We start from the raw sequence: 72,089 nt of genomic DNA, 5'->3' as shown, positions 1-72,089 counted from the left end.
GGGGAACACGACTGCGCGCTCAAAAACTCCAGCGTTTTTCGGATTCGGTACGCCTGCACGTTATTCTATAAAGTGGGGAAGGGCCCACAGTCATAAAGTCTTCATCTGAATGATTTCAAAATACTTGCATTAATGTAATAGAAAATAGAAAAGGCTGGCAAAATCAGCTGGAAAAAAGCAAGGTTGGAGTCACTGAGAGTGCTTATATCATGTTTAGTATTTTTTTTTCTCCTGCTCCCACTGCATCTCAATCTCTCTCCACCCCCTCAAAGCATCAGCATACATTATTGAAAAATTCTCCACTCAGGTTTTTCCCCCTGCACATCTTCTGGTTGATACAGGAGATTCATAAGTAGCAAAATAGCTGCCCATCTGCTAGAATAGCAAAGAAGAAATACATCTGGTCTACTAATTTCCCCCCTCCCTGTGGAGTTCTATATATCCCAAGAAGCTACAAAGCTCCACTTGCCTTAATTCACCCGTAACCCAGTAGAGGTCTGGAATTAACTAGCAGAAAAAGCAGACTAAAGAATTTTCCAACTATCTCCTGCCCAAAATATCTCCCCCCGTATTACACCAGCCTGGAAACCCAGGACATCCTATTATCACAGGCAAAGGCACTGTCACTATTGGGGTGTCTGGATACATAGACCCTATTCTCAGAACCTATGCCATTCAAGTCCTCAGTTATGTGTGAGACACTGCAGACTTCCTGGGAAAAATACAATCTTTTAATCTTCCAGGAAACACCATACTGGCCACCATGGATGTTTAGTCTTTGTACACCAACATCCCCCACAAAGATAGATTAAAAGCTATTAGCAACAGCATCTCTGACAACATCATTGCCAACCTTGGCCCAATCCTCACAACACAAATAAAACATCTTGCAGACATTTCAGAAGAACCATTTTGGCTTTTTTTGTCCGCATACGGCAGACAAAAAAAAGTGTTTCCAAGGAAGGTGGTTCTTTTGTCCACTCCCCCCTCCCCCCGCTCTCACTTTCAGTGGCACCCACCATTTTCTGTTGCTTCAGGCTTCTCCATGCAACCAGGCATTTGCAGATTTCCATGGACATTTGCTCTGCTTGCAGGTCATCTGCCAGTCATTTCTGTGTGTAAAGTACATGAAAAAAGTCAGTGTTTACTGCCAATTCCATGCACAGGTACTTTTTCCTTTTTTTGTTTGTTATCAGTGAGGTGTATTCAAATCCACAAAGGCACAATATGAGAATCTTACCTGGGGTAGGTTCCCCCCCCCCCCATCTTTCAGCACTATATCTTTTTCATTTTTTATTGTCTCATCATAGGGTTTCAAGGCAAGGACTGGTCAGAAGTGGTTTACCATTGCCTTCATCTGCACAGTACTAATCCAGGGTTATCTAAAGTGGCACTGCCATTGTTTACAAAAGATCTGCCACCAGTGTCACCTTCCACTACTGCTGCTGCTGCTCAGTAGCTAGCCTTTAAGGATTCCTCTGTCCCCATCACCATCGGATTGGAACTATCTGTTCTCTTCTGCTGATGTGGCCATTGATTCCTGAAGGGTGTGGGCGCATCTTGGTATGGTGTCTCAGCTGTGACCATTCTGCCTTTAGTGACTTTGCTCAGAGTTTAGCCTCTTGAGAGAGCCTAGACCCTTTACGTTATTTCTCCCAGATTTGCGGGCAAACACAAACCCCCTTACCACATTAAGATGTGTGTCCAATAGGGGGAGCCTATCTCATCCCATCCCAGATTCCACAGGAAAAGCTTTTCAAAGGGCCAAATGGAAGATTCATATTTCCTCCCCATATTTTTCCTTCTTCTGCTCAATACAACATCATTTTCCTTTGTCTCCTTTTCTTATCCAAAGTTCACTAGTCTTTAGCTCTTGTGTTTCATCAGCTCTACATTCCAAATACTACTTCCTTTCTGCATGCTCACCTCACATATTATATTTTCCAGGGAAGGGCTTACATCCAAAATGATATGCCAGAGAAATGTTAAATGTGAATACAAGTAAATGCTGGCAGACAGGGATACCTTAAAAGTACAGTCTGCAGCTCACTGCTGACTGTACAGCCATGTTGTTGTGTATGAAATAGTAGGGATGTGCATTCAGATAGCAACAAATCCAAATCCAAAGAGAAGAGGAGTTTTATACCCTGCTTTTCTCAACCTTTAAGGAGTTTAAGTGGCTTACAATTACGTGGCTTCCCTCCCCCTCTTCATAATTGACACCTTGTAGGTGGGGCTGAAAGAGTTCAGAGAAAACCATGACTAGCCCAAGATCACCCAGCAGGCTTCATGTGAAGGAGCAGGGACTCAAACCTGGTTCACCAGATTAGAGTCCACCACTCATGTGGAGAAGTGGGGAATCGAACTGCCGGTTTCAACCACTACACCATGCTGCCTCGCTAAATGGTATAGCTGTATTGGAACTAATCCAGATTGGAACACTAATAAATTTGATCATAATTTTACATTTTGGTGCCTAGCTGACATTGTTGCAGTTTAATGAAGGCACTGGGGATGGGCAGAGAAACGAGAGAAGAGGTGGCGAAAGAAGAAACAGAAAGCCAAAATGGACGTGACAAAAGGGCACAGTGTATTAACCAATCTTGTCTCTAAACATATTTCTCTGTATTTACCTGAAGTATTTTAAAGACTGTTTTTCTCCCAACACAGTGGGGAGCATTGCACTGGTAGATTTCTGGGAACAATGTTTCCATCAATCGTTTCTCAGTTCAGGAGTTTATGTTAGATGCCATATAAAACAGAGTGTAACCTTTTCCTTTCTCCACTGAGTAATTTTCTCATTGACACACTGTGCGTGGACAATGCTTGTTCTGCACTGCCATTGATTTGTTGTCACTAACTGTGTGTGTGTGTCACAGTGTGATTTAGTGCATGCCTTCTTGGGGAACCAAATGCAAGTTGCTGTGCCCACTTCATAACTCGAGGTGCCAAATGCTGCCTATGCCCACCTTGCTCTTCGCTCTTTTTTGTGGAGATGTCCATCACTTCCATGAGCCTGCTGTGCAAGAGAGAGTTGTAGCCAGTGGTGAGATTCAGCAGGTTCGCTGACAGTGGTGGGATCCAAAAATTTTAGTAACAGGTTCCCTCTCCAGCCCCCCCCCCCAGCAAAGGGGGCAGAGGCGTACCTAGGCAAACCTGAGCCTTGGGCAAAACCTGAGTTGGATGCCCCCCCATGGGCAGCCACCCCACCACGACCCCCCCCAATTTTTTTTGCACCAGGTCATTTCTAAATCATCATCACATTATAGAAAAAAAATGCCCACAACTCATACCAAATCTGGAACGACAGCAATGGTGAAAACACTACAGGTTCTAACTTTGATAGAGACTGGTGAGATAAAAGGTACGAAAGGCTGAGAATCAATGAATTGCAGTACCTGAAAGGGATTAACCCAGTTCAGGGAGTTACATTATTAGTCGCAATTGCTATATGGAACCTTCACGTTCAAAGGCAGGATGCCTCTCGGGGAGGCGAGAACGTGGAGAAGGAAAAGCGGACGCAATTAGTAACCCCCTCTCGGCACACACACATAATTAGTAACCCACTCTCGGGAACTGGTGAGAACCTGCTGGATCCCACCTCTGGGTTCGCACCACTTTGGCAGAACCGGTTGTTAAAATGGTGCTTGTAAACAACCAGTTGTTAAATTGAATCCCACCACCAGAACCGGTTGTTAAATTATTTGAATCCCACCACTGGTTGTAACTGACTGTGAAATGGAGTTGGCTGGGAGCATCCTCTGGATTAAGAATATAATATTTGTGGGTTTCATCCCAATCAGAAAACAACCAGTCAACCAAGCTTACTACTAAAACTGTGACTTCCATTTAAATAACTGAAAATGAATAGAGAACATGGCATAGTGAAAAGAGCCCTGACCTGACAGGCCGAAGCTAGCCTGATCTTGTCAGATCTCCAAAGCTAAGCATAGTCAGCCCGAGTACTTGAGTAGGAGACCTGCAGGGAATACCAGGGGTGCTATGAAGAGGAAGGCAATGGCAAACCACCTCTGCAAGTCTCTTGCCTTAAAAACCCGATGGCACTTTATGCACACACACAGTAAAAAAAAATTAGTAGAACTGTTAAAGTACAAAACTTGGAACAAATAAATTCTGACACACATTTCCAGAGAGAAGTTGGGAGTGTGTGAAATTGAAGATCCAGTGCAGAAAGCTGAAAAATCTAAACAGGGGACCCTAGCTGAGCTTCAGCCTCCTCCCTTCTTCTGCCTTTGGCAACATCCTAGATTGGCTTCATTTTGAGCCTCGTTTGTCGCAGGAATTGGACCTCTGGAGGGACAGAGTAACAGAGTTCTAATGAAAGAGTAATGTAGTGAAAAAAGCAAACACCTTATTTTTGCCATAAATCTGAGAGTCCCTCACTTCATTTATCTGATATGATTATTTCCAGTGGGGCCTTTTAGCTCTACAAACAGAATGTGGCACACATTTTATAATGGTATACTGAAAAGCTTGAAAATGACTTACTCAGGAAAAAACAAACAAAGTAAGGATGGGCTTCTAGAGAAAGATGTGAAAAGGATGGGAAGCTTTTATTGATGAGGAAGCCCAAGGGCACACTAAGGAAAGAAAGTACAAGTTGAAAATGGCAACCCTTTATTCTCTGTGGAAAACACAAAAACATCTCTTGGCTAAGTCAAAAGGATGGGAATTTCTTCTGCTCTCCTTCTGTGCCTTTGAGAATGTTGACCCAGATGCTGGACAGCCCTTTACCATCTCTGTCTTTCATAACATCAAATGAACTGTTTCTACTGATATGGGGATAGAGTCAGTTTAAGGGGACTCTAAATTACAATGTGGTGGCCAGAGGGTAATTCTGTTGCGTGTTATTTTAACTGAATATTTTTACTTTGTGTTCTTCCTTTAGCTTGTTAAATATTTTAAGCTTTCAACAAGAATAAAAAGATCATGTAAATGATGAGCAAAGATGCTGCTGGTTTTGGAGAAATGTCTCTAGTCTTTTCCATGGTCAATGCCCAGGGATCAGTGAGTGGTGCCCAATTTTGGGAGCAGAGGTGTGGGCAGTAATTTAAGTCCTAGCAAAAGGTGGTTTCTAGTACTGGCGGACAGGGGATAATGGTTAGGGAAGCGCATGGGTTAGGTGCCTGGGATAACAACATGGACCCTGGACCTTGGAGAGACGAATGTGGGATTAAAGCTAACAAGCTTGTAGTTTAATATTATTCTGTGAAATGTGATAACTGAGGATGCCCCCCTTCATTTCGGAAACCATTCTCTTTGTCACCCTTTTCTCCTATTTAGAGCAATCATTCCATGCCTCTTGGGGTTTAAACCAGAGGTGGGATCCAACCAGTTCTCACCACTTCTCTAGAAGTGGTTACTAATTTTTTCTGAGTGCCGAGAAGGGGTTACCAAAGCAACCTCCCTGCCCAATAGGGACTGGAGGTACGTGTGTGCGGCAGTGCCACTGTTTGAATCCCACCATCATCGGAACCTGTTATTAAAATTTTTGGATCCCACCACTGGTTTAAACCCAAACTCTCTGTGTTAAAACCTTGTTTTCGTCTACTGGTGGTCTTCTCAGCCAGTTCCTCTTCTTTGCTCTTGAAGCCTACTGTTTTCAGTGGTCTGTTTCAATGTATCTGGTTTAGGGCCAAACACGCTCTTGCAGTTTGATACCTGAAGCTGCTTTTCCAGTGGATTTGGATTGGTTGAAATGGTTTAAGAATGGCATCCTGGGCACCCAGCTTGCAGTGGAACACTTCCTTCTCCAGCCATCTGATGTGTTGCAGAAGGGTCTGATCAAAACATGAAACTGTTTTAGGGTAAGCGACAGAAGTGCCTGAGAGAAAGAAATCCATGGTTCACATGTTGCCACAGCCATACATTCACTTGGCCGTAGGGAAAGCACTCTGAGGAAGGCACTCTCAGCATCCCCTGTCCCTTCTGCAATATGTATCTTATTATGGCAATACAAGGCTGTTGTAAGGATTACAAGATAATGTGTATGAAGTACTTTGAATGCTTTAGGCACTATATGAATGCTAACTGTTGTTACATTAGCTTGCCATGTTTATTCTCTGAAGAAAGCTTTATCCTCTCAGAGCCATCCAGTTGTTCCCACTCACACAATGAAAAAAATGGAGTCCTCCTTGTTATACTCTGGAGGAGGTGTTTTTTCCCCCCGAAAAAGACACCCATGCACACACAGAGGGAGATGTGAGATAGGGAAATGAGGCCTTTTCTTAGAAGAAGCAGCGTTTGGATTTGCACCTCACCTTTCACTCTTGTCTTATCAATTTTTTGGAGCAAAAATGGTGATGGCGTAGCAGCACTCTGCGAGACTGTCTCAATTTTAACTTCTTTCCTTTAGTTTTAGTTCTACTTATCAAATTTTATCAAACTCGAAGGACTTCTTCTAGAATGTTTATAGTCCATTTGCTGATTATTCTGTTTAATCTGCTTACAGAGAGTAAAGTGTAGAAAGACTGCAGTTGGGAGTGTCTGTTGGTGGTTGCAAAGCAGTCTTGCCGCTTCCGATTACAGCTGTACTTCCAATTAGCTCTGACCTTGTCTGCTTGATAAGGATTCTATATTCAACCAAGTTTGGTTTCTGAAAATATTATTGAAGTGTGTTGCTAACATTAACGAGTCAAAGAAAATTACGCTGTTCAACAAATGCCATGACTCTTCCTACCCTGAAAGCACGTACACAAACCAAAATGGATCAATTCTGTGCTGACTCTCTTTTGTTTGGAATAGCTTTAAACATGCAAACAAGTTTGCCATTCTAGATCCTGACATAGATCCACCTGCAGGTTTACATTCCACTTCCTCAACCCTCCCAGTCTCTTTCAGCTTACCTGCTTGTAATGCTGACTTTGTTTGTTGCCGGGGCAAGATCTAGAATTCAAACTCACAGAACCATCAACCTTGCAGTGCTACTACTCAGACAGGAACATCTGCCATTTCCTCAGTATTACTTGATCTTTTATAAAAACAGGCTATTCTGATTTCAAAGACCTTTGAACGGCTATCAATGAATTTTTTAAATTTGACTGGCAAAATTGATGACCTCAGCAAATGGTGCCAGCTCCAATACTCTCCCCCCCCCCCCCATTTACATAAGGGAGGCAAACGTTGCAAAATCTTTTGTTTGCACAGATCAGGGGTCTTAACTCTTTAGAAATCTCAGCTGGCTATTTTTGTGGGGGACACTAGACTAAACTATAAAAAATGGACTAGTTACAATTCCATCAAGAGCTCAATTAGTAAACTATTGAAATGTAACTAGGATAAGACTGAACGTATGTCCTATGAACTACTTCTGCCAATAAAGAAATATAGAAATCTTGGTTTTGACATTAATGACACCATCATTCCCGAGCCACCTGCTGAAACATAGCAAACTTTTTCATTCACAATACGATATCATAATAAGAGTTTTCAAAAAACAACAACAACCCCAACCACTACAAGATTGCTGCCTCTGCAACCCTGCCCTTAAAGGAAGAACTGAAGCCTCTGTTGAAAATACTATAAATATGGAGGATCCTAATACTAAAAATCCTTCAAGGAGCAGCAAAGAGGTAAATTCAACCTGCACTCTCATTAAAAAACAACTTAATTGTATTACAAAGCAATTGAAGCATCTATACAAAACTCTGCAAGACCTGGTGGATGCCACATGTCACAAGGCTAAAAGGAATGTAAATCCATCTGACCTCACATTTCTCTCCTGTAAGGAGACTGAAAGCAGCTTACAAACTCCTTCCCTTCCTCTCCCCACAACAGACATCTTGTGAAGTAGGTGGGGCTGAGAGAGTTCTGTGAGAACTGTGACTAGCCCAAGGTCACCCAGTAGCCTTCATGTATAGGAGCAGGAAAAAAAAATCCAGTGCACCTGATAGGAATCTGCCGCTCATGAGCAGGAATGGGGAATCAAACCCAGTTCTCTAGAGTCCACCTGCTCTTAACCACTATACCAGGTTTGCTCTATACCACACTCTGGCCCTTTCCACAAATGAAGAATAATGCACTTTCAATCAACTTTCACAATTGCTTGCAGGTGGATTTTGCTCTTCCGCACAGCTGCAAAGTGCATTGAAAGTAGATTGAAAGTGCATTATTCTGCATGTTGACAGAGAGAAATGTTTCTCTCTTTCTCACAATACTAGAACCAGGGGGCATTCATTGAAAATGCTGGGGGGAAGAATTAGGACTAATAAAAGGAAACACTTCTTCACGCAACGTGTGATTGGTGTTTGGAATATGCTGCCACAGGAGGTGGTGATGGCCACTAACCTGGATAGCTTTTAAAAGGGCTTGGACAGATTTATGGAGGAGAAGTCAATCTATGGCTACCAATCTTGATCCTCCTAGATCTCAGATTGCAAATGCCTTAGCAGACCAGGTGCTCAGGAGCAGCAGCAGCAGCAGGCCATTGCTTTCACATCCTGCATGTGAGCTCCCAAAGGCACCTGGTGGGCCACTGCGAGTAGCAGAGTGCTGGACTAGATGGACTCTGGTCTGATCCAGCAGGCTAGTTCTTATGTTCTTATGTTCTTATGTGCAGAAGGGACCTTAGAGTGTTTTTGTGAGGCAACTCCTCTTTGTGGCTTTATGGTAATCCTAGACCTGTGACCCTGCATCCCCTCTTGGCCCAGTGTAGCTGCCTGCAAATCTTTCAGTAGTGCAAGGGCACATGGTCTGTGGGGAAGGACTTGCTGGGGAAGATTTATGCCACAGGCTCTTTGGGGATATTTGCGCAAACAAGGATTTTCATCGCTTAGATGAGAAACACATTTAGTGATTTCTTGCCGTGATGATTACGGGTCACACTGCACCCTGCTATTTGTTCATGCCCACCTGCTGTTTTGAGCTTCAGAAGCATCCCGGAAAGTGTACTTCCCCAAATCAATGTGGAAAGTGCTGAACACTGGCATTTGTAAAGGCAAGACCTCTGAGAAGTAGGTAAGAGGCTTTCTAGTTGATGCAAAAGATCAAGCTGTGCCCCTTAATTTCCCCCCTCGGTGGTTTGTCATTTGCACTGTATCGCGTCAACATGGTCCCTGCAGTTGCAGCCTCCTCTATTCAAAAGTTAAGGAGTCAAGGGCATGTACATAGTAGGAAGGAAAGCGGCAGGCAACTAGGATTGTTTTTGCTAAGACAACAGAGAACGCTTGTGCTGCTAACGTACCTGATGAAATTTAATCGGAGACTCTTGGCTTTGCAGCTGTTCAAATAATCACTGTATGTCATGCTAAAACGGGAGTTACTGCTTTCAAGTCAATTACTTGATCAGCAAAAACGAGGCAGACGCTTCTAATTCGTTGTCATCTGAGCCCCAGAAACCCACCATTACTCCAGGCAGGCAGATTTACCATACTTCTGAGCATCTGTCACATCTCTAAAAGCAAACTTTTAATGTGGATATATCCATTTCAAGGGGAGCCTGTTTAATAACAAGCATGTGGTATTTTCTCCATTCACATAAGTTTGAGCTGCAAAAATTCACAAACACTTTTGATGTATGGATTAATAATCCAGAAGGACATTAATTGGCCTGGTGGGTGGAAAGGAAGATCTATTTGCTTGCTTTGATTAAATATTACCAAGGGGAGGCTTCGTTGGTACCATTCCTGGGTTTAGCCTACAAGAAAACACTAATAACTAATGTATTTGTCTCTACCAGAGTTGTTTAAATTTGTTTGCTAGTGAATAAGTCTTGTAGATGTGGAAGGAATCCTTTTGTTGAATGGATACACAGTCCCCATCATGTATGGCAACAATGGTGCGCCAGACTGTCTTGCTTGGCATCCCCACGGACCAGGACCGGATCTCTTCCCAAGCAATTAAGGCAGTGGTGGCACTGCTGGGCCCAGCAGTGTAGCAGAAGGCATCATACATGGCTTGCACCTGTCATCATCCCCCAGACCTGTAGAAACACCAGCCAATTCCAAGGTGAATCCCTCAGACTCTGGTAGTGCCAGTGGGACTTGGCTTGCTGTATCTGTGTTTGGCCAAATACAGCTCTCTCTCTCTCCCCCTGCCCCCCCCCCCCCATTATTTGCTGGCACACAAACATTTTCACAGGTAGATGTTACCTTTTTTTCTGTACTTGGGTCAAAAAGGATGTCTATATCTGATTATAGAGCCTGCTCACAGGATTGGCCTTCCACAAATCATCAGTGTGAAGGGGATAATAATTAGGCATTAAATATGTAAATAATTTCAGATCTCACAATACTGATGCAGGTATTCTGTAAGATATTGAATCTGGAACAAGGTCTGAAATGCCTCCATGCAAAGGTAAGCATTTTAAGGCCCATTGATATCAACAGGAGAGATGTAGGCACATGCTGCAGACAAATGGCTCCTCCTGTGGTCAAACTGGACCTGATCTGTATCATTTCAGGTTGCTGACAGAAGAACTGCATGGGTAGATGTTCCTCATGTTTAAACAAAATCCCTGCACATGGAAAACTAGATGCCAGGTACAATCTGGTTTTCTGTCTCTCAGATATAGTTTGATAGAGTTCCACTTAATCTTGTACCTCCTCGCTGCCAGTCTGAAGTCCAGGAACCATTTTACCACGCGATTAACAGTTTGTTTCTCTCAGTGAAATCAATGGAGGCTCTTAACAGACTGTGAGTACCTTTTTTCAGACATCTGCTTCTAAAGTAGTTAATGAGTTCCTCAACAGTAGGCTTATACATTCCTATTTTAATTCCTTCCCGTTGCTGTTTGTTTTTTTTAAAAAAAACTGGTTTGGGTATTCTTGACCAAATGTACTGCCAGCATGAAGTCTTCCTGTTGTGCCCTTGTGTGTGTGTGTGTTTTTCTGCAGCAGCATAAGTTAAATTATTCAAGAGGTAGAGGAAATCTGATCGTTCTTGTTCGCTCTAATTTCCCTGAACGAGCAATTGCAGCAACTGCCAATGCCGAGCCTCCCTCTGCTCTGAACATTTTTTTTAAAAAAGGACAGCACTTTGAAAATTATATGGAATTTTATATTTATAAGACAGCGAGGGTGTGCTTGCAGCAATAACTCTTGGAGATCTATTTGCTGTGTGGCTTGCAGAAGCCTATATTCATTCATTTCCCCGTTCCTTCCAGCCAGCTACAAAGAACCCAACAGCAAAATCATGTTTGGGGGCTGTTCAGACTGTAGTTTCCAAAATATGCTCCAGGAAACAGAAGTTCCTAAGCAAAAAGATCAGAAGGAAAGCTTTCCTAAATGATATCTTTCGTACACAGCTTCTCTACCTTCTCAGTTCATGTAGGGTGATGGGAAGCTCCTGTGGGTTGCATGTGCCCTTGGCCAGTGTGGAGCCAGCATAGTGTAGTGATTAAGAACAGGTGGATTCTAATCTGGAGTGATTCCCCACTTCCCCACCTGAGTGGCAGAGGCTTATCTGGTGAACCAGATGTGTTTCCGCACTCCTTCATTCCTGTAGGTGACCTTGGGTTAGTCACAGTTCTTCAGAACTCTCTCAGCCCCACCTACCTCACAAGGTGTCTGTTGTGGGGAGAGGAGGGGGAAGGAGCGTGTAAGCCCCCTTGAGTCTCCTTACAGGAGAGAAAGGTGGGATATAAATCCAAACTCTTCTTCTTCTTGGATATCCTCATAGTTTTCTTCAGTGCAGTTGGTTTCTGTGGTAGTCACAGGAGTTCCTCAGCAGGAGCATCAGTGTCAAAAGGGCTACTGTTATTAGCTACTAAGAAATAACCCAGTGTTAAATTGTGAACAGGAACCAATCTACATAATTCACAAGTTTAGTTTCAGAGCATAGCAAGTCAAGAGTACTATCCTTTAAAGAATGCTTTGTGCTCAGTCCTCACTATTTTGCAACACAGAAATAGCATTTTTAAAAGAAACGACAATGATGAGGAGAATCCTATTTTTTCTTGCTACATCCATACATGAATTAATGGCAAATGGTATCAGGCATCACAAAACTTTCACATTTTGATGTGGTATAGGTTCCTTCCAGCCCAAATCGACACATTATAGTACTTGGACAAGGTTTTTTCAGTCCTGAACATAAGCCTCCACCTGAGTCAGATTGTTGGTCCATCAAGCTCAGTATTTCCAGCTCTGAAAGGAGGCTCCATTCAATCTCCGGGGTGTGTGTGTGTGTGTGTGTGTGTGTGTGTGTGTGTGTGTGTGTGTGTGTGTGTGTGTGACCCTTATTACTAGCAATCGCCCTAAAACTTTGCAGAGGCATGTAGAACTTGGTATGCACAAATAATGTCATTGACAAGTGATAGAGCTGCAGATCCCTGTGCAAGTGTTGGTCTGCTTAGGTAAGATAGAATTCTCTCTGCCATCCTCACCATGAAGTCAACTGGGGAAGCAGTAAGGGAGGACCAAATGCTGTTGTGATGAACCTAGCAGCAGGCAGAGATAGGAAAGCCAGAATGTAAAGTGTTAAACCCTCACAGAACCAAATAGTGTGAGTGACAGGCTGTGAGTGGGAGAAGTTTTAGATGAACGTAGAGTTTCAGATAGGATTTGACAGGACTTCAACTGTGAGTTCCAGAGAGAGCAGATGTGTTTTAGTGTCTGAGAGAGACCTGTGGTTTCATCAGGAAGAGACTGTATTGGGAAAGAAAGAGTCCCTATCTCTATCCAGCAAAGGAATTTACTTCTAGGTAGAAGAGAATTCCAAGCCCAGGTTCTTGGAATAGAGCTAATCAGTCTTCTGGATACAGTGCGTAGAACTGAGGGAGATCATGGGGAAAGAGTCTGTGTCAGAGGTGTTTTCTCCACGGCCAGTATATCCTGGGGTAAGGAGGTGAATCATCCCGGTTTGGCCATGATTTTCGCATAGTTTCTGGGTCTAACTCGGGCCCACCATGCGAGATTTCCCTTATCCTGTGCCTTTAAAAAACAATGAAATTGGGGGTTCTTTTTTAAAAAAAAACTGCGCCAATTGCACTCCCATGCAAACACCGCGGGAGATGGACTGGTTTATTTTTCCTGTCTCACTGGCTGCAGCCAATCAAAACGGTGGAAAACGGGACAGTTCACGCATGTGCAGCATGCACAATTTGGTCTATCATATACTCACGTAAATATTCATGATGAAGTAAGGCATGACAAGCCAGTTCAAAGTTTTTCTGCCCTTGGGCTCCGATTGGCCTTGGGTTCCTCAATGGCATTTCCCTTCCTCCCACTGTAAATGGGGAGGAAGGTCAAAAAGGCTCGAGATCAGCAGCCAAAAGGCCTGTGAGACTAAGGTGACATGTGTGACCAAGTCATATATATTGATCCAAAATATCCCAAATTCCAGCATTCAAAGACTTTACTTTGAAGGTTTCTGTGTAAACATAACAGGACAGCATATGACTTCCTGGCATAGAATAATTTAACTTCACAAGGACATTAATAAAATGTCTATTTTACTATGCAAATTAATACATTTAATACATATATTTTGAATAGCAACATTAGTTTCCCCACTGAGTCTACTTTTCCCTTCAAAGTGATTTGTCGCGGTACTAATGAACCAAAAGAAGTAAAAAACAGGGCCAAACCTATTTTAATTTGAATTTAGTGTAATGGTGTTAACTTTCTCTTGCTTTCATTTTGAATACCGTGTAATTACCAGCAAATGGCTTCTCCAAAAGTGCTGAGTAATCAAGGACTGTTTATTACTTTATAAAATCTCAGATGATGGAAATTATTTCTTTTAATAAAAAAGAAAAATGGAAATGCATAATAGGCTATAAAGAACAAGCATAATATGTGCTGTGGTTGAACGGTAAGTTTGCTCTATTTATAACTGAGAATCATGGATTTAGTTTTGAGAAAATGGCTGAGGGCAAATGCTATATGGAAAGAGAGTGTTGAAACTCAGTTCTATTGGTGTTCATTTATTGGTGGATATAGAATGCATCTACTGAGTGGTCATTTACTCAAATTCCAGCACTCCATGGCTACTAGTCAAAATGGCTACTAGTCATGATGCCTACCTATTCTCTCCAGTATCAGAGGGGCATGCCTATTATATTAAGTGGCGTGGAACCCAGGCCGGATAGTGTTGCTGCAGTCTTCTTGTTTATGGGGTTTCTAGAGGCACCTGGTTGGTCACTGTGTGAACAGACTGCTGGACTTGATGGGCCTTGATCTGCTCCAGCATGTTCTTATATATTCTTAAGAGTGGGAAACCACTCACTAATTTGGTTGTCAGAAACCAAACTACAGTATTGACTTCTCTCACATTAAGAGGGCTTGGTCATTAATGAAATTCTGTTGAGTAGTAAGGACAGTTTTGCCACTTAGGTGTAGTAAAATGTAATATAGAATGTGTGGCAAAAAGACTTTTTCCATACACTGAGTAATGGGCATTCCCATTAACAGAGATTTCTCAGTGGTGTGTGGAGGCTACATACCCCCCCCCCCATTGGACTTAGTGGACTTTTGCCACCAAAAATGTGGCGTAAGTCAAAAGCCCTAGCCACCAGCAACTGGTGCAATGGAGGCAATGGCCTGGAGGAAGTTGACTAGAATCAGCTCCTCCCCTGCTCATCCCCCTGGCCCGCCCCAGCTATGCTGATGATGGCACAGGGATGCTGGTTGGTGTTCAGCACCGCATCCCACTGCCAGGAAGGGCTGTGGCGGTGGCTGAGCACATGTGGATTCATCACTCCAGTGTGCCTTAGGGAGGGCAAATCCACCAGCGCAGTCCCCACCGCTCCCAACAGAGAACCCCCCCTTTTGGATGGGGCCAAACATATGTTAAAAGTAATATGTGCTTAGAAATGTGTAATTGGCTTAGAAGTATGAAATTCTGTTTAGGATGGCACTGACTATATATTTATTTGTGTAAAATATTTGTATCAAAATAAAACACAACACACATATTTTGTGTTTGTATTATTGTATCATATACTAAAATGCTTTGTACAAAACTTTTAAAAACTTAAAAGCAATCATCATGTCAAGTGATAGAATATACCAAAAAGCAAATGCCAATAAAATTCAACACAGTGATAAAGTTCAAGGATTAAGAGGAAATACATGTGTTTAACTAAAACATTGTTAAAGCCCCAACTTCAGTTTGGATAAAGCAACCAAAAACTCCATAACAGCTCTAGTAGATAATATCTTCATAATTAAGAGTAGCTAGAACGATCTCTATTTTTTCTTTTTCATCTGCCTCATAAAAATATTTTATGGATACAAAATCGCTGACCAAATGACTATAAACTACTACTTCTAAGCAAGATCAAGTTTGGGAATCTGTTTGCTGTCTTGTTTCATTATATTTGGAACAGATAGCTAGAAATAATTTAAATTAATCAGGTTTTCTGCTTACAGACTTGGAGGTCTTTCTAAAACCAGAGGACCAATGAGTAATTCATTCCCATGTTTCTGTATTCCAGACAAGGTTTCTTTTCAACCAGCCTAGCTAGGGCTCATTCCGCACACGCAAAATAATGCACTTTCAAGCTGCTTTCACAACTGTTTTTGCCATTCCGCACAGCTTCAAAGAGCCCTGAAAGCAGCTTGAAAGTGCATTATTCTGCGTGTGCGGAATGAGCCTAGGTTTTTTTAAAAGCCGTTTTGATTTTTAATGGCCAACTCCTAAATACTCCTCTGCTTCAAATCATTGCTTTTAACAGCTTTACTCTTCTTTTTCACAGCTACAATAAAAAGCATGTTCGTTGTTGGCCATGCAACAGACAGCAGAGAGACAACTGAAATGTGTATAGGAATTCGAAAACCACAAAAAAGGCTTTCCCACCCCTTCCAATCACTCAGGAGCCCCTGGTGAAGTAGTCTTGTGACAGCACCCTTCTTTTGTAGTAGCCATGGTAGGTACCACTTTGTGACTTTCTAAAAACTGTTATACACTAACTAGAAATAACATTGTGGTCCAGGTGGGTTGGACCTCACTGCTGTAAAGGAGAGGGCAGAGTGCAGGAGTGGGTGACTGTATACCATCTGACACTTATTGTTTTAACCTCTGAGCTACCACTGCTTATCTGCACTTTTCCAATAGGGCTTTGAGTTTTGGAACTTGAAAGAAAGCAGTTTGGGAATGTGGGAAAGGGCTATGAAAGGCAATGGTGGCATGTAAGAAAGAGTTATGTGACCTGCTCTCATCCACCACATCTCTGCTTTAAATAGCTTCCCACTCTCTTTACCACACATTCATCTTTAATGCATGGCTTTATTGCAATCCCATCTGGTTAGGCCATTCGATTAATCTCAAAAATGGTCCTTTTGGGTCAGCCCTTAGAGAGCGGTAGAAGAGTTTTCCAAGATTTTGCTTGAGGGTCTTTCATCAGCAGGAGTCTTAGAAACAAATATGAATTACAGTACATAAAGATGTAGGAGGACTCTGTAACATGACCACTGATAAGTGAGTCTACAGAATGGTTGTAGCCACAGATGAGAAAATTCTCACCTAGCTATAGACCATTAACACACTCCACACCTTACAAAGTGATATTGAATGGAGCTAGGTGGTAGGGCCATTGAAGGCAAATTCTGCATTAAAGTTGTTTGAAATCTGTGTGATGTTTGTCCTCGGGGTCTCCCAGAGTTACAACTAATCTGCCAACAACAGAGCTCAGTGCCCTTGGAGGAAATGTTGGTTCTGGATGGTAGGGTTTGTGTTATACCATACGAGAAAAATGGAAGTCCTAGAATATCATCCCCTACTGAGTTCCCTTCCCCTCTACAAACTGAGCTCTGTCCAGATAAACCCCCAAATTTAACTACGCTCCTTGTTCCTTCTCCTGTCATGCCTTCACAAAAGTGCAGATACCATAACCATTTTGCCAGTCCAGAAACCCCCTTTCTCCCTCATTTTGCATTTTCTTACTAAACCACACTGAAATGCTACGGTATGCTTCTGCAGGCGAAAGGGAGAAAGCCCTTTAGAAGGATTGAAAACAAGGAGAAATGCAGAACTTAGCTCTTCCCTGCTAGTGTAACTACAGAGAGGGTTCACTTGGACAGTCACAGTGGCCCTGACAATTCCGCCCCCCTACTCCAGAGAATATAAGGTTTATATTTTCTCCAGAATAAAATGGATGACATAGGATCCAGACAAGACATGCACAGATTGGACACAATATTGTCTGGATGGTTCTGTTTATTGAAAGGGTTTCCTGTTATCCCCTGCAGGGAAAAATCCCCCTGTGGAAGTAGACATTGTCTTAATTGGAAGCCCTTGGAGTTTTCATCGCTTCTGTGGGGTTCTTATTGGGTTGCTGTCTCACTTTGCTGCCGGGATCCTGACATCCCGATTGCTAGTTTCTTCTACAGTTGTGCAAATTGATGTACCCATCTCAAATCCTTAAACCAGGGCTTTTCAAACTGAGTCATGACCACTCTCACTGGTACTTTGCTCCTTCCCTCTCCCTTCTGTAGGGATACCAATCTCCAGGTGGAACCTGGGGATCTCCCGGAATAACAACTCATTTTCAGACAACAGAGATCAATTCCTTTGGAGAAAAATAATGCTTGGGAAGGTGGACTCTATGTCATTGTACCCCACTGTGGTCTCTGTCCTCCACAGGATCCATTCCCAACTATCCAGAAGTTTCCCTACCTGGATCTAGTAATCCAACCCTACTTTCCCAACCCCTGCTGCTGGCCAAGAGGACCTGGCAACTCCATCCATCTCTGAGGAACTGGTGCAGAAGTGTTTAACTTGCGACCTGCTGACATATACTATGTGCCCTGTAGACTTTCTGTCACCTGAGCCAGATTGGGTCTGACACCCTCCCAACCACCCCCAGTCTTGTGGTCTCCAGCTTAATCCATCTCATGTTGGGCTTTCTTTTTCCTGCTGCTGTCAACCTTTACTGGCATTATTGTCTCTTCCTGTGAGTCTTGTCTTCTCGTAATGTGACCAAAATATGACCTTTTAGTTGTTTTAGCTTCTAGGGGGAGTTCAGATTTGAATTCACTCATCTGCAAAATGGATACACCAAGAAAAGCAAATGCCAATGCAGTGGTCTGCTGGCATGAGATAATACCCAAATATGGACACGTGTTTATCTTCCATGTCTAAGCACTGGGCCAAGTCTGAACCCATGTTGATCTCTGAAGTCTGTATTATGACTTACTGAATCTGGAACTGTTTTGTTAATTTTATAAAGATTAAAACTGGAAAATAAAACACAAGCCTGTTCAGTATGAACGGATGTGAGATTCTTGTGTTTTACATACAGGAGGAAACCACTTTACAAGTAAGTCCTGAAAGGTAATGTAATTTTAGAAATGGGCCTTGTCACAAACCTGTTTTGGCTCTCGGCATCCCTAAGGCACTCTTTCTGTTTGCTGCCTCTTGGGGCTCTTTGCCCTCTGGGAAGCAAGGGATTATGGTGTGTAAAAACCTATTGTTCAACCCCCCTCTCCCCAGTATTCTTCTTTGGTAGGGTCTGTTTGCGCCTATTGTTCAACCCCCCTCTCCCCAGTATTTTTCCTTGGTAGGGTCTGTTATCAGCAAAATGAAATCTTTTGATTCCATCTCTTTTTTGCAAGCCAGAAATCTATATGTGTATGTATATTTTCAGGAGAGGGAAACAGAAAGCAGCGGGCTTCTCTTCTTCCGTTTCACCCTTCTTTCTCTCTGTGCCAGTGTGGTTATTTTCAGAACTGCTGAAGCCAGTCAGTGAAATCTAGTTGTTTTAAATATTATGTGTAGGATTCTCCCCAAGCAGTCCTTGATAAACCGCTGACCTCCTCAGCGTAAAAGAATTTTAATAACTGAACATAAATCCTAGGCGAATAGATCCTTGGGAACAACCCATTGAAAAATATAAAAAAGGAGGACCCTTAGAAACAAATCAAAAGGTAAATTGCTAGCTAATCCTGAGCATACAAAGAGCCTCTGCATTACTGTGCTTGAGAATGGGTCCAAGCATCTTGGAATAGCCTCACAGGATCTGTCCTTGATACCAGAGCCTTGACGCCAGTCTTGACACAGAATTGCTACCCAGGCTAATGTATTTATGGATTTTCCTGCACTTTCAGACTTCTTTCTCAGACCCAAGCAAAATTCAGGGTGAAGGCTCAAAGTTCCTCTCTAAGCCTACTCTTGAACAATCATTGCAAAACCCTAGATTAAAGGAGCTTGCCCTTCACCCAAGGGAAACCACTGTGGTACTTTGGCAACTTGGCCAAATGCTAAAAATCGGCACAGAAATTCAATTTCATTTCCCATTTCACATGTACCATGTACCTTCCTCCCCCCCCCCCGGATGTTACTTAATTATCTAATTGCTCCATTGCCATAGATAAGCCTGTGCTATTGTTCGAGTATATTTATGAATTCATAGCAGGCCCCAGTTCTACATTTGAAAATGAGTGTCATAAACCATCTGCTCAAACTATCATTTTATTAGTCTAAATGGAAATGGAAGTCTTGGTGGAAACCTCTTGGACTCTGCCATGGCCCATTGTTGACCTGACCAAGATGATACAGACAAGGGCACAGGTCAGGAATACAACACTGTTTCCTTGAAGTTTGTTCTGAGCTTCTGGCTGTATGTAAGGTTGAGAGTTGCAATGTAAAGCAGAGTGACTTCGAGATTCCCCTCCTATTATTATTCTGCTTTTATTAGTACAAGCAGCTTTCAGCTTCTTTAGAGTCAGGTAGGAGGTCACATAACAATCAGCATTCCCAGCTGCTGTTTCTAACAGAATAACTTGAAAACTTGTCTTGGAGATACTAAAAACTTACCCTAAAAGTGCCAGCAGCAGATGGCCCTGATTCCAGAGAATCAAAGGATAAAAGATAAACAAGCTCAGCTTTGCAACTGGTGGTGAGATGCTCTTTTTTGTGGAACCAGGCAGGCACCATATCTGCAGTTGCTTGTGCTTATATTTTGTTATCCCTCGGTGAATTAAAAAGCACAGAAATGTTGCAAGTTTAAGTAGTTTTATTGGAGGAAAAGAGGGTAGCAGTGGATCTAGAAGTCCAGCAAATAAAAAAAATGTTGTCAAAGAAATGCTCCAGAGAACTTACTCAACACTCCAAGCTATTTCAGTAACTAAAAATCAGTCTGCAACATTTAAAATCTGTACAAAACCCACCTTACAAATATAACAAATATAACAAACACCATACAAATATAACACACATCAAATATAAGATCAACCCAGTATGTATGCTAAGTAGAAGTGTGTTTTTAAAAGCAATGAGTTGGACCCTGTGCTGCCAGCAGGCAGGGGCGTCGCCAGGTCTGACCCCATAGGGCAAAGTGGGTGGCAAGCACAATGGTCAGGTCACAGTCCAATAGGTCAAGGCACAGGAGAACCAAGGATCAGGCTAGGAATCAATGAAGAACCAGGCACACAGTGGCAACACAAAACACACTTGTTGCACCCAGGCAGAAGCAAGCTCACAGTAAGGCTTATATATAGAGCCTTGTTCAGGGAGCTGGGATTCTGCAAGGAGTTAATTGTCATCAGATGCACAGACTTCTAATCTCCCATACCTTGCTGTCAAACGAGCACTCCTTCTGTGCTTCTGCATTGGAAGTCTCTGCTTCTCCTATGCACAGCTGGCTCATCACTGGGTTCCCTAGGAGGAACTACAGGCTCCTCCACCTGTATGTCATCATGGGTGTTGGCTCTGCTGTTTGGTCTTCCTCAGGAGCAGCCAAATCTGGCTGCACTGTGTCTTCAGGTTCTGCCTCAGAGTCCTCTGTGACCTGGTAAGTACCCAGGGCTGGCTCATGTCAACTACGAGGTCTGATCCAAAGGTGTCCACTTACAAAAGGCAGTCTTCTGCTTATGGGAGCATCTTCTTGTGAGCAGGAGGGCACCTCTATGTCCAGCTTAGTGGTTTGGATCCAATTTGTTGCATTAAAAAAATAGACCCAGTGGTTTATTGTGCATATTCCCAAGCTCAAAACCTTTCTCTTTTCTTATGGATTCATTTAAAGTTGTTGTTGACTTCCTTATTACAATATTCAACACTATTATATTGTAAATGGTAGATAGTTTCTATAGAGTCAGGTAGGAGGTTAGCTTTTAACATTTACAACACATTATTTTAGTGTCAGTTTGGCGTCAGAGAAAGACACGTAAAATGTTGAAAATAATACTTTTTTGTTTTGCAAGGTGTCCGTTCTCCTGACACGGCCCTTTCCTTTAGTCAGAGTTCCTTAATGGAAAACACTGGATCAGGAAAATGCACAATTTAAAAGGGAACAAAATATTATTTCTCCTCATTTTGTGTTTCTAATTTTCTAGGCCCGTTGTGCCACAAATATTCGATGGTGATCTGTATTTACAGTTGCTAGGATACACTTTGCCCCTGCCCCCGCCAAGGGAAATAATTCTCTTATATAATGTGTATTGGCGGTTCGGACTTCTCTCTTACCTTTGTGTAGGTGGGTATCTTCTGAAACCTCTGAATAGATTCTCTGACCCAATATTCCTTTCATTGAATACAGATTACCAGCCGTGAACTGTGAAAATGTTTTTGACCTCAATTAATGAAGGTTATGAGGGCACATTTGTTTCTGCCTTCTCATTAAGAGCCATAATATATTTTCAAGAAAGTTCTCCTCTTAATGCTCAGTTCGCCCAGTTTTAAAATGTTCTTGCTGTCATTCTGCTGACTTCTCTAAAACACTGGCAGTAATCAATTTTGCTGTATGGTTTTAGAATTCTACCCACATATATCCCAATATCAGAAGTCATGCTACCCATTCACCCAGCCTGCTGTGCTGTGTTGACTTTGATGTTTTTCTTTAAAATTATGCTAATGTTAATTAGACATAAGAGTTCACAGTGGCAGAATGTGTTTGCAGCCTAAAGTGTTTGATTTCCAGATATAGTTGAATTATAGCTAATAAGCTCAGAAACCAGTGGTTTATGAACTAGGTTGAGAAGGCATAATGTATTTTGCAAAAAATGTTAAGACTGCCACATCGAAAATACAGAGAAAGCATGATTAATTGAGCAATAAGCCAGACTGTATTTAGCTATATTTGGGCACTCAAAGGTAAACATGAGAGCCATTATTTTTGGTTTTATGTTACTGACTGTACAAACTGCTGTAGCTGTTAGAAGTCAAGCTTATACAAGAATGTCTGGGATCTTCTATGACTGTATAACCAACTGCACCTAGATTTTGTTCTTAACCTCTCATTTCTTTGCCTATTAAATACAAGATTTACTCCAGACTGCCATGTTCAGCTCTTAAGTAAAAAAGGGGGCAAAAACTAGTACTTGTTATTCAGGTGGCAAAAACTTGTGCATGATTTTCATTTAGTAGGACTATCTTTCTTTGGCCGTTTCCACAAGGCCGTCGAGGCGCCTCCATGCCGGCAAGAATTCTGCCGGCGTGGAGGCGGAGGCCGTTCGCATGCAAGCATGCGGACGGCCTCTGGAGAGACCGGCAGACGGCAGGCGGCTCTGCATGGAGCTGCCTCTTCCCCCTTCCCCGTTTCACTCACCTTGTCCCCGTCGTCGGCCTGCTGGCCGTCGAAGTCCCGCCCCCTCCAGGGGTCGGAGGACAGTGTGGGCGGGGCTTCTACGGCCAGCAGGCCGACGACGGGGACAAGGAGAGTGGGATGGGGAAGGGAAACAGCGTGTTCCCGGCGGTGCTGTTCGCACCGCGCCGCCGGGAACACGCTGTCTGGGGAAAAACAACCCTTTAAAGGGTTGTTTTTCAGGGCGGCCTGATGCCGCCCTGGGGGAGGGGGAGCGACGCCAGGTCGGCGCTGCTGCTTAGCAGCAGCGCCGCCTGTGCGAATGGCTCCCTGGGGACGGCGTTTATCCCGTCCCCAGGGCGCCATTTAAGGGCCGTGCGGAAACGGCCTCTGAAAGACCCTCCCCATATGAGCCCAAGCAGACCTCACAACCTTTCTGATAAGGCCTGTTTTCTGTTACCTCATTAATAAGGGACAATTATTAGGATAACTATAGCTAAGGTGGCCAACTTGGGGTTGGGAAATTCCTGGATATTGGGGATGCAGCCTGTGACGGGACAGGGAGGGGAAGAACCTCAGTAAGGTATAATATCTTCAGCCATTTATGCATGTGTGGTTTTATTTGAATTTAGCATACATTCCCTTTGGGTTTGATTATCGGTTGCACTGGTGGGATTCAGCAGATTCGCACCACTTCAGCAGAACCAGTTGTTAAAATGATGCTTGTAAACAACCAGTTGTTAAATTATTTAAATACCACCACTGGTTGCACACATGTTATCCCCTCATCAGAACTCACATGCTCTCAGAACAGAGAATCCCTGTGGTTTCCGAAACCTTTTAAAGTGTGACTTTTCCTCTGCCTTTGCAGGGAAAGTGAAGGAGGTCACGGTGTGTTAAGCTTTCTTCAGGTTTTCTCCCTCCTCCCTGTCTTCCCTAGCCTACACAGCAGTAGTCCCACCCTTCAGGCCACCATTCAAACAACCAGAAGGGCTTTCTTTTTTTTAAAAAATAATAATGCCAAAGGTCTATCGATGGAATGATACACACTTGAAATTGACATAAAATTTATATCGTCTAGCAAATTAATTCTAGACCCAAAACAGCTTTAAAAAAGGCAGCAGGCAACCTCCACAAGTGGAGGCTGCACAGAAAGAACAAGGAAGCAGAGGGTGGGCACAATGGTGGATCACTGTGCTAGGCCCCTTCGCAGAGGGATAATTCCTGTGTGAACAAAAAAACCATGGGAAACCCCCACTATGAAGCAAACAAGCCATGGGGCAAGTAGTGCCATAGAGTCTACTCTCCAAAGCAGCTATTGTCTTCAGGGGAACCGATCTTTGCTGTCTAGAAAGCAGTCCTAATTCTAGATCTCCTTGCTTCCTCTGGAGGTTGGCAATCTTAAAATATTTTCTGTTGCAGCTTTATAGGCTGCCACATGATGTGAGAGCTGTATCGTTTTGCAATCTAGAAAGAAAAAAAAAGCAAACTGTTTATGAAGGCCTTTGGTTGTTTTTATCTGTTAGTGATCTTTCAGATGGTGGTTTTAACTTATGGTAATTTAGATTGTTGTGAACGAAAACTGCTTTCTTTGGGGAAAGTGCTATATGGATGGATGGATGGATGCAAGTAGGTGCAGAGGAGAGTGATGAGGATGATTAGAGGCCTGGAGACCAAGCCTATGAGGAAAGGCTGAGGGACTTGGGAATGTCTTGTCAAGAGAAGAAGAGATTGAAGGGGAATGTGATTGCTGTGTTTTAAGTATTTGAAAGTCTGTCATTTAGAGGAGGGGAGGGAGCAGATCCTGTTGGCAGCAGAGAACAGGACTCTCTATAATGGGTTTAAATTATGGGCAGAATGGTACTGGCTGAATATTAGGATTTTTTTTGCAATAAAAGTTGTTCAACAGTGGAATTGGCTGCCTAGAGAGGGGATGGTAGTCTTTAAACAGCAGTGGACAAACACTTACAATAATGGGTATAAATTATGAACAGAAAGGCACCAGCTGGCAGTTAGGATTTATTATTATTTTTAACAGTAAGAATAGTTCACAAGTGGAATTGGCTGCCTAGGTAGGTAGTGAACTCCCCCTTACTGGCAGCCTTCAAGCTGTGGTTGGATGAATGCTGGTCAGGGATGCTCTGTTGTTAAACAAAACAGCCCCACTCTATGTTAATGCTGCTTTTGCCTTTTAAATGTGCTGCTGGTTGCTGTTGTTTTAGACAATGTTGTTCTATGTTTTGCAATTTTATCCAGTTTGTTTTAATTCTTATATTTTATGGTGTAAGTCAGTTTGAGGACTGTTTTAACAGCAGCAAGGCATTCTCAATAGAATAGATAATGAAACAATCCCATTTTGAAGTTCTTTGACTGGCATTCAAAGCCCAAGGGTGCCTAACTAATTGCCTCCAGCTCTGGGATGGGAAATACTTGGAGATTTTGGGGTGGGCCCTGAGGTGGGGAAGGTTTAGGGAAAAGATGGCCTTCAACAGGATGCAATGCTGTAGAGTCCACCTTACAAAGTGGCCATTTCTCCAGGTGAGCTGATCTCTGTTGCCTGGATGTCAGTTGTAATAGCCGGAGATCTCCAGGCACCACCTGGAGGTTGGCAGCCCTATTGATGAGCTTTGCTGAGCCTTAAGATCACTGGTACTCTGCTCTATGTGCTTTGAGGCAAGATCAACAGGCGTGTATGACAGGGCCTTTTCTGCCATACATGACAGACCACCTTAGGACTGTTTACCTCAGCCATTCCCTTGCTCCCGACCTTCCAGACTTCTGTTTTATTCTGAAGGTCATTTAGTATTAGTTAAACTGAGCTGGCTTTCAGACAGGGTGCTGGCTGATCTTTTTTTCCTGTTGATTCTTGTTGATTTTTGCTGGTTTTATTACTTCTAGTAGCATATTGTTATCTATTGCTGTTTTTATTGTCTTTCTATGTTAGGTTGTACTTCTGCTTTCTATCACTAGAAATTTAGTCTTTTATTTATTTCAACTGTGATAAAATTATCAGTCACTTTAGGTGTGGTGCTTGCTTGTATAACTAAATAAAATGCATTTTAAACATTTACAGCTTATGGGGGGGGGAAGTAAAGGGTTGAACTTAGGGTCAACACTCATCCTGCTCCTTGTCCTGGAGACCCCAGCCCTTGGAAATCAACCTACATTCTGGGTTCTGTTGCTAGATCATGTGGAGGAAAATTTGTAAGTAGGCATTTATTTATATATTTATTTTAAAAGAAGTTTCTAACCGAATTATCTAGTTATTTATTTAGTTATTACAGGGCTTCTAGGTGGTTTTTCAATTACTGCTCCCAAAGAGCATTTCCATAAAACATATTAAAATCACACATTAAAATTGACATAAAAATTAATGCAGCCAAAAATGTATACCAGTTAAAACAGCAGGAAAAGCACAAAGTGATTCATTTGGGGCCAATTCCAAATACACAATGAAATAAGATTTTTACCCTCCTCTTAGAATGCCATGAACAAAGGAGACAAAGATGCAACAAAAAATCATTGTGATGCAGCCAATACAGTGGTGGGCTAGGTATGGAACAAGGTTCGAATCTCCATTCACCACAAAACTCGCTTGGAAGGCTTTGAGCCAGCCATTCCCTCTCTTTACCTATCCTCCCCCCTCTCTTTTTCTTTGAGGATGAAATAACAGAGAGAAAAATTATGTTCAGGCCTTCACTGCCTATGTATACAAGACTCAGCTTTCACAAGAAACTCTCAGATGAACAAATAAACTTCAACATTTTTATTAAGGAATAATGGGGGTACCCCAGCAAACAATAAAAGCAATAGAACACATACAGTCCTGGAATATAGACAGTTTTGAAGGATAGGTCGGGAATAGATGGGGAGGGGCAATAAAAGTTATAGTCACCTGATCTTGAAGGGAATGGTTCAATGAACAGAACTGAGTGACTTGTGCTTAGCTCTTGAGAAATAGCACTGTGGAACAATATTACAGACAGATACATGTCCAGAGATATTGAACACTGGCTATTGGGAGAGTGGGTTTCTTATACAGAAAATGGGCCCTCAGGGTTATGCAGAGTGATCCTTAATCTCTCTAGACAAAAAAGTTCCTGCCTTTCTGAGGAAAGACAAGAGACAGACATCAATCTTAATGGTAGGCACATTGATCTAATGGTTTGAGACATTCGCCTGATGTTCCAAGCTTGGGAGTGTCTCCAAGGGGAAAGTTAGCTGATGAAATTACAGCTGTAAAACAATGACAACGTAAATGAAGTGGTTGTTAAAGGTATTAGTTAGAGGAAGAAACATTAGTTAGAACAACACTGGGCAGATAAGTACATAAACACATCCATTGTCTTCACCAGGGTGTATGGTCCAAGGCTGGAGATGGGATCTCACTCCACAGCAAGATCTTTGTGTTAACTAAATCTTGTAAGGAAGGATGTGAGAGAAGCATTGTACAAGCTGATTTGGAGGGAGACAAATCCAGACATACGGTAGTTCTTTTTTCTTGTGGGTATACTGAGCTCAAAATAGGCTTCCCCATTTTGGCAATGCACTGCTAGGTATCCCAAGGGTTGGCAGAGGTGGGTAGAGATGCCAAAGTCTTCCGAACAGGGCTCCTTTGTTCCAACATAGTTCAGTCTGGCAGTATTCATGTATGAATGAGCTATCAGCAATAGATGGCACACCACAGATATTTTTATTTAAACTGAATAAATAAACTGAACACCACAGATATTTTTTATTTAAACTGAATAAACTGAACACCACAGATATTTTTTATTTAAAATGAGAAGTAGAATCCCAGTTCAAACATAGTCCCACATTTGTGTGTGTGTATGCAAACTGATCCAAAGGGATAATAAACCTACAGGACTGGCTTTTATAGCAATATATCCAATTTTCAACATGGCCATATCTGTGAATTCTTAAATCTAGAATTTGGAGGAATCAACAGACACCAGATCTTTCTACAAACCTGAAAAAATGCCTAAGAACTGCAGAGAAAAAAACCCTAGATCTTAAAAAGCAGCCACAAAACACCATTGGGTATTTAATTCCCCCCAAATGCTAGTAGTAGCTCATATAGCTTTAAGAAACAAATGCCATCAGTAGCCTCTGTTAGGCAACCACACAGCCTTCAAACGTTGGTTTCTGTTAAGTAAAAGGCAGGGAGTATGGCTAGGATTATTTCCAGGCCTGTTTTCTCCTTTGAGGGAGAACTGAGGGAGTCAAGCTCAGCAGACAGCATCGGCAGGCCTGGCTGCTTGTTACTGTTCAACAGCAGCCATTGCACCAAAGCAAGTATGACATAGTGGTTAGAGTTTTAGACCAGGGTTTGGGAGAGCTATGTTGGACTCCATACCCTTCTGTGGGAGATCACTGGATGATCTTTGAGCAGTTACCCATTGTCAGCCTAACTTGCCTCACAAGGTTATTGTGAGCATAAATTGAGAAGATGAAAATAATGTAAGCTGCTTTGTGCCTCTGATGTAGAAAAGGGTGGGAATAGATGAAAGAATAAATAGGGCAAAAAAGGTAGGCTAGCTGGTAGGTGGGAAGAATAGAAGGAAGGATGGAAAGGTTGCCAGGAGGAGGGAAAGAGGAAATAATGTGGGGAAGGAGATGCAGATGAAAATTGAGGTCTCCCCCACAAGTCCCTTGCAGGCTGCACACCATGCAATAGACATTAACCAGACTCCGATATTGATAATGGAAGTTTTTATTAAAGTATTGTGCAAGGCAATTAACTGTACTATTTCATAGCTAGATCTGAGGAATGTGGGAAAGCCTAGGGGAGATATAACTTGAACAACCCCTGCCCTTCCCCCCTTACAGCTGAGAAAGGCAAGGAGGATCAGAATGTTTATGCTTTGCTAGGTGATTTACACAGCCGGGATTCATTATCACTGTTTACCCAGCATTACTGGGTTTAGGAATACAGGGGCCATGTGAGCACGAAGCCTGAAAACCTGAGAAGAGCAGCAAGGCACAGATTAGAGCCAGATGCTGGGAACCAGAGTGATGTAACGCTGACGTGATCATGCCCTCCTGACAGGAGGCAGCAAGAAACAGCCAGAAGCTGTTACAGGGGTCAGGCGATTAGTAGCTGAAGCAGTCAGAAGCTGTAGAAGGGATTAGGTGATTAGTAGCTGAGCAGGATCCTGACACCCAGCCCGGTGGCCAGCACTGTCCAAATTATTAATCATTTTCCTGGCTAAAGGCTGCCAAGGGGAGGGAGGGAGAAAAAGCTGGCAACAGGGGGTGAGATAAAGGTATGTTTGGTGGGAACAAGAGAAAGAAGCAAGAAAAGGGGAGAAGCTTTGGTGATTTTCAGGGAAAGAGGATATAATGATGGAGGAGAAAATGAGATCCCCACCTCATAAGTGACTGTGGTTTTCCTGTTTACCTGTCTATAAGAGGTCAACATTTTCTATCACAAGTTGTTTCCTTCCTATCCTGTCTATCCCCAATTCCAGTGCTAACTTTACCATTGTTCGGCCTGCATTTTTCTCCTTCGCTCCCATGTGATTCTTTTCTGATCAGCCTGTTTATGACATCTTTACTTTGGGATGAATGTTGTGAAGCCGCCAAACAAAACTGTCAGATTGTTCTGTGCCTGATAGTTAGAGGATGATTAGTGTCGCTACTGTTAGCAGAATTACAGTATGAAAGGCTCTTTTTGTGCAGTGCATGCTGCTTGCTTGTACAAACGTCAATTGGCGGGAAGCACAACAGCGGCTAAGAGAAAAAATACTATCACCACTCATCATATTTGCAAACCATTCTTAGTTTAATTGCTGAATTTGAAAAAAAGAGCTATTTCTACTGTATGCAGATTTTTGTTGCTCAATCTAATCTGAAAGACAATGCAGCTAGCGACTGAATTCTAAAGATTTGCATCACAGCACTTGGCATGTCTGTGAAACATTCTTGCATATAAAAACTGTGTTTATTTTCCCCCTACTGCAGTGATGGCAAACCTTTTCGAGACCGAGTGCCCAAATTGCAACCCAAAACCCACTTATTTATTGCAAAGTGCCAACACGGCAATTTAACCTGAATACTGAGGTTTCAGTTTAGAAAAAAATGGTTGGCTTTGAGGTGCACATTACTCGGGAATAAGCTTGGTGAAGCAACCATGCAATGCTTTGAATGGGTGGATCACGACCCTAGGAGGGTTTACTCAGAAGCAAGCCCCATTGCCAGCAACTGAGCTTACTCCCAGGTAGAGGATCATGCCCAGGCTAGTCTAGATGTGTGTATGATGGAGTGATTTTCCGCCCCCCCCACATGATGAACTCTGTGCATGTGTGCCCACAGAAAGGGCTTTGAGTGCCACCTCTGGCACCCGTGCCATAGATTCGCCACCACTGCCCTACTGAGTACTTGGCTTGATTTCTGTGTGACTAGTAGCTAGGCTAAGTAAAAATATTGACCACTGTCCATACAGTAGCATGACTCTTAAACCTTCCAAAATCAATCAAGTGCAAATGGGTGATCCATCTTGAGTTCAGCTCTCAATCAGCAGCAGATGTTGAGGTTTACACAGACCTTTAACGTCCTAGGCAGTATAAGAAAAATCAGATCAACTGGGGTGAGACTCAGAGAGCTGTGAGACAGAACCCTGAAATCCCTAACTTAACGGTTTTGTAACAATTTATATTGACAGAGATGGCATCTGGGTGATGGAGGTGTTCTTTCACTTCAGTGAAATTGTTATAAGATATATGTAACCAGCTGGGTATTATGTAATGGAACTTTCCTTTCTCCTTTCTCTTGATTATATGGCTTCACACATTTGTAGATAAGTAGGCTGACCCTGGCAGGTTACTCCCAGGGGAAAACAGAATGTGTCTGTTACCCTGTGGGGGTAAACAAGCCAGGTGTCTGTATCAGCCTTGTTGCTGACCTTAGGGTGCCTAAATTCCAAAATAACTCTTTTCATGCATTCTTTAGGAAAATAGGAGGGGAGACTCTCTGGGAATAAAGGGACTAATGAAAGCCAGGTCCGGCAGAACTGGCTTTCTCAAGTTGGGTACTTCGTTGTCTTTCAATAACACTACTGATCAAGAATCCAGAGTCTGTTTGTTGGCTCAAGGTCTGAGACATAACAGCAGTGAAGAAAACAGCCTTTCCCTATGGATTGTCCACAGCTTGTTGCCTGTCTGTGAATGCGGGCAGTCCTTTTAGCTACCTTGGCCTAATGGATCACTTAATGTTTGTATTGTAAGGTCAGGGGAAAAAAACTTTGTTTCATTTTAAGACTAGTTTCACTGGTGTTTCCAATTGCTGCTCATATGGGAAGAATTACCAGATAAACTAAAAGCATTACTGGTTGTGTGAAAAAGATGACATTCCCAAGGTGAACAAAGGTGACATATTTTTTTTTAAACTGTTTTGGCACTTTCCTAAAGTGCATATGTGTGTTCTGTGAATACACAGGGGAGAGACATTTCTTAGTTGTCCTTTCCCCCCCTTGCTAGTGAAATACCCCCTCCCCATTACTTAACCAATCCCAAGAAGCAGGTGTTTTGGTTTATTGCTAGATTCAAGTTTTTGCTCCTTTTCAGATTTAACACTCTATCATGACTCTCCAGATCAGGATGGAGAAGAATTCCAAGAACTTTGTAAGGTTAGTCAGAATTATTAATAACCAGCAGGGCACCCGTGCTTCACTACGCATACTTCATCACAGGCTCTCTATGAATTTCGGGGTGACATTCAACATACTTCTTTACAGCCTGTTTGTGAACTTTGGGGTGACATGCAGCATATTTTCTCACAGCCTATCTGTGGACTGATGGGTTTTGCATATTTTGCAGCAGCTTCCTGTAGTTGTCTTTTTATAACGCAATGTGTTAATTCTCTCTTTCACCTGGTGGGCTCCAAAAGACGTCATGTGGAAGCAGCTGTTGTATTTTCGGGATGCAGAAAGGAAGTGTTCTGCCATTGGATGCTGATGAGTGAGAAGGCTGTGAAGAGGTTCAGGGTAGGGTTGAAGGGCAGAGAGCTGGACTGTACCACTGCAGCACATTCCTGGGGACTCATTCCGCCCCTTCAGAGCACAACACCAAGCACAGGGTGATCGGAGGCCGATAGCAGTAATCTTGTCCCCACAGTAATAAATCTGGTGTCCATATGCAAAACCCGACAAATGTTTAGTAGTCCAAGGTGATAGTGTGTTTTGTAATATATGTTGTTAGTATTTGGCTGTAGTGGTGTTGTTAACGTGAAGGTGGGTGGAGGAGTGCTTTTTTACAGCCTGTCTGTTAATGTTGCAGCCTGTTTGTGAACTTTGGGGTGACATGCAGCATATTTCCTCACAGCCTGTTTGTCAGTGGCATAACTAGGCAAACTGGAGCCCTGGGCAAAACCTGAGTTTGATGCCCCCCAGGCGCGTGCCCAATGCAACGCGCACCCCCCCTTGTAGCTACACCCAGTGGCGTATCTAGGCAAACTGGAGTTTGGCGCCCCCCATGGGCAGCCACCCTCCCCCACCGTGATTTTTACACCAGGTTGTTTCAAAGTCACCATCACATTATAGAACATGCCCCAACTCACAAATCTGAGCACAGCAATAAGCCATGCCACACAGCAGAAATATTTTTTTGAAAACATTTTCAAAATGTTTTCAAAATGTTTTATTACTGCTATGAAAACATTTTATGGTGTTGTATCCAGTACCCCCAGTTGGGGGAAACAGCATCACTTTCAATGTTTCAAAGGAGAATCTGGGCTCCCTAGTTGAAACAAGTGATGCTGGAATCCACCCCCAAACAGCATCATTTTCAATGGTGTTTAAACTAGGGAGCCCAGATTCTCCTTTTAAATCTACCTTAAAGGGAGAATCTGGGGTTCCCAGTTTAAACAACATTGGAAGTGATGCTATTTTGGGGTTGATTCTCCCCCACCATGAAACAGCATCACTTGCAATGTTTAAACTGGGGACCTCAGATTCTCCCTTTAAATCCATGTCAAAGGTGGGGGGATTTAAAAGGAAAATCTGGGGAAATTTGGGAGGTGCCTGCTGGCAGGGGTGCAATTGCTAAGCTAGCAGCACCAAACTTTCAGGGTATCTTTAGGAGTCTCCCCTAATGATACCACCCAGGTTTGGTGAAGTTTGGTTCAGGGGGTCCAAAGTTATGGACCCTCAAAGGTGTAGCCTTCATCTTCTGTTAGCTCCCATTGGAAACAATGGATGATGGGGCACCCCCTTTGGGAGTCCATAGCTTTGGACCCCCTGGACCAAACTTCACAAAACCTGGAAGGTATCAGTAAAAGATTCTCCTGATGATATCTCCCAGGTTTGGTGAAGTTTGGTTCAGGGAGTCCAAAGTTATGGACCCTCAAAAGTGTAGCCTCATCTCCTATTAGCTCCCATTGGAAACAATGGGGGATGGGGCACCCCCTTTGGGAGTCCATAACTTTGGACTCCCTGAACCAAACCTCACCAAACCTGGGTGATAGCATCAGGAGAGTCTCCCAAAACATCCCTGAAATTTTGGTGCTGCTAGCCTAAAACTGCGCCCTCTGCAGGCCAAAAATGGAAAAAACACTGAAAATACAAAAAATCCCACAAACAAACCTGTGCCCCCCACAGGGCTGCGCCCAGGGCAACTGCCCACTTTGCCCAATGGGAGGAACGCCTCTGCTGTTTGTGGACTGATGTTTTCGCATATTTTGCAGCAGCTTCCTGTAGTTGTCTTTTTATAATGCAATGTGTAAAGCGCTTTCTGCATTTAATTCCTCTTCTCCCTGTAGTGGTTTCAGCAGAAGGGATAGGTTTGCATGCATTGTGGAGGGCATTTGTGAACTTTGGAGTGACATGCAGCATATTTCCTCACAGCCTGTTTGTGGACTGATGGGTTTGTTTTCGCATATTTTGCAGCAGCTTCCTGTAGTTGTCTTTTTATAATGCAGTGTGTAAAGCGCTTTCTGTGTTTAATTCCTTTTCTCCCTGTAGTGGTTTCAGCAGAAGGGATAGGTTTGCATGTGTTGTGGAGGGCAGTGTTAGAATACATTTGGTGCACCTTGGTGAAAGACATGAAGCTGGTAGTGTTTAACTGTCACCCTTAGAATGTTCGTGCAGCATGTCTGTGGACTGAGCGGTTGGTTTGCCCTTAGAATGTTCGTGCAGATGACCAGAGATGAGCAGTGAAAACAGTAAATGTGTAATAAATCAAGTAAAACTCAATATTTTGAAAAATCCTTTCTTAGTGAGCACTTGGAGTACGTAATGAATCGGTGTGTAGGTTCGGTGGTTTTTGAGTTCTGTTGATGAGTCAGTGAGTCAGTCAATGGTATTTCGCATTTATAGATATACATTTATCGTTGAGTGAACTGGAGGAGAGTGACCAGGATGTGTCCATAGCTCTATCCACTGAGACTTGACTCAGTGAGATGGGCAATGGCTCAGTGGTACTGCATCCGCTTTGCATGCAGAAAGTTCCAGGTTCAACCCCTGGCAGCTTAGGTTCAATTATCCTACTCAAAGGATGAGGCAGAAGATGTCCCTTTCAGGCACACACCTTAATATGGTGAAGGGGTTTGTGTGTTCAGCTAAGCTAAGAGCAATACTATAAGAAGCTTAGACTCTACCAATAAAACCTACATGCAGTCTCCAAACTATAAGGAAATCTTGATTAGATTTCAATGAAGGTGGAATGAAAATTGATGGCAGGAACGTTAACAGTTGAATCTGTGCAGATGATACCACATTTCCAGCAGAAGACAGTGAAGACCTGGAATAACGACTGATGAAGGTTAAAGCCAAAGCAGGACTACAGCTGAACTTCAAGAAGACCAAATTAATGACTACTGAGGGATTTCAAAAGTTTAAGGTTGTTGATGAAGACACTGAAATTATTCAAGATTTTCTATTCCATCATCAAGGAAAAGGGTCACTGCAACCAAGAAATTCAAAGGAGATTTAGACAAGGAAGAGCAGCCACAAAGGGGCAATAAAAGGTTTTTAAGTATAAGGCTGTGTTGCTAGCGACGGAGATCAAGATAATTCATATTGTGGTATTCCCCTTTGCAATGCATGCGGGTGAAAATTGGTTGATGGAGAAGGCTGACAGGAAGCAAATTGATTCATTTGAAATGTGGTGTTGAAGAAAGGTTTATGGATGCCATAAAGACAAATAAGTGAGTTGTATATCTAATCAAGCCTGAACTCTCCCTATCAGCTAAGAAGATCAAATTGAGGCTATCGTACTTGGATCACATGTTGAGAAGATAAAACTCTCTGGGAAGGACAGTAATGCTAGGAAAATTTGAACACAGTATGAAAAATGGAAAACCCATCACAAGATGGATTGAATTAATCAAGGAAACCACAGCCCTGAGTTTGCAAGACATGAGCAAGGTTGTTAACAATAGGACATTTTGAAGGTCATTAATTCATAGGGTCACTGTAACTCAGAAGTGACATGAGAGCACTTAACCTACACAGAAGCTGACGGAAAAGACATCTGCCAAAGATCATAGAGAGCTGTTGCCATTCTGAGTAAACTGTGCTGACCTTGGTGGATGTTCTGATTTAGCATAAGGCACTTTGTATGTTCCTGCATAACTCTGATGCAAAAAGAACTGAACTGAGCTCTCTGAGGCCACTTTGACCAGATAACAATGGCACTTTTAATGAATTTCCAGCTTCTATCATTTTGATATGTTTTACATAAAAGCTTGGTCAAATCCAATCTAAATAGAAGTGTCAGGGAGATCCTATTCTGCTTTCTCAGCTGTATTATTTTAACCTCACTGGGAAAAGAACAACTATCTGCAAGTGTTTGATTTTGCCCTTTTATTTGCTCAATGTTGGCATTAGAATAGATTTGAGCCAAAAATTATGATTGTTGTAGTGTAAGGGAAAATAAATCCTCTTGCACTTGGGTCTGAAAAAACTGACAAATGTTGGAGTATATTCCAAGAGGATTGTCACTTTAGTTTTGCGGCAAAACCAAAAAGTTGCCTTGTGGCACGTTATAAACAGAAGGTTTTGTGAACAGGCGAAACACCCGAGGAAAGATAATCTATTCCACAAAAGCCTGTGCCAGGATAAACAATCTTTAACTGCCAAAAAATTCATTTTGATGTTTGGAGTACTACTCTTTGTGAGATGGTGCTGGAAGGCTATATTAGAAGACAAGGGATGTTTGTTTATAAATGACATTGGTGAACAGGTTGTGAGGTATGGAACAAGCCTTGAATTTGGGTGTATGTAGATCTTTTTAGGGTATAAGTTGCTTTATACCAAATTAGACCATTGATCTTCCTAGTTCACCGTTGTCTCCTCTGACTGGCAGTGGTCACCCAGGGTCCCAGACTAAGGTTGCCAACTCTGGTTTGGGAGATATCTGTAGATTTTTGGGGTGAAACCTGAGGAGGATGGAGTTTGGGAAGGGGTGGAACTTCAGTGAAGTGTACTGCCATAGAGCCCATCTTCCAAAGTGGCCATTTTCTCCAGCTGAACTAATCTATGTTGCTTGGAGAACAGTTGTAATAGTGGGATATCTCCAGCCACCACCTGGCAGCTGGCAACCCTATCCCAGACATATCCTACTCTACTACTGAGCCATGATCACTTCCGATCACGGCAGCTCCTTGATAACCTGAAATTCAACTATGTGGGACTGTCTCCCCATCCCTTTTCTATCCATCAATCAATCAACCAACCACTCCAGTCTCTCTAACTCACATGCATCCTTCCCCAACTTAGCATTCATTAATGTCACCAGTGTGCTGGGCATTGAATTAACTGGTAATAATTGGATCCTGTTGTGTTTCTAGATATAATAAATGTTTACCCTTTTATCAGAGTCTAATTTATGCATGCCCTCTCCACCTCAGCCTCTTTTGAAGCTTATACATCTAGCTGTTGGGTTAGCACACATTCTGCAGAAATGCATAAATCTTTGGGACATATGCCACTGGAGAGTGAGAATACCCATCAATTTAATGTCATTTCATTTCTCTGTGCAACCTTCTGTCACAAAAGGATTTAACGGTGCATTTAAAAGTCTACATGGACTTTTCATTCTTATAGCTTCCTATATAGTTCTCTAGGCAAATATTATAAAAAGGAGTTGAAATCATCACAAAAAATAGATTCATTTTGTGACTCCAATAAGAGCTCAAAACATCATAAAGCAAGCACAATCTCTCTTGACAGCGAGAACATGAATGGGTGCAGAACAACCCCATTCTCATAAACTGGAATCTCTGATGGATGCTATTTTCCTGTTGCACCATTTCTGCACTTGGGATGTATATTGGGATAAGTCTATTGTCTAATGAAGTTAACAGGATTTCTGTAAACAGATGCAGTACAGTTAAGGCTGATGAAAACTGTTGATTTCATGATGCTCAAAACTGTCAGCAATGCTTTAAAGTTTAAACTTTAATATATGTATACGTGCAGTAGGCTTGTGGAAAATTTTAGCAAGCAGCTATAGCACATTTTTCATCTCTACTACATTTTTCCACACCTAGTGCCTCTGGCTGGGATTCAGATAAACTGCAGCAGTGGTGACTGAAATGGTGAAATTGTATTTTTCAGGAGAGTCTTCATTCTGCTCTTGTTTGCCTTGAGTAAAAGGCTGTGTGTTTTTTATGTGTAGGTTTTCTGGATTCCATGGAGTAAGTTCTTCAAGTCCAGGATCAGCAATAAAAATATACCAGGTTGTTTCCCAATATCTGGAAAATAGTTTGCTTTTAATTGGCTTGCTTTAAAAGCAGTAGTGTAGTAGTGGTTAAGAGCAGATGTACTCTAATCTGGGGGAACCGGGTTTGATTCCCCTCTCTGCTGCTTGAGCTGTGGAGGCTTATCTGGGGAATTCAGATTAGCCTGTGCACTCCCACACACGCCAGCTGGGTAACCTTGGGCTAGTCACAGTTCTTCTGAGTTCTCTCAGCCCCACCTACCTTACAGGGTGTTTGTTGTGAGGGGAGAAGGGAAAGGAGTTTGTAAGCCCCTTTGAGTCTCCTTACAGGAGAGAAAGGAGGGATATAAATCCAACTCTCTTCCTCCTCCTCCTCCTCCTCCTCCTCCTCTTGTCTTAATATTGACAATGTATGTTGTTGTCACATCTGGAACCTGGAGAGGCAACATAAAATTTTGCTAGTAGTCAATCTGATAGTCATTTGAGATTATCTGTCTCTAAACTGATACTGGCAGAAATGCACCCAACTCAGTAACCAATTATGATGAGTTAAATCCTAGTTTCATCTTAGTTCAATCCAAGTTGTGCATGTTAGTGCAAGTAAACGGATACTATGCAACACAGGAAATCTTTGTAGTCATTAAATTTTGGAGCATCCACCACACATGCTGGGAACATGTGCTATCCTCAATCCTCCAAACTGAGCAGGTTTTCCCTTTCACCTGAAAAAGGTACAGAATACAAAGATGGGTAACTGTGGAGTTCAGCGGAGGGTAAGCCCCACTAGCCGATGTTCAACTGCACTGCTGCCCTGAACTCCATGATGAGCTCTGGGGTGGGGTGCAGCCTTGGGGTGGGGGGTAGCACCCAGGTTTTTGTTCTGTTAAGTAAAACACTATCCTACCTCTGTTAGGTAGGCACTGGGACCCAAGTGGAGCATCCCAAAACAAAGATGGTCCAGCCCATGGCGGATGAAGTTACTATTCTACTTTGTTTTGTTGAAAAGGGTAAACAGAGTAACTTTTTGGAACTCACCTTGCAACTTGCAAGTGTTTAGACATGGTAGGACTGGAGACTTACAGCCCCAACAAGAAGCAGCAGGCTGCTGTGCCAATGCAGTGCCACCCTGCTGCTCCTATGGAGGCTTCCTGGCAGTTTAGGAAGGCTCACAAAGTGCAAAAGTCTTCTCACTGCTGAGTAGCCCTAATGGGCCACAATGGACTTACCCTTTCCAAAAGGGTAGCTAAAGTCCAGACTGCATCCTGCCATCTTAATGCTGGTGCAAGTTCAGGAAAGAGCTGACTGAGGTCAGCTCTTCCCCTGGCCAAGGCCCTGGCTTGCCCCAGCTATGCCGGCAGTGGCAGAGGCTCTGGGACTCTGGTGTGGCAACCAGGGCTGCGTTTCAGCATCAGGAAAGAGGGGCAGTGGTGGTCACATGCTGAAGGGATTGCCCCTACACAGAGGTAAGTGCCCTGGGGAGGACGAATCCACTGGCAAGGCCATGTGCCACTCCCAAGAGCGGATTCAACTCCCTCCCTTTGGATGGGGATCTTAGTCCCTTGTGCTCAGGTTAGTGGTTTACTTAGAAGACTGGAAGGGCTGTGAGAAGTTGTTACTCTGGGGTAGCGAGGAATCACAATCCAGCACTTTGTGGTTTTGTTTTAACCAATCTGTCAGCCTAAATAACAAACACAACTTTGACAATGAGCTCATCAGTTTGGGATCACAGCTAGAGGTGGGCACCATTTATTTCATTGTTTTTCAGATTTAGATTTTTAAAATCTGGAAAATTTCAAAAAAGCTGAAAAAAAGCAGATTATTTTTCAGGTTTTAAATCTGATCCTGAAAAATTTCAGTTCTTCCCACTGCTGCTTCCAACAAGTCCATGTGGATTTGGGAAGGGGTGGTGAAGGAGAACTGAACTCTGGGCTCAGTGTGATCAAGCCCAGCATTCAGTTCTTCTCAACACTACTTTTTTTTCATTTGGGTTTACTGGAATGCACAGCCCTGATCACAGTAACTCTTACTCTGAGAACAAGCAGGTGAAAAGTCTGACAGGTTTTTAACATTTGCTAGAGTTTCTTTACAGTATCCCTGAAGTTGGCTGAATGTATGGTCTTTTCAGTTTGATTCAGTTCTCTGTCTCTTTTTTGACATCGTATCTAGACCTAGCTGAAATATTAATAATGTTTTCTCCCTGTGTAACAATTTGCTACTTCCTGTGTGTGCACATAGCCTTTCTTCTCACGGATGTATTCTCCAGGTCACAAAATTCTAAACTTTTGGCTACTGAAGACTGACAAGGAAGAGATAATATTCCTTTATGGGTCTGTGTGGTTGTACTCTTGTGAAAAACCATGCTGCTTAGAAGTATAACTGAAACATGGTTTCAATATAACCTGGCATTCTGACACATTTGTTTTTGAGACAAAGAATGTTTCTTCAGACAAATTCTGTCTTCAGTTTGTTTGTCTTTACTCGTTCCTAGCCTCTTGACTCACCCACCCATGTCATGCGATGCTACTAGTTGAAATGGTAGATTTCAAATGATAAATATTGTGTTGTAACTTTGGTGCCGTGAACAGACCCTTTCAATTGCCTGCTAAGAGAGGTGTGTATGATTTATTAAACTTTTTTTGGTTTTTGCCATTGTTTTTGCTGTTATAGAAAAATACTACAGTTTTCTCGGTTTTCCAGCTCCAGCCATCATGTCTGTAAAGACAGGCACATTTGGTGGTCTTTAAAGTGCTCATGACACTGAAAATATTTAATCTCTGAAATATTCAGTTCATCTTAACTATGGGAATATGGATATGTGTGGTGTTCTTATTAATGATCATATTTATACCCCATCACTGCATATGGAGCTCAGAACATTTTGCATGAGGTTTTCCTTATTTTATTTCTCCCATTTTATTGTGCCTGTACATGTTTTGTGTATAAGAAATGTGATGGTCAGCCAGGAACAACCAGTATAGTTGTGTCTGGCAGGTTGTTAGCATTGGAAACTGTGGCAGTGAGAAAGGAGAAGAACCCTACAGACTTGAGGAGCCACATAATCCTACCAATCACATTTTTGTCTGATCCTTCCTGCAAGAGCTCAGGGTAATGGACATGGTTCATCCAGTGCCTTCCTCCCTTTCATCCTCAAAATATCCCCAGGAGGTTTCTTAGACTGAAAGAGCATGACTGGCTGAGAGTCATCAGTTTCATGGCTGAGTGGGGATTCAAACCCGGATCTTTGCAGTCCTAGCCCAACATTCTAACTGTTTGATTACACTGTATCCTCCACATTTTAGGCTGGCATGTATGAACAGGGTGGAGTGAACTGGCTCTCCGGAGTCTTTTAAAGTGAGGATGGAGGGGAAAAAATTGAGTTATTCCATTCTATACATTATAAAGAAATCAATGTTGATACTAAAAATGGCAGCCACGTTTCAAGTTCCTCTCTGTAACATCTAGTTCACTTTCATTCCTGTCCTGACAAAGTCAAGATTCATGTTTTCTTTTCCTGAACTCTTAATCTGTAGCAGCTGATGGTTGTGGTGGCAAGAAATGCCTTTCACAATGTCATCATGGCATGGAAAAGATTAAATTGGACTGTAGAGCCAGGTTGACACTTGACTGCCATTTCAGTGGTAGCCCTATGCTTTTTGTATTGTATAATTCTGCCAGCACTGAGTGGCATTTCAAAAAAAAAAAAAAGAACATGGTGGGTATGAGGCTGTACTCATAAGAATGTAGAATGCCTGTGACTCACTTGAATGTCTCTTATTATGGGTGACAGGAGTCTTTGGCGTGCTATTTTCCCACTTTTTTCTGCCCGCTTCAATTAACTCACTGCTGAGTTTGTGTATGATATGTAAATGTCTTGTCTGTCTCCCTGTCTTTACACAGCACACCACAACAGTGATTGGCTGTGCATAGTTGTCATCCCATTTCTGAAATGGCAGAGCTATTCCTGTGGGCTGGAGAACAGATGGTCACTGGCCTCTGTACTGATGTTCTATAGAGCCTCAACAGAAGCCTAATTGTTGAGCTTTTCCAAGAGGGTTTTGGCAAATCTGTGTTCTCTGCTACTGGGATCACCATGGACAAGCTCATGAGAAAGAAGGAAAGAGTCTTTCTATCTCAAATCTAGGACTGCCCGCCCAATTAGTTTTGCTTAAGGCTCAGACTAATACTATTCCCATATTTGTCCCTCCAGAAGTGAAGTAGACCACTGTTCTCTGAAGTTTAAAGATAGGTCTGGAACTGAGGGCCTGTTCATGGATAACAAAGTATTCTTAGCTAACATGCATTCAGATCTAGCAGCTAGTCCAGTAATAAGAAATTCAGCTAACAAGTCAAAAGTAATTCAATTAGTCAAAATAGCACAGGGACATCTCTGATGAATGCAAAAACCAGGTTGGCTCAGAGGACGACTTTATAAAAAGGAACCTTGGGGGATTTTTTTAATGAAGAAGTATATAATGTATTTATGGTCATTGAACAAAAAGATTCAAAATTTAAAAAATTACAAAAAATACAGATAAAATCAAGATAAAATACATTACTAATTCAAAATATATAAAACAAATGTAGTAATATCCATCTAAAAGTAAAACGGAATTAGCTACCACACCCAATAGAGTTCTATTGCAGCTTCCTAAGAAATCTTTGTTTAAAAATATCTATTAAATCTATCTATGAGCAGTAGATCCAGCAGTAGATCCAAATTACAAGGTACACAATGGGATGTGGGGGGTTTTTTGGCATAAAGAAAGCATCAGATTCATATGCATGTATCTGAAGTAATGGGTGGGACAATATGGATAAACACAGTGTGCAAACTCTTCAGAAATGCTCTCTAGTTTTATGCTAAATTCAGGGTTTTTTAGAAAGGGTATCAAGTGCAGGAAACAAATGTGAAGAACTTTTTGGAGATACCCCAAATTTCAGTTCTTTCTTTCTTTCTTTCTTTCTTTCTTTCTTTCTTTCTTTCTTTCTTTCTTTCTTTCTTTCTTTCTTTCTTTCTTTCTTTCTTTCTTTCTTTCTTTCTTTCTTTCTTTCTTTCTTTCTTTCTTTCTTTCTTTCTTTCTTTCTTTCTTTCTTTCTTTCTTTCTTTCTCTCTCTCTCTCTCTCTCTCTTTCTCTCTTTCTTTCTCTCTCTCTCTCTCTTTCTCTCTTTCTCTCTTTCTTTCTCTCTCTCTCTTTCTCTTTTTCTCTCTCTCTCTCTCTTTCTCTCTTTCTCTCTGATATATCTTTCATACCTTGCTTCTATCCATCTGGAAACATCCGTCTGTGGCCAAAGTAATCCTATCAGTGGTTCAGGTGATCTAGACAGTGGAACTGTGGTATCATGTTAGATTTCATTAATATATGAATCTATAAGTCTGTCTAACTCTTTGAGATGGAAGTACTAGTAGTTGATGGCGAATGTCATTTAAAAATGTCGAGTCTTCCTGCCTAGTTATCAAAAACCTTTCCTGTTCAATAAAGTCTGTTTGCCTCTTCTGTTCAGCTGCTTTTCCAATTGCATTGTACGATGGATAAATTATATGTGATTCAATGAGAAACAAATTGCACAGTCATGCAAGTTACAATGCCAAAATAATTCAGGGGTTGTACCACCATATGCCTTCTTCCATAAGTTGTCAGAGAGGGGAAAGGCAGCAGCCTCCTGAAAATACAGACATACATACCGGTAGCAGTAGAGTTGAACCAGCTTATATTCCTTAAGGGTGTTATCACCAGCTGCAGCTGTGCTGTGGTTGGTGTCTAAAGCTAGTTCACATTTTCAAAATCTGCTCTGTGTGATGTGTTGTGGGACTGTTGTTTCCATGGGAAATGTAATGTGTCAACTGTTTTGCCTGCGAATGAGCCCATGGGTGGGTCGGTGAGAGGAAATGATTGCTGTCATTGCTGCTGGGTTGCTGCAGCTGTATCCATGGCTGAGATTGTTGGAAATGTGTTTCCTTCAAACTTTAGCAGATGCAAATACTCAAATGACCTTGCTTTTTGCTATTGTACACCAGGGATGACAACCTGAATGTCTTCTGCCAGTTGGACATTACTGAAGGTTCTTCTTTTGATATATATCTTTTGATTATTATGAACATAAAAATGTTCACAACGATTTCGTATATGAGAATACTGAAACGTAGTTACAGATAAAATGTTGGTACTGCATTAGATCTTGGCTACAGCTGGATAGGATAGCCCAGGTTAGCCTGATTTTATTAGATTGCTTAAACTAAGTAGGGTTGACTCTGGCAAGTAGTTAAATGGGAGACCTCCAAGGAAGACCAGGGGCATGACACAGAAATGGCCAGCAGCCTCAGCATGTCTCTTTCCTTCAAAACGTTGCAGGTCACTATCAGATGTGACTTGATAGTTGAAAAAAATAAAATAAATGGGTGCCATGTAATTTACTCAGTGGTTGCAATCCTTAGAGCACTTGTCTGAAAATAAGTGCCACTGAATAAAATGGAATTTCAAGTAGATCTACTTAAGATTAATCCAATAGCTTCTGAGCTTTCTGATGAATGGATCCTCTGTTGTTTCTTTTGAATTAGTATCCATGTAGAACTCTGCTTTAGACCAAGACTGGAGTGCAGGGTGAGCTTTCCCCTTTTGACCCTGATATTGATTTATATCAGTTCTTTTTCTTTGTGGTATGTATTTGGGAGGCACACACATACAGGGTATGGAATATGCATGCTTTCTTCTATGAGACCAATATCAAGGAAGATGTTCTCTGCTCACACACAGTATGCAGCAGAAGTGAGGAATGAGGAAAGTTCAGTGAAAGGGAAGCTGCGTTAACAGGCATGTTCTATTCTATGCTGCAGAAAGAAACCATGCACCACCAGAAATGAATGAGTAGCCTACACTTCTGAGAGTTGGAAAGTTTATTGGTGTATGTTGTAGGGATGCACTGCTGACCCAGCAGCACCGTAAGTAGAGCGCCGGCACACCGGCGCTCCTGTGGCCTTCTGGTCGCACCGCTCCCCCACCCCTCATCCCCCGATGAGTCACAGGTCATGAACTACCTGGCTCACAACCACCGGGTGTCCCGGACAAAGGGACAATGGCCTTGCCCCCAGGTGAGGATTAGGCCCAGACGCCGATGCTCCTCTCCGCACGTAGCAACCAGGTGACATCATGCATCACATGATGATCACTCAGTCCCCCGGTCTCCCGGAATTCCCCCCGTTCCGCCCTTCTACACGCCCCCGCTAGAATCATAATAAAAGGTGCCAGGAACCAGCATACGAGAGAGTCGCTAGGAACACGGAAACCCGCGCTCCCGTTGCTGGCGCTCTCCACCGGATGAAATCACCGCGTCTCGTCTCGTTCTTACGCTGACCTCGCGGCACGACTACAGTATGTTCATCTGTATTATCTGCAGGTGACATATAAGGACGTATGACCAGTCAGACAAATAGTTAATCTAATCTTGTATCCCATTTCCCTCAGTGTCCCAGAAGGCCACAAGCAAAGGTACAAAGGTCAGAGTTTCTCTTTGTTGCCCTTCAGCAACTGGTATTCTGAGTTATACTACCCCCACATATGAAGGTTCCATTTTGGTCTTGTGATTAATCCTTATTTAAAAAGGCTGGCTGTAGCAGAACCATCAGTCTGACCATGACAACTCTTTCATAGGCTCCTGTGTGGATTCATTCCAAAATTCCCTTCTTCTATGTGGGAAGAAACTGTCTGCTCATTTGAGGATCTGCAATTGCATAACTAACTGCTGATGAAAGAGGAACCTGGTACTGCTCCTCAAGTGACTGCTTTAGCACACAGGCCCAAGTACCCTCTCTAAATGGCAATTGGATCTGCTCAAGAGGAAATGGGAATTGGCATTTACACCCACATATGCATTTTACATGAGCCTTTTCATGCTGGAAGCCTTGACCTGCATTCATAGCCAATTTCCATCTGCCTGGGAAGATTAATGAAATATTCCTATCCACAAAATCACAAACTTGCCTTACTTCATCAGCTGCTGCAGTTGGCACGAGCAGGTGCTCTCCTTAATGTTGTCTCTCTTTTTAAAGTCTTGATTATGCCACATAACAAATTATTCTCCTTTGGCTTCGCAAATGACTGCTTTTTCTCTCATTACCATATGGCCAATCCTGGAGTGACTCATAGAACTTCCCAATATTGTCTGTATACCAATTTTCTGATATTTTTGTTTACCATTGGTGCGTAGCTGTTTGCACCATTGGGGGACATTTCTAGCAGAAAATCTGACAGGGAAAAATGAACTTTCTGTTATGTCTTTCCTTTGCTCAAATGAGCACCCTCTCTCTGCTTGTAAACTATCCTTTTATACTCACTTCATTGTCCTCTGCATCTCTTTCTCTTTTGGGTTGCTCAGCAAAACAGAGCTGGAACAGTAGAAGGTTTACACATACAGACATACCACCCCCACCCCCCACCCCCCGGTGTTGTTTCAGTTATGAGATGCTGGTGGGATTTGCTAAGTTTGTGAACTTCAGTAGGTGTCTGTATCAAATGGCAACATTTCCCTGGATTGGCTTCTTCATCCTTCTTTTTCTTGTGATAATCTCCACCCAAGCAAGAAGCCTGGGAGTGAACAGGAACTCAAATATGGGGCAGTTCCAGTGGACATGCCATTTGTGGCTAACATGGATTCTTTAATTCATAATGTTAATGTCCTACCCTTATTCCAAGGAGCTTGGGGAGGCTTTTATGGGTTCCATTATTTCCTTCACAGCAATCCTCTGTGGTGGGTTATTTATTTCTCTTCGTTTATAGCCTGCTTTTCTTGCTGAGACTCAAGACAGATTACAAAATATAAAAATAGTGAAATCAGACAGCAGACACAAAACATAATGTGAACAATTCAATAGGATTAGGGCTGCAAAATTCAAGGACCAAAACACACACACATTAACCTATGACATACCACAAACAGTGCAGAAATTGGATCACAAAGATAGAAGACAAGGCAGTAAAAAGTGCTATTTGATGGAAGAGAAGGACTTTATGTTGTTTCCTGCCTCAACCCACAGAGGGGTTTTTACTAGATAGCCAGAGGCTAGATAGGGACCTAGGGATTGACACCTTTATCATGCTGGCTCTATCCCTTTGAAACTGATACTCTCAGGGATTTCCTTCTGTCTTCTTCTCGCACTCTTCTCCATCTTACTCCAACATGCCTAGAGGGAGGATGGGTGCTCCTCGCATCCATTTCCATCCAGATAGATTAGACTAGATTAGTGAACCCATCTACCTACCTTTCTATCCAGAATGGAGTTCACTTATAAATACTCTTTTTATTAGATTAGAAAATGCAATTGACTCTGACTTTTCTTTGTGCTGAAAGCTTGCACGAATGTTGGGATTCGCACACGTGCACATGTATGCTAAGGCTTCGCTGTGCTCTAGCCTCCAGTTGCACTCTGCTTGATGTGAACTGGCATAATCTCACAGGGGAGACTAGGCAACACTATTCACTGAGATAGTCTGAGATAGTCTGAGTGACATCTTGAACAGGGTTGGAGTTTAATAGGATACCTCCCCAGTTTGTCCAACACTCTAACCCTGGGTTTCTCAACTGGAGTTCTGCAGAGCCCTAAGATTTCACCAGAAGTCACTAGAGGTTCCCTGGGAGATTGTGATTTATGTAAAAAAATTATTACAAATTTGGACAATGTTGTGTTGGCAGGGAGGAACAGAGACCAAACTAAAATCTAGTCACAACTCTTTCTGAGTTCTCTGGCAATGTGTTTTGGACTGTGTTTATTTGGTTGAATTCAGTCTTAATTTTTGACGGGAGGTAGGGGAGGCTGTTAATGCTGAGTTGCAGGAAGGAGAGGGTGAAGTGCTTTTTTCAAGACATTAATGGACTCATCCAACTTGGTGTTAGTTTCTCCTCCTGTGTCTTTTCTCTAAGGCTTTCATGTAGTTATTTAACCAGTTACTTTAAATAAATTTCATAAATGTTTATCAAGTCCTGTTTGAGTGTCCCATATGGTGTCCCATGTGGTGATTTTTGAAGAGGTGGGAGACAGAAGGATTCTAGAACAGACAATACTGATAAGTTTAATGATGATAACAATAGTGAGGAATTTAAATCTTATATATTTCCGTTCACCAGTACATCAACCAACTCAAAAACGGTCTGTCTTTAAAATGAAAGCTGTTTATCGGTGAGTTTTACATGGACTGGTGATCCAAGTTGTCTTATTCCTCTGTGCCTTATCTGCGGCAATTTACAAATGCAGCGGTGACTCCAGCAAAATTAAAAAGAGAAATCACAGTCATATGACAGGCGAAAGTTCTGATAATTTAAAATGGCTCTTGGAATCACAGAATAAAACTTTTATTGATAAAAGTGGGGCTCCCTTTGAAGATAATCTCGAACCCGGAACTGGTGCAGCACGCTGCAACTCAGCTGCTAACTAACATCCCAGGCCATGTGCATATTATGCTGGTATGGAAGGATCTGCACAGTTTTCTACTGGGTTCAATTTAAGGTGTTGGTTATGACCCATAAAGCGATAAATGGCCTGGGATCAAATTACTTGTGGGAGTGCCTTCTGCCATATAGGCTGATCTGGGTACTGACATCACAGGGCAAGGGGTGCTGCTGGTGGTGGTCCCTTCCCCTTCTGAGGTGATGGGGGTGGGGGCTGCACAGAGGGATTTCTCTGTGATAACTCCCACTTTATGGAATGCCCTCCCATTAGAGGTTCAACAGGCACTGACGTGATACACCTTTTGGCATCTGGTGAAGACCATCATTTTCACCTGGGCATTTGAGTGATCAATGCCATCTACCCTGAGACCATTGGGCTTTTTCAGAACTTTCCCTCCATCTGCACCTGGGGTGGTGGTGGTGAGGGGTGCGTTTTGTTTTTATTTGTTTGAGTATTGGTTAATTGTTTTGTGGGTAATTGTTTTTCGGTGTACTTTCAGGAACTTTTATCTGGATTTTAGGAATTTTTACATGGACGTGATGCTTTTTCTACTGTAATGCAGATAGCCTTTTTAGATTGTTGTAACCTGCCCTGGGATTTATTTGAATTGTGGGATAGAAATCAGTCAATCAATCAGTCATTTTACAAGTCAGTAAAAAGGCCCAAGAAGCAAGTTATTCAGTAGCAGAACTTATTATACAGCAAAGGAAAAGTCACACTTTGGGTTAGAAATTTAATCATGCAGGCATGTAAAATAATAGTGGGAAAAATGCTAAGACTGAGAAGGTTCCACTGTCAAATAGTGTAACAAGTTAGCATATTAATGTTGTGCAACATGATGCTGAAGAGGTTTTGTGTGATTAATTGAAGAACAACAGCTTTTCTATCCAAGTTGATGAGTCAACAGATTTCACAATAAATGTCATGTTATAGATTTCTAAACAATAGTGAAACTCAAGAAAACATTTTTCTGCTGCGAAGAGCTACAGGAAACATGTAAAGGCCAAGATGTATTTAATGTTTTTCTTCATATTTGGAGCCAAATGTCTGTCTTAGAGGAACTCTGCTGGCATCTGTACTGATGCTACTCCATCAGTGATTGGCTCCATGAGGGTTTCGTTTCTCTTGTAAGAAAAGAAAATCCTGATGCTGGCACAGACTTCTTCACAGAGAGGTGTTGGTGTCAAAAACCTTTTAGCAGTGAAATGAAAACAAGTTCTGGATGCTGCTGCAAAAATGGTTAACTTTATTAAACAAAGACCAGTTCTGCAACCCATTGTACATTTGCTGTGCGGAAGGGGCCTGAGTTGAAGTCAGAATTGCAAGATGCCAGCCACAGATGCAGGCGAAACGCTAGGAACAAGATCCACCAGACCACGGCCACACAGCTCGGAAAACCCACCACAACCAGTTGCAAGATTATGTTCAAGAAAATAGTATTCCACGTTTTACTGAATGCTCTAAAGATGCAAAATGGTTGCAGAAACTAGCATACTTAGTAGACATCTTTCACCACCTGAACCAGCTAAACAAGTCTCTGCAAAGGACTGGAGAAAATGTTTTGATTTCAAGCGGCAAGATTCTTGGATTTAAAAGAAAACTGAATGTTTGGGAAGATCATGTTGCAAACGGAAATGCTGAAATGTTTCCACTTCTGCTTGGACTTGAGACTGAGGAAGAATACCAGAACGTCTCAAGTCTAACTGAAAACCACCTGGAAATACTGCAGAATGAAATGGATCAGTGCTTTCCTTCCCTTTCAACACAAATGTATGACTAGGTGAGGGATCCTTTCTTGGCATCTTCTGCTCAGCCTGAGAACTTCACTTTGAAGGAAGAGGAAGAACTTCATGACCTGCAGTTCAATTGCACATTCAATGTGAGATTCACTGACTTGCCCACGGACAAGTTCTGAATGTCTGTGAAAGAAGAGTATCCTGTCATTCATAGGGAGGCACTGAACATTTTACTGCAGGTTTTCACTTTCGTCCATATGTGGGAAAGCTTTTTATTGTTCAACAAGCATCAAAAGCATTATTGTTCAACAAGCATCAAAAGCATTATTGTTCAACAAGCATCAAAAGCATTATTGTTCAACAAGCATCAAAAGCATTATGCAACTTATCCCTGAAATCAGGCTCCATCCCTGAAGACTGGAAGATGGCTAATGTCACACCAATCTTTAAGAAAGGATCTAGGGGGGACTTGGGAAATTACAGGCCAGCCAGTTTGACATCTGTTTCTGGTAAATTAGTAGAATCTATCATTAAAGATAAAATTATAAAACATGTAGAAAAGCAAGACCTGCTGAGAAAGAGTCAGCATGGCTTTTGCAGAGGCAAATCCTGTCTTACAAACTTACTAGAGTTCTTTGAGGGTGTAAACAGGCATGTGGACAGGGGTGAACCGGTGGACATTGTCTACTTGGATTTCCAAAAGGCTTTTGACAAAGTTCATCACCAGAGACTGTTGAGAAAACTCAGCAATGAAGGAATAAGAGGGGAAGTCCTCCTATGGATTAAAAACTGGTTGAGAAACAGGAAACAAAGAGTGGGTGTAAATGGGAAGTTCTCACAATGGAGAGATGTCGGGAGTGGTGTCCCCCAAGGATCCGTATTGGGACCAGTGCTCTTTAACCTATTCATAAATGACCTGGAAGTAGGGGTGGGTAGCGTGGTGGCCAAGTTTGCAGATGATACCAAATTATGTAGGGTGGTGAGAACCACAAAGGATTGCGAAGAGCTCCAAGCGGACCTTGATAAATTAGGTGAGTGGGCTCAGAAATGGCAAATGCAGTTCAATGTAGCAAAACGTAAAGTGATGCACATAGGGGCAAAAAATCCAAACTTCACATACACGCTACAGGGGTCAGTGCTATCAGTCACAGACCAGGAAAGGGATTTAGGCGTCTTAGTTGATAGTTCCATGGGAATGTCAACTCAATGCATGGCAGCTGTAAAAAAGGCAAACTCTATGCTGGGGATCATGAGAAAAGGAATTGATAATAAAACTGCAAAGATTGTCATGCCCTTATATAAAGCAGTGGTGTGACCGCACTTGGAGTACTGTGTCCAGTTCTGGTCGTCGCATCTCAAAAAGGATATTGAGGAGATAGAAAAAGTGCAGAGAAGGACAACAAGGATGATTGAGGGACTGGAGCACCTTCCCTATGAGGAGAGGCTGCAGCGTTCGGGACTCTTTAGTTTGGAGAGGAGGCGGCTGAGGGGGGATATGATTGAAGTCTACAAAATTATGCATGGGGTAGAAAATGTTGACAGAGAGAAATTTTTCTCTCTTTCTCACAATACTAGAACCAGGGGGCATACATTGAAAATGCTGGGGGGAAGAATTAGGACTAATAAAAGGAAACACTTCTTCACGCAACGTGTGATTGGTGTTTGGAATATGCTACCACAGGAGGTGGTGATGGCCACTAACCTGGATAGCTTTAAAAGGGGCTTGGACAGATTTATGGAGGAGAAGTCGATTTATGGCTACCAATCTTGATCCTCCTTGATCTGAGATTGCAAATGCCTCAACAGACCAGGTGATCGGGAGCAACAGCCGCAGAAGGCCATTGCGTTCACATCCTACATGTGAGCTCCCCAAGGCACCTGGTGGGCCACTGCGAGTAGCAGAGAGCTGGACTAGATGGACTTTGGTCTGATCCAGCTGGCTTGTTCTTATGTTCTTATGTTCTTAAAAGCAAAGGCAGAAATCATCTTATTTCAGTTGAAGATGAAATCCGTGTGTGCTGATCTCAAGTTTGGCCCATTTAGTTGTATATATGGGGGCAGATTGCGATACAAAAACTGTCCTGGAATAAAGCTTCTAAATGACCTCCTTGCCGGCTTTTGGTTAGGTTTAAGGGTGGAGCCTAATAGTTCAAAGGACACAGAAGTAAACAGTGCCCAGTGATACCATGAGAGGGAGAAAGGGGTTGCATCTTGACCTATTTTATTTATTTATTTATTTATTTATTTATTTATTTATTTATTTATTTATTTATTTATTTATTTATTTATTTATTTATTTCATTTTTAAACTGCCCTCCCCCGAAGGGCTCAGGGCGGTGTACATCAACATAATAATACAAATATAAAACAATCTATAACAACTTTAAATTAATAGAATTTAAACAGTTTAAAATTTACAATTTACAGATGGCGACTTATCCCAACCCCATTCCCGCCCACGGGAGACCAAGATGGTATGGGGGTCAGATGGTCATCCCGGCTGGCCAAAAGCCTGGCGGAACAGGTCCGTTTTACAGGCCCTGCGGAAACTCTAAAGGTCCCGCAGGGCCCTGGTCTCCTTAGGGAGCCTGTTCCACCAGGTAGGGGCCAGGGCAGTAAAAGCCCTGGCCCTTGTTGAGGCCAGCCGGATCTTTTTTGGGCCAGGGATTTCCAGCAACCGCTCCTCCGTAGAGCGGAGGGCCCTAGTAGGGCAGTACGGGGAGATGCGATCCCTCAGATATGTAGGCCCAATGCCTTAAAGGTCAAGACCAGCACTTTGAAGATGGCCCGGAACTCGATGGGCAGCCAGTGTAGATGGTATAGGACCGGAGTAATCCGGTCCCAACTAGCTGTTCCTGTAAGTAGTCTGGCTGCCGCATGTTGAACGAGTTTCAATTTCCAGATCACCGACAGAGGCAGGCCAGCGTAGAGCGCGTTACAATAATCCAGCCTAGAGGTGACCGTTGCATGGATCACTGTGGCCAGGTCAGAACGGGACAGATACGGGGCTAATTGTCTCGCCTGTCGCAGATGGTAAAAAGCGATTCAGGCAGTTTGAGTGACCTGGCCCTCCATTGATAATGTCGGGTCCAAAGCCACGCCCAAGCTCTTAACAGTCGAGGTTAGATGTAAGACCTCGCCGTTTAGCGACGGCAAGCAAAAGTCCACCGGTCTCTCCCCTCGTCCCAACCACAGGACCTCCGTCTTTGCAGGGTTTAGCTTCAACCAACTTGCTCTCAACCACCCAGCTACGGCTTCTAAACAGCACTGGAGAGCTCCAGGGGCCACAGACGGGCTGCCCTCCATCGTGAACACGAGCTGGGTGTCATCGGCATACTGATGGCACCGCAGCCCGAAACTCCGGACTAAACTTGCCAGGGGGCGCATGTAGATATTAAAAAGCATTGGGGAGAGGATCATCCCCTGCGGAACCCCACATTCAATGTGGTAGCGCCTGGAGTTCTCACCCCCCGATGTCACCTGCAGTCCCCGGTCTCGGAGAAATGAGGCCAGCCAATCCAAGGCTGACCCGCAGACCCCGATATCAGCGAGGCGGTGGACCAAAAGGTCGTGATCTACCACGTCGAACGCTGCGGTGAGATCCAACAACACCAGCAGCGCTGACCCACCTCTGTCCAAGTGAAGCCGGAGTTCGTCCACAACAGCAACCAGTACCGTCTCGGTCCCATGGCCAGCACGGAAACCGGACTGGAAGGGATCCAACACGTGTGCTTCATCCAGAAATCGCTGGAGCTGCTCCGCCACCGCTCGCTCAATTACCTTGCCCAGGAATGGTAGATTAGAAACTGGGCGGTAATTGGCCGGATCCTCAGGATCTAACAGCGGTCTTTTCAGGAGCGGGCGGACCACTGCCTCTTTAAGCCGACCCGGGAAAGCTCCTTGCTCAAGAGAGCTGTTGATAATATCCAACAGGTGGCTCCGAAGCACCTCCCCGCTGGCTTTCACCAGCCAGGAAGGGCACGGGTCAAAAGAACATGTGGTAGACCGTACAGCTGCCAGTGTTCTGTCAACATCTGATGGGTCAAGTCGGTCGAAGTGGTCCAGACGAGGACCCAAAGACGGCCAAGGGGCCTCTAGTTCACTTATTGTATCAACTGTCGCGGGTAGGGTTTGGCGAAGAGCCAACACTTTGTCCGTGAAGTAGCTCGCAAATGTCTCACAGCTTACAGCCAATTTCTCTAATTTAGGACCCATAGCTGAGGTCGTCAATGACTGGATCACCCTAAACAATTGGGCTGGACGCGAGCTAGCTTCTGCTAAAGAGGAAGCAAAAAATACCCTCTTTGCAGCCTTCACGGCACCCTCGTAGGATCTCATAAACGTCCGATACGAGTGTCTTGTCTCCTCGTCAAGGGTCCGCCGCCACACACGCTCCAGCCGTCTCAGTTCCTGCTTCATCCGTCGCAGCTCCTCAGTATACCAAGGAGCCAGTCTGGTGCGGGAGCGGAGAGGGCGCTTTGGCGCGACAGCCTCAATGGCTTCAGAGAGCCTGTTATCCCAGCCCTCTACCAGCTCATCAAGGGTGCCGCCGGTGGGTGGGGTCTCCCGCAGAGCTTCCTGGAACCTCTCTGGGTCCAGTAGTCTCTGCGGGCGGGCTAAAATATGCCCGTCGCCTCGACAGGGGGGCATGGCAGCATCTATCCGGGCCTTAAGGACGTAGTGGTCAGACCATGGCACTCTATCAATAGAGGATAAGCCCACATGCACACCCGCCACAAAGATCAGGTCTAGAGTGTGGCCTTGCTGATGTGTGGGACCCACGGTGTTTACTAAGGAGAGACCTAGTGTTGCCATGGTTGACACTAGATCAGCGGCTATCAAAGAGGAGGCCGAATCAACATGGACGTTAAAGTCACCCAGCACCAAAAGGCGAGGGTACCGCAACGTCCATTCAGAGACGACCTCCAAAAGCCGCGACAGGCTTTCTGCCGGCGCGCTAGGTGACCGGTACACCAGCAGAACTGCCAGTCTCTCCGGAGAGTCCCAACAAAGGCCCAAACACTCCAATCCCATGATCAGTGGGACGGGGGACGTCCGAAAGGTGATCGAATCCCGGATGAGCATCGCCACACCACCACCCCGGCCCTGTGTCTGAGGCTGCTGAACAAACGTAAATCCCTTTGGGGTGAGATCATTGAGGGCTACCGTTTCCCCCTCCCTCCCTATGCAGAATCTGAGGTTGGATTTTTACCTCACTCTGTCTCTGAGGAGCGTTGGACAGCATACTGACTCCCCATTTTATTCTCACAACAGTCATATTTATCTGATAAAGAAAGAAATGTTATGAAATGGGATTGCCCCCTCCCCCAACTTATCTCCCACTGTCAGATATTTTAGGTGGGGTTTAAGAGAAAATGGTTAATTTAAGGCCACCCAGTGTGTGAGTGTGGTGAGATCAGAACTTGCTTCCTGGCAAAAGACCAGGACGTGAAAGAACAGGCTGTGAGATTCCTATTTAAAATCCATAGATAAATACATGGTGACCATTCATAACAGAAGTAATTAGTGCCCACATTTAAATTTTGCATAATAATAGTCACAGAGTGTGCTGTTGGCATTTCATTAATTCTCTTTTTTTCTCTACAAGCGTGATCATGTGTAGGGATCCACCTTAGCCACAATCGGCTCATAGATTTGGTTCCTGATCTAGACTATCTGCTGTTTTAAAAGCAAGAACTGCTATCTAGTTATCCGAGTTCTGAGTTGGGTTGAAATGAGTTGTGTATGTCTGTTTTTTCTTCTGGATCCTGACGACTTTTTTTTGCATTGCCTCAGAACGGTTAATTCCCTCTTTCTTGTTTAGAAATCTTATGTGTGTGCCCCCCCCAACCCAATGCCATGTTTGAAGCAGCATAACTGCAGTTTGAATATGATTTAACTGAAATTACAGCGAGCATTTCCTTTTCAGCCACCAGCTGAATAGAAACAGCTGCCATCGCCTTAAAAACCTGAGACAAAAGCTGAGAGAAGGAATTTGCCTGGCATGAAATAGCATCAGTATTAGAATCTATAATGTTTTAATTTCTTCCTCTGTACATCTTTTGTACCCTCGGAAGAATGTATTTGCATATGAATGAGAAAAGCTTAAATTATATTCTGAGGTTCTTTGCAAAGGAGCTGCTTTTTACGACCATCTATGCCAGTTCTTTCCTTTTATTGTCCACCCTCTCTTTCAAACCGAATCCTCAGTTCCTGCCTAAACTGTCTTGCCAGCTGAAATTCTAAGTTAGTCTAAATATTTTATAAAGTTCTGTGAATAGAAAGGGCGAAGATTGCTAAACTCTGCCTTCCCAGTTGGTGTAAGGAGTATCTCCTCTATTTTTACCGTTTGCTCTCAGTTGCCGGTCATTTCTTAGCATCCTGCTTGGTTTATGCTGTAGATATTTTTTATGCCTTCTCTTGCAGTTATAAAAGACTGCTTTTTCATCTTGCTTTCCAACCCTCTGTTCAGCATTATTTCCAGAGCTAAATGGTAGAACAGTAAATAGAATTTAATTTTGGTGCCTCTAACTAAAAGGCAGCAATTTCACTTAAATGGTATCATTTATTATTTAGCAAAAAAAAATTGTCTGACACAGTCTCAGATGTTCCCATTTTTTCAAAAAAGATTTGCACATTTCATTTAGCTGAACTGTGAGAAAAATAGAATAATAATATAAAAAGTAGGAGTCGTATCATATTTCTGTCTAGGCTGGTTTTGAGGAATCATATAAACCAGCAGCTATCAGAGGAGCAATCAAAATGCAATCTTGAGCATATATGAAATCAAAGCAATGAGATTTCGCAACAAAACACCCGACATTTTATTTATTGCAAAGAAGCTCCAAAGAGAAAGATAACAGTGACTGGATAAACAAGCAGCTTTTAGGCAGCCGATAATGCTAGGAAATGAAAACATTCGGCTGATGAACAGGGAATGTTACATGTCTGCCATTTGAGTTCTATTAGCCATTTAACAAACATTGAAAAAGCAGCCTGACCTTTTCACCTGCTTCAATGGAATCCTGAGTTAGTGTCATTTTAGATCTATGGAAGCAGCATCTTCAGAAATCACCCAGCAAGGATTATGTTGTTAGTTGAAATGGGAAAATATGACTTATAAGAGCTCACTTACATGTAATGTGTATTTGAGGTTGGTTCCTGCAATGAACGTCCATTAGATGGTCACTTGCGTGTGTGAATGGGCCATTACAGTTCTACCAGCACAGATAGATCATGTTGTCTTAACTTTAATTCTTTCCAGTCTCATTTTCAGTTGTGTTGGGACAGGTGCAGTTTAATATTTATAAATGATTAGTAGTGGGGTTGAGTGAGCAGTGAAAAAGCCAAGTGGGCAAATGGTTTCAAATGGTAAAAGTCCAATCATACTGTAAAGAGATCCAAATGGATCTCTCCAAACTGGCCAAACTGATTGCTACACACTGGGCAAATAAAAGGAAAGGAGTCTTCTGCCCTGATGCCCTGCTTGCGGGCTTCCTGGAGGTTTCTTGCTGGTCATTGTTGGAGAGAGGATACTGGATGGAGGGCTTCTCATGTGTGATGCTCAGTCATCAGCTTTATAGTAATCATGTAAAAAAAAATCAAGTCATACCACAAAATGGACCTTGATGAATATGTGAAATGGATCCATTACAAAGCACCTTGAAGGTGCTGAGGGATGAAAGTTTTGTGGCACCTCTGATGATCCACTGATAAATGTGAGAAATCTCTTAACACAGCAGCCATCAAGTTTAGTTCATTTATTTGACTTCCCTCTCAGTGGGGACCTTGATCTCCTCTCTTCCATTTTATCTTCTTAACAACCCTCTGTGTATGATGATGTATGAACCATCCTTAACTATGATGCAAATAATACTGGATTTAACCTCAGCCAAAGAGCCAATCCACATGGAGGCTTTTTGATAGCTTGAGTAAGCACCAATTCATCACTGTTGAAACCAGCCTATTTGTTATAACTTGGGTACACATGTGTGTGCCTCTGTTCAATAGATCTAAGTTGCAGGAGCCTGTCCCCCAGTGGCTCAAAGTCCCGCTGGCATAGGGTAGATTTTCCTTTCCTTCTCTCTTTCTTTCATCAAGAGTCGTTATACTTGGTAACCCTGAATGAAAATCTTTCCTCATCTTCTTGACTTGTCACGGTAGGGTGCTTAAAGCAAGTAGAGGGCAACATGTGGAAAGTATCCATTACCAGCAGGTAAAAGCTTTTGAAGTGTAAGAATCCCCTGTTCTTACCCAGTGCATAGATTCTCATGCTAACAATCTATAGAAATTAAAATGTTCATACTCATCCTGGGCTTGGCTGCAGAGTTATAGGAAGTTTCTGTCGATTGTGAAGAAATCTGATTTTCCAGTCATCTTTATTACCCTCCTTCAAAAAGTGACCGACCAACCTCGCAAAGAAGGCCCTCCACAAGAACTGGAGATGTGAACCAGTTTAAAGCAAGCCTCAGCACAACCTCACTTGAGGGGACACTGTCTGGCTTACTGTACCAGAACAACTGGAGTCAGGGGATGCCCAGGAGGTGGACCATGTTTATTCTCCTGAATCTCTTGGTTGCTTTTGATACTATTGATCATGGTGTCCTTCTGGACTGCCTTTCAGGATTGGGACTGGGAGGCACTGTTTTGTGATAGTTTCAGTCCAATCTCAAAGGTAGGGTTCAGAATGTGGTGCTGGGGGACTGCTGCTCCCACCCCTTGGCTTCTGGCCTACGTGGTTCCACAAGGCTCTTTCCTGTTCCCCAATCTTTTCAATATCTATGTGAAGCCCCCTGGAGGGGTCATCCAGAGATTTGGGCTGAGTTGCCACCAGTATGCAGATGACACTCAGTTTTCTCTTGCATTTCCAGTAGATCCCAGGGTGGCTGTGGACACATAGGTGGTGCCTGGTGGCAGTTTTTGAGAGAATTAGGGCTAACAAACTGAAACTTAATCCCTACATAACAGAGGTGCTACTGGTAGTGGGACCCAGGGATGAAAATATATCCTGTTCTGCATGGGATTACACTTCCTCTAAAGGAGCCGGTTCTTAGCTTGGGAGTGATGCTGAGCCTGGGCCTTTTGTTGTATTAACAGGTGGCAAAGATGGCCAGGGCTGCTTTTCCCCCAACTCCAGCTGGTGAGCCAGGTATGGCTTTTCCTGGGCAGGAAAAATCTTGTTACTGTGATGCATGTTCTGGCAACATGTAGATTAGGTTACTGTCCAGAAGCTATAGTTGGTGCAGAATACTGCAGCCAGAATGTTGACTGGAGTCAATGTTAAGGACTGCCTTTTCTCATATGAAACTATCAACTCTGGTCATTTTTGGAGGCCTTGCTTTGGGTGGCCCTGCCATGACTAGATGAGCGGCAACCGAAGAATTGGCCTCCTTGGTCATGGTGCCAATACGCTAGAATGTTCTCCCCAAAGTTAGGCTGATTCCGCATGGGCCAAAAACAGCAGTGTGAAAATGGTGTGAAAACGGTGTAAAAGGGTTTTAAATGGTGTAATAGGGTTTATACTGTTTTCACACCGTTTTCACACCGCTGTTTTTGGCCAATGCGGAATCAGCCTTAGTCTGTCTCCTTCCATCATTGTACCCCACCAGCAAGTGAAGGCTTCCCCCCCTTGGTGCACCCCAAGTAAACTCTTATTGGTCATCCTCCCTGGTTGCATTGTGTCTGTATGTCATGTTTTTATTGCATTGTTTTACATATACATTTTAAACATGTTTTTAAAGCTTTAAATGTTTTGAATGCCTTGATGTTTGTCACGTAGGGGACACTATTTGGGCAGAAAGGTGGCATGTTTTTAATAAATCTCCCTTTGACATCCCTCATAATTAAACAGTCTTTAGCAGTTGAAACAAATGGAGGTGGTGTGCATGCTATTGATTTTTGTTAATGAAAAGCTTGTTTCTATCTTTCTTCTCCTTAATGGGGTATGGAGGCCCAGGCAGTTTTTATAATTACGGATACAAATTTGTCTCACCAGTTTCAGGGTGACCAAAGAATCGAGTAACATGGTAGTAAGAAGCAAATAAATCAGGTATTTTATGGAGCCTTTTCTCTGTATATGTATGTGAGCTATTTGCAGGGGATAATTGGTGGGCACGGAAGAGAGAAGCACTTTACCGCAATCTGCTAATTTAGCCCACTAAGTATATACTTAGTTTTGTATCACAAGGAAAACAGAAGGTAGGAAATTTGTCTTTGGAGGCCTAAAGAGCAAATAGCGGCAATATTCTAAACAGGCTCTCGCTTTCCAGTTACCCCTTACTTTGGTCCACTTTGAACAATACTGCCTACCATGTGCAGCTGAACATAAAGTCATGACATCTCTCCCTTACCTGCCTGGCCTCAGATGCCCAGGACATCGATAGAGCAAAGGAGTATAAAATCCAATGTACACAGACCCAGATTGTGCAATTGATTCCTGGGTTTTATTTACAATATCAATCGTACCATGAAAGTCTACCTCTGTTATTTTCCATACTCTTGTCCCAGCCAGAGCTCAGGTGTGCACGTGACTTTGTGTAGACTCAGAGGAGGGAGCGGGGCTGCCACTGCAACCTGAGCACATGCACCTAGTAGTGCTGCCCCAGTTAGGCCAGTCATTTTAGAGGGGAAATGAACATAAATCAAACGGCTAACACAAAAAAAGCACAATTTGCATCAGCACTTTACATTGAAGATGTAATTCAGATCTAATTGAGGACCAGGAAAGTGAAATTTTGCAGAACTGAAGCCTGGCACATAAAGGAGCACTGAGAATAATTAAGCTGCATTTTTAGGAGGCCTTGTCAGCAACCTAATGTGCAGGGTCAGGTAAAGTTTTTGGAAACTGCTTTGCACAGACAAATTGCTAATCTTCCAGTTTACCTGTGTTGTGCTTTTTGAGAAATAAACACAATGTAATATATTGCCTTTCAGTCTTTCGGGACAATTTGGTTTCTTATCTGACTCATTTGATCTTTTGTTTCTGCAGTTAATGAAATTATATTTGATGCCTCAAAACATACAACTCCTCTTTTCTTTTGCATAACATACTAAGTGTCTAAAGTTTCCTTATAGTATTTCATTTTTCACAGTGAGCATTAAAAATCTGGATTATAAATTCTCTCTCTCTCTCTCTCTCTCTTTCTTTATCAAAGATATTGGAAATATATAGGAATGTCCTGGCCTCATTAATTAATTTCTTGTCTTTCATTCCTTCCACAAGCTAACTATTTTGAATGGACTTTAGTTTTCTGAAAGTATTCTGAAGAATTGAAAGATTTCTTGGAGGTCAACTTAGCCTTGCTTCAGTAAAATGAAAAATAATGGCAGGCAATTGTCTCCAAGACACCTTGCCCAGCACTGCCAGTTTCTCCCTTCAAAGTGCAGCTATGATGGCAGTGTTGGGTGTGTTCTAAATGGTACACAACTTCACGCCTACATTTGAATAAGGTGGTAGAATGCAGGTGATTGGATGGGTTTGTGTGGGCCAGTGTCCCACATCTGTTGTTACTTTTTCTCCCCTGTACCCTTTCCATTGTTCTAAGTTTCTCTCAATGTTCCAGCAGTTATTTGGTCAATTTGGTGGTGGAGGACTTTTTTTTCCAAAGTTTACAAATTTCCCTACTTATTTAGGGACTCCACAAAATATGGGGAAAACTTCCAACCTTGTCTGCAAGTTGACCCCTTTCTCAGCCTTTGTGATAACCTTCATTTGTTATTTGAGTTAACAAGCTGGTACACTATGCAGCACTGTGGGTTTGGAGTAAGATTCCCTATGGACACAACTAAAATCTCCCCCTCCAGGGTTTTATAACCTTTTAATATATTGAACTGGACAATTCCTTCATCCCAGTTTATTTCCTGGCCACAGACTATCAATGTTCTGGTCTCCCTGGAGTAAGCCCTTATCCATCAGATCTTTGTTGCTTTCTCCTGTACAAAGCCACATTTTTCTGACCACCTTGGAAATCCTCTAAGTATAAAGAAACCCCACCTACCTGTATTATATTAGAATAGATCATGAGTTTATTTAGCCTTTCAAGATGGGAGAAGCCATCACATAAACTCCTGATTTTTGCAACCATTTCTTTGTAGTATCTGCAGTTTAATAAAAACCCCTCATTTTTAGTACGGATAATCAGAAATGGCTGTCATGGGCCAAGTGATTGCTCACACAGAGTACATTTTGATATTCCAGCTCCCAGTTAGAAGAGGCAAAATAACTGGACTTCTGGAAGTTAAGCTACAGTGATCAAAAAGAATCCGTGAGGAATTTGCTGATCTTTGTGTTTATGAAAATTACAAGTTCAGAAAGGGCAAACAGTGTATGCATGTGTGAGTGTGGGTAGGGGGGATGTAGATCTATTGAAGCCAATTAATGGCAGATAAGTAGGTCGTCAGAAGTCTCAACTCATACTGAGCAATTAGGTCGTCAGAAGTCTCAACTCATACTGAGCAATTAGGTGGGATTCTCCTTTTCTACATCAAATGGAGTAAACTAGTATGCATTATAAGTTGCAGTAGTAAAAAGTATAGGCAGTATCTGGCAAACAGAATGTTCCTAAGGGGAGGAAAAGTGCTTTGGAGCACACTCAAGAGCAGATACAAGTTCATTAATATGAGCAGAGAGATTAATTGAATGTCAGCTCTGAAACAGCTGAGTTGCTCTGCTGCTTTTTAGATTGTGGCATGCCCAAGAAAAATGGGGAAATTTGTTGACAATTAGGAAGTTTACCAATATATCCATGGGTAGAAGGTGAGGGATGAAGCCTGGGAAAATGAACATCTACGCATCAGCAGACCTGGGTTTTATGCTGCAGAAAACTTAATGAGCTTCCTGAGCGGCTGATAATTGCTTTTGAAAAATTAGGGGCTGGAGAAGCAATGGCCAGGATCAAAGTGTTGAGAGATGACTGGCTTGGTAGCTACTGCAGAGAATTGTGCTCAGCTGCTGTAAGTGATGCTGTATCATTCCTTGCAGTTTGGTTCCTGGCCTATGTGACAGCGGATCACATAGTGCAACGTAGTGGATACTGAAGTATCTCCATACATTCCGCAATGCCAGCGTGATCTGTTAGTTTATAAAGTTTTTAAAGGTTCCCCTCCCAACGGTTTACCTTCTAGTTTCTTCCTTCCTTGAGAGAGCTGAAATAGAGAGTCCGCTTCTACATGTCAGATGCCAAGTTGAGGAGTTTCTGTGGAAGTCATGGAAAAAATCTCTAAAATAGACTAATATAATACATAGTAAAACTCAGATGTGTTTTGTGTGTTGAAGAGACAGGCTAGAATTCTCTCTCCTATGGGAAAAAAGCTCTACATCTAAAAAAGTTGGTGTTACTGGGGAGAAGGGCAGTTCTGAACCCTTTCTCTTGATTTCTGGTTATCTGTCCAAGGCCCATTATGCATGGAATGCTTACTTCTGGGCTCTTCGCTGTGCAGTGGGGTTGTAGTGGGATCTCCTCACATTTCTCTATTCACATGCAAGGAGGCATTCACTGCCTACTGCACAGCTTGCTGGCTGAACTCTGATAGGTCTCTGCTTTTCCTGGTTTTCTTAACTCTGCCCATGAACATCCTCTTAAAGGCACACAATTGCAAGATTACTGGTTTTGTTAAAGCCCTTGCTGTTATATCGATAAATCTGTTATTGTTGTTATATAGATATTGTAGTCCCTTTCCAGAAATAATGCCCTCTAAATGAAAGAGGCAAAGCAGTTCCCTGGACCACACTTTGCTAAAGAAGGGGACCATGTCCTAGAACTGATATTCTCTCCTCCACTCCCCTCCCCACTTTCTGTCGTTGCCGCAGGAGGACACAGAGGTTTGTTATTTCAATATTCCTGTATTAGACATATCATTATTTTGATAGATCTAATTTGGTACAAATTAATGAAGTTGAATTTTTTTTTTTAAAAAAATCCTCCTGATCATCAGCGAGGGCGGAAGTAGAGCAGCAAAGGGAAGGTGGAGCCAAAATCCTGAAGCAAAGAAGAATGCAGTGCCATTTCTTGCATCTTGTCTGCAACTCAGGGGGAAAGGTTACTTTTTGCCCACTTTCACAAACAGTGGAGATTGTGAGATCTGCCATGCAATTGGTGGGGGGGGGGGGGGGGGGGGGGGGCATCTGTAATAGAATCTCTGCCTGAAAAAGAATCTCCCTTCAGCACAGGCAGAACACCAGTGGATTATAGGCCTAAGAGAACTGCCTGCAAATATGCTTACAAACAAATATGTGTGTGTGGTGTGAACTTCAAGGGCAGCATGATGAAGATTAATTATCTTTGGATGAAGGAGCACAGGAGATTTATGATGCCTTTGTAATGTCTGCTTTATTTACAAACATACAAGCAAAATATATTTAACTAAACAAAAAGGCTGCAAATCTCCTACCACACAGATCCCAAAGAAAAGGGGGTTTCACCCCAGCTTGCAGATTTTTGGATTCTTCTCCGTCTCCACATATAGGATTTCTGGATCCCCCACATAAGGCCTCATTTCAGGATTTTCCTCCAACCCAACCTGCATTGCATGTATGACTGGTAGGGATGCCAACTTCAGTCTGGGAAATACCTGGAGATTTTGGGCATAGAGCCTAAGGAGAGTGGAATTTGGGGATGGGAGGGACTTCAATGGGATATATTGCCATAGAATTCACCTTCCAAAGCAGCCATTTTCTCTAGGTGAACTGATCTCTGTAACCTGGAGAACAGTTAAAATCCCAGGAAATCTCCAACCTCCACCATATTGGTACTTGCCTATTATCTTCACTAATTTTGCCTGGCATCAAAACTAGCAGACTGGATTGGGGACTAATCTTGCTAGTGTTTGCTATGTGACACTTTGTTCTGCGATATTGGTAAGAGCCTTGGATTCCTCTGGGAAGAAATCTAGCTGCCTATTTTTAACACACCCTAAAGCTTCTTTGTTCTCCCTAAATTTTCGCTGACAATACCAAGATGGAAGAATGCATAGCACAGTCTCATCTGTGAATGCATTTTTTCCCCTGTTTCTGTTGATTTTTGAACATGGTCAGAACAAAACAAACCCTTTTTATCCTGCCTACATTCTTTGGCAGATTTTCTGTTTTTATTTACTCATGCAGTTTTAAGCTCCATTAACACAATTGTTACACATTTTATATGCCATTAACATGGATCAAATTTAATGTCACTATTCATTAGTATAGTTAGGAAGAAGAATGACCAGTTTCATACCAAGTGTGGAGAATACCATAAAAGATGCTTGAACTTTCAACTTAAGCATAAGCATAAGCATAAGCATTTTATTGTCATTGTGCACGCACAACGAAATTTACAGCAGCATTCCTCGATGCACACAAATTTCAGACTCATACATCATCCTCACTTTCCCCTTCCTCCACCCTTTCAACTTCAGCCAGAGTTGTCATGAAATTCAGTAACAACTCTAGTTTCCTCCAAGTCTTTCTCTGAATTATCCTATCATCTGAATAAAGAAATTTCTCAGGGTAGATCTATATGTCATTTATAGTCTTAATATTGCCTTCTTCTGAGGGGATTTCTTTTGACTGATTGCAGCTTCAGGACTGATTTAAAGGGAGAATCTATGGTGAAAGGAGAGTGGTTTTTCATACTTTTCCCATTAAATTTTCACCAGCAAGGAGCAACAAGGAATAAAACCAGCTTGGGGGCAGTTCTGGGCAGCAAAGTACTCTTTCCCTCATGCACAATCTCTGGTGCTTTGAATCACAGTCCTGTAGCAGCAATTGGTAAGGAAGATTATGGCACTATATATAATATGCATTTTTGCCCTCAGAATCTTTTTCAGGTCATGTAAATAAACCATTAAAGGTGCTCTTTGACCCTTTGATAGAGGAAACAGAGCAAAAAGCCTGCCTGTGGTAATGACACATCCTCTTGACAGGCAACAGTTGAACTCTGGCATTCGGAATCGCCCCGTGCAATCCTAATAACACTTCCTTGGAAGTAAAGTCCGTTTAATAGGTCAGAGTAGGATTTTGAATTGACTTGTTTAGGATGACATTGTAAGGCTCTAAAGCAGTGATGGCAAACCTTTTCGAGACCGAGTGCCCAAATTTCAACCCCAAACCCACTTATTTATCGCAAAGTGCCAACATGGCAATTTAACCTGAATACTGAGGTTTTCGTTTAGAAAAAACGGTTGGCTTTGAGGCGCACGTTACTCGGGAGTAAGCTTGGTGAAGCAACCGTGCAATGCTTTGAATGGGTGAATCACGACCTTAGGAGGGTTTATTCAGAAGCAAGCCCCATTGCCAGCAACCGAGCTTACTCCCAGGTAGAGGATCATGCCCAGGCTAGTCTAGATGTGTGTATGATGGAGAGATTTTCTGCCCCCCCACATGATGAACTCTGTGCATGTGTGCCCACAGAAAGGGCTCTGAGTGCCACCTCGGCATCCATGCCATAGGTTTGCCACCACTGCTCTATGTTTTTTTTTCCATTCCTGCTTTATAAGGTATTTCCAAGTGCAGCAGCTGGGATTGCTTTTTAGATGGGGAGAATGGTACGAAGGGAGGGGATTTTAATCCTTTTCCCCACTGAAAAAATATATTCCTGAGCTGCTTATTCCCTGTGAGGAAATGGTGGTGGGGATGCAAGTACTTTTAATAGGTAGTTTTGAGCCTTGGCGTTCTAATGAATAAAAATACAGACTGATCAGGACTGGCATTGGCTGGAAATTAAAATTGCTACATTCGGTTAGGATTTCAGGAAGCCCTTGAGTGCTAGCATGCTATGGTGGCTAGAGTGCTGGATGAAGACAGAGGAGGCTCAGATTTGGCTCCCTGCTTGCCACAAAACTTACTGGATCACTGGGACCAATCATATTCTGTCACACTAACTGACCTCACAGGATGGTGTGATGATAAAATGGAAGTGGAGAGATCTGTATTTGCCTCCCTGAGCTCCTCAGTGGGGTGAAAATGTACCACATGAATAAATTGTCATTTAGTTAGTGGATTTATGGTGTCATTCTCAAGCTACCATGAGGTTTTAATATTAAAGAAAGTGTCTCAGAAGGATACTGAAAGAGTCAGTAGAAAATGGGATTAAAGTTCCATATTTCACTGGGAAATATGTAATATTTCTATATTGTGTGAGTACTTTTCATGCTGGTGCCAGTGGCCCAAACAGAGATGTGATGGTGGTGTGAAAAGCATGCACTTTACCAAAACACCTCCGGTGATTTAGAGGTTTTTTTGGTTCGATGATGCAATGTGTGAGTTAGCCCGAGGAGGATGGAAAACACAACATGAGGGAAGCATAAAATGGCCATTGCGTCTTTAGAACTGCATCCAGATCAGCCTTTGCCAATGCAGAGAGGGAATCGATGAAAAAGGCCACACCTGCTGAATTTCAGCCTGTCACACAGCTGCTGAAGGAAAAGTTTCAACCAGATAGAAAAAAGTGGTGACCCCAAATTCCAGGGTAACCCTAAGATAATTTTTGAGAGGAATTTGGCTCAGGGAAATGCAAAGACTGAATAAAATTTACTTACCTTTGCAGAATCTTTTGTGTTCTGTGTTATTTTAATGACCAGCCAGTGCCATCTGTAGGATTCTGGGAATGGAATGAACAAGAAATTCTCAGCTGACCCCTAACCTGGCCAAGGCAAATTGAGACCCGTGGTGCAGCTGGTGCCATATGTCCCTTTGTGGTCCTGGTGACTATTTAACTTCCCCATCTACTGTGAAGTGAATAAAGGGCATCGGGTCATTACTGACACATGGGGTGACAACTCATCACAACACTTACTAGGCACTGGCAGATTATGTTTATGGGATGGTTTGCCGTTGCCTTCCCCAGTCATCTACACTTTATACCCAGCAAGCTGGATACTCATTTTACTCAGAAGGATGGAAAACTGAGTCAACTTTGGGCCAAATACCTGAAACTGACTTTCACTGGGATTGAACTCAGGTCCTAAACAGAGCTTGGGCTGCAGTACTTCAATTTACCACTCTGTATCATGGTGATCTTATGTGAAGTAAATACCTCATGAGTATATTTGGCAAGGAGAAAATCTAGAAAATATTCTCTACTTAATCTGATCTTTGCATTACTCAACTGTCCCTTTATTTCCATATACCCTTTCATCTGATTGGGGCTTTTGAAATTCTTGAGCAGATACAACAAAGAAGGGGCAGAGGAGGAGAGTTAGAGTTAAGAGCATTTTCCTGGAAGCAAGTCTCTTTTCAAAAACATGGGGTTTACTTCTGAGTAGGCCAGTTGAGGATTGCTCCCTTAATGTTTGAGTTCTAAAGAAAAGGAAAGAAAGGGAGTGTCCTTTGAGTCCAAAAACTCAAGCAGGAATTTAACGATGTGTAGGTATTATAGTCAAGAGAGTGCGACACATTTCCCACCCTGAGTATCAAATTGTGGTTACATCTCTGCAAAGATGAATATAGATGATGCAAAAAACAAATTAACAGGCGCATCTAAGGATAGAAGAGAGAACAGTATATTAGTTTGCTTCTCACGTAGACCACCTCCCGCTTGCAACAGTTTTGATAACGCTCATGTTTAACTCAACACTCCTGATCAATATTGGCTACAAGCGTAGATCCATAGCAATCAGACCACTCTGTGTGGCACGTAGCTGCAGTGCATAATTCCCTTGGCTGTTTAATTTAAGCCATAGCCGAGAGCTCACACCCTTTGTTCAAAGTTTATTAAGTGGCAGGCAAATCACAGATGTATTTGCTTGAAGCTGCTTAATTTATAAGGCCGTATGGTTTTCTAAATCCCTGCAGTATAGCAATTATTTTTTTTTGCTGTTTTCTTTAAAGTATATTTCCTGAGGTAAATGAATATTATAGAAGTCTACTGTGAAGATCCACATTACTTGGTCAGGAGAGATTGTAATAGAGGATAAGAAGGTATTCAGTGACTGTGACATGTGTCATCTTGAAATCATTGAGAGCAATGTTTATATTTCAGCAAGGTAGCATGTCACATGAGATATAACTACCATCTTGGGAAATTATTATGTGCATATACTTAAATGCGAAAATATATAATGAAATAAAAATAAATCATGTCTCTCTGTGTTATGTTTGACAATGGGCGAAGTCCCCAAACTCAATATTTGTACTCTATCAGGGGTTATCAGATCTTTCATATCAAGCCTCTTTTGTGGAATTTTATGGCCTGCCCAACCCCAACCCCCCCCCCAAAAAAACCTTGTATTTTTGCTGTGTTGGCATAATGATTGCCATAATATTGGTGTTATGATTCAATACAGCACCCCACATGGAATGCTGATTTTCTCCACCAACAAATTATCAGCTAGGTATTTTAATCGATGGCATTGCCATTTAAACAGTGAACATTTCTTTATAGAACAGGAAAATGTATGCTCTTTTCTTTAACAAAAAAAGTGGTTGTGCTCCAAATTCTGTCCAGGACACTGGACTACGCCTGGCCCTCTTGAGTTGAGGGTGAATTTCTAAGAGGTTTCTCACACTTCTGCTTAAATCATCCAGAAAACAACAAAAAAGGCCATCTATCAACTGGGACTGTGAGCCTTGTTTAAAAGGGATAACAGGAAACTTCAGAAAGTTCTTCCTTTAAGAAAGGTATTCATTGTAAGTGGGTAAAACAGTGTTGCTTCCTGTAACTGTTGTTCATCTAGTGGTCCTCTGTGCAGGCACATGTGGGACTGCACATGTGCAGGCCCGCCACAGAGCTTTGATGGCAACCCCCCACCGAGTTGAAAGAAAGAACTATAACACAACTAGCCAGCCAAGTAGTCCTAGAACCACCAGTGTAGCCCTTGACCAGCTCTGCTATCGGAGGTGTTTAAAACAAAAAACAAACTCTGCCTCTCACAGCAGCAAAGAAAGATCTACAGACAAGAATATGCCCCTCCTCCTTACCTGGGCAGAGACTGAGCCAGTCCAGGCTGTGACTAGGGCAGAGGTCTGCAACCTGTGGCTCTCCAGATGTTAATAGACTACAATTCCCATCAGCCCCTGCCAGCACAGCCAATTGGAAGGGGAGCACCTGATATTTGACCATATTACTATCAAAGTTCTGCAGGTGGCCTGTGCAAGCTCAGTCCTATATTGGACTGCACAGAGGCCACACAGATGAACAAAAATTTAGTCAGTGTATATAATTTGCTAATTCTAGGAATTCATAGACACTAAGGAACTAAGCTGATGATATATTGGGAGCTCTTACGGTTTTTTTTTTACAGCGGGTGTGTGACACACTGATTTGGTTTAGGGTCATAGTGAGGGGTGACTGGTGATAAAGGGCTTTCATGTACTGGTTTCTTGACCTGAATTGGCTGGGTTGAACTGTTACTTGACAGCACCTGTATGTTTTTTTGAAAATCAATTCCTGTTTATCACAGTACATTGCTGTGCTGGCAGGCTGCATTTGTCTTGATGGGTTACAAGTACAGGTCTGCCAACTTAGAATGCTGGAAAAGAACTCTTGAGTCTCTTGTGCTGTAAAGGAGCTTTAAGCATGTGCTTCTGTAATATTGTCACAGGTACTAAAAGGAAGGGGGTTAATTAAAACAAACATTGCCCTCAGAATTGCTTCTGATCCTTACACAGTTCTTCCCATAAGCAGTCCATTCTCCAATTTCTGGAATGGTCTGGAAAGAAGCTACCAAGTCCAACTAGAGAATTTGCTGCTCTGGGCAGTTGCCACCCAGACCTCACAAGGCATAGCCCACCATCCTCTGTAATGCTGTAAGGAATCCCACACACTTGTTGATGTGGAACAACAGCTGTACTGGTATGATGCCAATACTTAAACTGGAAGGGTATGTTTCAGAGCCAATTTCAAGGTGCTTGTTCTTACTTTTGAAGCCCTCCATAGGCCTGAAAATGGGCTGTAATGTGTGCTGGCTAATTCAGTACAAGTTTTCTGCTCATAGTATTTAAGCCATTATTAGCTTGGGTGGATTCCACACAGCACAAATGCAACATCTTTTGAAAGTTATAAATAGCATTTTGGGAAACACTTCACACAACTCTCTTCCCCAAAACAAGGCCAGCCTGCTATATTCCTCTCAACTTGGGTTTTTCAAAAATTGCTAAACTATTGATCTTTTCCCTCCAACCCAGGTTGAAGACGATTCCTGCCTGCTGAGAAAATGGCAGCAGACCGAAAACACTTTATTCTCCCACTCAAACCTCTTGCTTTCATTTCCGCTCTGTGGAGATTCCTCACTGTTTCCTCTGCTTGAAGCTCATTCATTTGCTATTTTACTGTAAAAAGTAGATGAATAAAGTTTGTCTTGTCTAGCAATCCCAAGTACCATATTTACTCAAGTATAAGCCAACTTTTTAAGCACATTTTTTATGCTGAAAAAGTGCTCCTTGGCTTATACTTGAGCATATATGGTAATTTCAAGATGGCAGCTGGAGCTGGGGCTGCTGTGGGAATCCAGTAAGCATGTTGCTGCTTTTTTTTCTAACTCACCAGAGAGCTGTAAAAACAAGCTGTAAGGACAGCCTCCATAACATTACAACTAGGTTGTGTGTGTGTGTGTTAAAAGAAACAGAGGCATTTCTCTCCTACGGGTTATTGGTGCGTTGCATTCTAGATGAATACAATTCTTCATACAGTAGTTTACTGCCAAATACTGATGTTGCTGAAGACAGACTTTCTTTGGAGCAAAGTTTAGGCTGGCATGGCTATGAATCCCAGAATTATTCTACATTTGGAGGAAAACAGTGGTTCATTTGTGTTCCTAGAGTGCTGGAAAGCTGCTCATCCCTAATGCAAACTCTGTTAAGCAACTCTATCTCATCTTGCTCCCAAATCTTCTGTTTTTAGCTGCTACTGAATCAAGTTCAAAGGCTTATACTCAAGTCAATAAGTTTCCCAGTTTCTTGTGGTAAAATTAGGTGCCTTGGCTTATATTCAGGTTGGCTTATACTCGAATATATATGGTACATATCGTTTTCCTTTTTTGAGGGGAATGTTTGTGAAGCTACAGCAACATGAGTAGATAAGCTGCAATATGCACAGATTTGTGTTTCCTTAGCTTTGCGGACATCCCCCTCAAAACAAACAAAAAGGAAAAATGACATATGCACAGGATTACTAGGCAAGACAAACTTTATTCATGTCCTTTTTATAGCACAATTGCACACAGATGAACTGCAAGCAGAGGAAACCTCCATGGGGAATCTTTATGGATAATCTGCTGCAGCACACAAAATGGTAGGCAGCACTGTGAAACTGACAAGAGCTCTGTGCAGCAGGCAGGAAAAAAGATCCATTTTGGTTAACAGTGCTTGTGTTCATTGTTCTGTGGGAGCACAAAATGCCAAAACGGATCTTTTTATAACATCCTAAAGACATTATATTTATGTGCGGAATTCCCCTTAGATACAAATCCTGTTCAGCAAAAGTGTATGATTTAAATACCACCAAAGCAATATCTTATTATGACCTTTTCTTTACAAGTCACCTAGAACAGTTCCAGAACATTTTTGAACCCCTCTTTACTACAATGTTTGTTCAGACTAACCTCCTCCAAAAGTTTCATGGCTGCCATGATGGTTAAAAAAATTGTATTTGCTGAAATGATGTCGTTCTCATGAAAAGTCAACATGGATTTCTCAAAAACAAGTCATGTCAGACTAATTTTATCTCTTTTTTTTGAGAGAGAGTGACAAGCTTGGTAGATGAGGGGAATGCTGTGGATATAGAATACCTTGATTTCAGTAAGACCTTTGACAAGGTCCCCCATGACATCCTTGCAAGCAAGCTAGTAAAATGTGGGCTAGGCAATGCTACTGTTAGATGGATTTGTAATTGTTTGACTGACTGAACCCAAAAGGTGCTCAC

The sequence above is a fragment of the Sphaerodactylus townsendi genome, linkage group LG13, assembly GCF_021028975.2.
Source record: "Sphaerodactylus townsendi isolate TG3544 linkage group LG13, MPM_Stown_v2.3, whole genome shotgun sequence".
In the NCBI taxonomy this organism is placed as follows: domain Eukaryota; kingdom Metazoa; phylum Chordata; class Lepidosauria; order Squamata; family Sphaerodactylidae; genus Sphaerodactylus; species Sphaerodactylus townsendi.
The sequence above is the reverse complement of the archived record's forward strand: the minus strand, read 5'-3'. Positions refer to the sequence as shown.